Genomic DNA, 72,089 nt, shown 5'->3' with positions numbered 1-72,089 from the left:
CAGCCTGGTCTAAAGCGTTTCTATCCTCCCGTATGAGTGCATTCATTGTCTGTGCATGTTTAACCAGCTCAGCCACAATTTATTTTAACTGGACCGTCATAGCCTGGTCCTCATGTAGCTCTGAGCCTACTACTGTGTTTTCTTGTTTCAGGATCTTTCCCAGTTGGTTCTTTAAACCATAATCCGCGTTTGCAGTTCTATATCGTCGAGGCTATTTATCACAGAGGACCCTGTATTATGTGCAGTAAAAATGTCGTTCAAGGTTCCCCTTCTAGGCCTCTCCATGCCCATGGTGTACCTAGCATATAGGGTGTATAGGTCTGCTTTGTCTACATTCCCAAAGTCTAACTCGTAAAATTTCTTGAACATGTATCTAAGTAAGGCCTGGTATAGCTGCTCTGTTTACTTTGGGCACCATGCAGGTAAGTGCACCTCGGTAAGGTTTAAAATAACTGAAGCTATTGCATAGTGTACCCCCTGGTATAACACTTTTTCGGTTGGTACCAATACTAATCCATTCCCAGGTCCCTTGGTGGTGGTAGGACACCTTTCTATTACTGTGCGTATTGGCGGGGTTGTGGGCAGGGGTTTCTTAATGTGTGCTCTTAGTTCGGTGGCGTTTATTGGGAGTGGGGAGTGTGGAACCACACACCTTTGTAGGTTAGAATCCCACTCTATCCCTTCCCCCTCATCTTGCCATTGCCTTGCGAAGGCGAGTGATATGCCTGCGGGACAGATCTCCTCTGACCCCGACATCCCTGTTCAGACTCCCACCACTTGTTCCAACACACTTTCACTCCTCCCAGTGTCCCCGTGATGGTGCGGTACGAGTCATTACCGAGTCTTTCCCAGTCCGATTCCTGATCCCCCGCGCCCTTGCTCAGCTTCCTGAGCCACCACCGTCTACCCAGGGGAATCTTTCCTTTACAAGTCAAACATGCCTGTTTTCCCTCCGTAACACTGACCCGCGCAGCAACGACCCATATCCTGAGGCATGGAACGGACGCCTCCCCATAGATAAATTCTTTCTGGTTGGATTAGCAGGTAGAGTTAGATCCCAGACACCCTGGCCACCTTCCCTCGTGGGCGATAATGGCGAGCTCTTCCACACCCGGTGTGCCACCCCCGGCGGTTACGATCGGTGCTCTTTCTCCCGAACACCCGTAAATGAGAGATTCTTCCACGCCTCCTCGGCCGCCGCTGCTCATCCTTATCAAGGCGAGCAGGAACAGGACCCTTCTCATGTTGTTCTCCTCCTGTAGGGGCACATAAAACAGATTGTCTAGCCCTGAGAAAAGCTCTCTGGCTTGACAAAGATGACTGAGTTCCAATTTTGGCTGATTTCTTCTCAGACACACAATACAGTCTTTAGTCGACCGGCTGTCTTATTCAGTTCCTTATGGAACTGATGTCTGCTTTTAACTTTTGTCTCACAGCCGTTTGATCTTATCTTGCCGGTGCTTTCTTTAATAGCTATACCGGTAGATTCTCGCTACTCCTGCGTGTTACCCGGCCTGTGCCTCTTTTAAATAGCTGCATAGGTAGATTCTTTCTCTTACCCGACTAACTAGTACATATGTCACTATCATTACACAGGTAATCCTACACTACACTAGATCCTTGCTAAACATACTTTAACTCATATCGTGCTATACATGTACATCTGCCACCCATCTCCGGGTGGCCAGGTTAATTCCTGTCCTTCTCCTTTCTTCTCTGGCCTCTGGGTTTCCAGCGGGGCCGGTAGTCGGTCGGCCTGTACCGCAGGACCTGGAGTGTCCTGATCGGAGGTGGGTCTGAGTCCCACACTATTGGGGGAACGTCCCCTCCGGTGCTGCAGCACACCGCTCCTTTGGTGGTGGCTGCCCGGTTCGTTTCGTCTCCTGGAGGTTCTGCCTGGTCGAGGGCTGCCGGCTGGGGTCTCCCACTTAGTGGCTGGTCCACCGCTATCTCTGCTGGGGATCCCTCATCACCCGAGGCTACCGGCTGTGGTCCCTGCTTGCGGGCTGGTCCCTGATTTTAGGTGCCCTTTCACGGCTGGTCCCTCTCTCCGGGGCTGAACCACTTAAATTGGGGCGCTGGTGACCACGGTGTCTTATTCCGTGGCGTGTGGAGCGTCCTTCTTAGGGCTCCGGCTACTGGATGCATCTGAGTCCTAAATGATTGGGGGGGACAGCTCCTCCAGTAACACAGTCCACCGCCCCTCTAGGTACAGTCTGTGGGTCTGCCACGTCCCCTGTGGGACTTCCACAGTCGGGGGCTGCTGACTGGGGATCCCTGCCTTTAGCACGGTTTACAGGTTTTGGCTGTCCCTTACATTTAGCTGCTATCCCGGGGTTGAAAAGTTTGCACTGGTTTATGTGGAACCACTTTGTACGGCGGAGCAATTTTATGACATAGGCCATGGGGCTTGCCTTGTCGACAATGTGGTATGGTCCCATGAACAGCACCTCAAATACCCCTACTCTAGCGTAGTTCCTCACCATGACTGATCCCCTATCTCCCATTTGTGGTGCTTGCGGGGTTCTAACAGCAGTCGGTTGCTCCGATGCTGTTTTCCCCTGTTGTTAGCAGCCTGCCAGTGGATCTGTTTCAGGTGTTCAAACAGATTCCTGACAAAGCTGTCCCGGTTCGCTTCCCTGAGCTGACCTTCCGTGAGTATCGGCGCTAACACATGGGTGGGGGTTCTCATGGCTCTGCCGGTCATGAGCTCGTACGGGGAGTACCCCGTGCTCTTTGACAGGCTGGCCTGGATCCCCATGAGGATCAGTGGTAAGACCTCCACCCACCTCTTGGGTGAGTCCCGTGTCTCTTTGTGCAGCCTTTCTTTGATGGTGCGGTTTAAATGCTCCACAGGCCTGGATGACTGCGGGTTGTGGGTGACATACCATTTTCCTTTGATGCCGAGCAACTTAAGGGTCTCCTGCATCACCTGCCCGGTGAAGTAATTCCCTTGGTCAGACTCCACATATTGTGGTAGTCCCCATCGGGAGAACACTTCCCTGACCAGGATCCTGGCTGTTCCCAGTGCAGTGGCTGTTCAGCATGGGAAGGCTTCCACCCATTTGGTGAATACGTTCACTAATACTGGGCAGTACTTGTAGCCTCCCTGGGCAGTGGGTAAGGGCTCGATGTAGTCTATCTGGATCGACTGCCAGGGTTCCTCTACCCTCCTGATATGTCCCATAGACACCTTTCTTTTCTGGGGATCACGGTTGTTGGCAGCGCACACCAAACAGTTAGCGCAGAACTCGCAGATGTCTTCCCTGAGTCCTGGGCACCACCCTGCCTGTTCCACTCGTTGCCAAGTGGTCACGGGTCTGGGGTGTCCTGCTCCTGGACCCTCGTGGGCCAGCTGGAGGAATTCTCTCCGGTGTTGTTGCAGCACTACCCTATGCTCCCCGCTGAACAGCATGCATTCTTTAATGGCAATTGCTGCGGTGCCGTACGGACCGTCTACCCGTTCCCCTTTTTCTAGCGTGTTCAGGACAGTTTTTAGGATGGGCTCTTGGGTCTGAACCGTTTTTAGGTCCGGGGGCAATGCTACCCCTGCCCTCCCTGTCGTACCAATCCTGCCCCTGACTGTGGCGATGGGGCCTGGGTTGTACGGATCCCAGAGCTTGCCCATGTGGGCCCCCTTGCTTGGCTAACATGTCAGCCTGCTGGTTTCCCTCACTACGGGGTTCAGTGGTGGAATGTGCTTTCACTTTATGTATATAGACCTTTCCTTCCTCCCACACGGTTGCCATGATCTTTTCCAGTAAGGGCTTAATCGGCAGGGATCTCCCGTCTGCGGATGTGTACCCGTGACAGGGCCAAATAGCCAGGTACTCTGTACACGAATTGCATGTGAACATGCTGTCCGAGCAAATCGTGTATGTGGTAGGGAATTCTTCGGGGTGTGTGACTACATACACCACCACAGACAGTTCAGCGTGCTGGGCACTCATACTACTGGGGAGTTTAATCGCCAGGGCAATGCCTGCCTCAGGGTCATAAACTCCGCAGCCTGTGAGTCGTTCACCCGCAGATACTGTGCTTGAACCGTCCACATAGATTTCTCGGCCTGTGGGGTGTAACCCAGCCCGAAGACCTATGTTAATTTCCCATACCCCTTCTACGGAAAACCGGTGGGCTGTCCCTGGATAAATCATGTTGGCTGCGAGTCTTGGCTCGCAGAGACCTTTCACCTATAGGTCCATTTGAGAGAGGAGCAGGGTCCAGCGAGCAATGCGGGCACTGCTCACTGTCCCGTCCTTGATTCTGCCGTCGAGCAGCATTTGGGTGGGCATATGGTGGGTAAGGAGTGTGAAAGGGGACTCCACTGTGAAGATCAGTGATCTTTTCACAGCCCAGTGAGTGGCTAGGAGGTGCCGCTCACAGTTGGAGTATCCCTTCTCCACATCCGTGAGTATCCTGGAGGAGTAGACCACTGGTCTCAGCCGGCCGTGCCGCTCCTGGAGCAGTACTGCACTCAGGCTGTCCCCACTGGCTGCTACCTCCAGGAAAAACTCTTTACCCCCCATCGATGGCCCCTAGAGCTGGCGCGGTCTGCAGGTCTTTCTTGAGTTGGATAAATGCTGCCTCGCAACCTTTGTCCCATTCCCACTCCACTCCCTTGTGTAGGAGTCGGAGCAGGGGGGCTGCAGTGGCTGCATAATCCTCAATGAAATCTCTGCAGTACCCGGTTAGCCCTCGAAAATATCTCACTCCTGTCGCTGTGTTGGGGGCTGGTAACTTCTGCACTGCTTCCCTTCTAGCTTTGTCAATGGCTCTTTTCCCAGCGCACACAGCCAGCCCCAGGAATTTTACTTCCTTCAGGCCTTCTTGTGGTTTACTTTAAATCCTTCTTCTTTCAGCAGCTCCAGCAGCTCAGCCAGCAGTGGGCCATGCTCCTCCCCCTCATCGGTGAACAGGAGCAGGTCGTCCACATACTGTACCAGCTGCTGGGGTTTGCTGAAGCTCTTTAAACAGTTGGCCATACACTGATGGAAAATACTGGGGCTGTTGTGGAAGCCCTGAGGGAGACAGTTCCAAGTGTATTGCTGTCCTTTAAAGGTAAAAGCAAACTTGTACTGATCTTCTCTTCTTAAAGGTATGGACCAGAATCCATTGGAAGTCCAGCACCGTGAAGGTGGTCACGGAGGCTGGGATACTTCCAATGACGTCGGTGATGGCAGCCACGGTGGGTGCACAGGCGGGGATGTTACGGTTGACTACTGGATAGTCCACCGTGGCTCTCCAGAAATTGTCCGGTTTCTTAACTGGCCACAATGGAGAGTTCACATGGGTAGCTATTGGTCTCAATACCCACTGTTTAACCAGAGAACCCAAGGCTGTTTCCATGTCTGCCTCCGCCTCCCTGGGAAAGTTATACTGTTTCTGTGGTCGGGTCACGGGGTCCCCATCTATGCTAACCTCAACCCCATTTATTCTCCCACAGTCGTGTTTGTGAGTGGCAAACGCTGCAAGGTTTTCCCTCACATCCTCTTGGTGCTCCATCGGAGTGTTACTGACCAGTGATTCAAGGTCGTAACCCTCCTTTGGCTTCATGGTGCACACCGTCCCTTTTCCCCATTTTTCTGGGATAACCATCTGTTGTGTATCTGTAAAGCATGCACTCCGCCACCAGGGAGCGCATCCACTGAAGTCCCAAGGCACTGTATATAAGCCGGCCCCTAAAGCCTGTTACTCACTCTGGAGTGTCCTAATAAAGACTGAGGTCACTGTTACTTTAATCTCCCTGTGTGCAGTCTCATCTGTGTTAGGAACACAACACCTGGCGACGAGTATACGAATCCAACGCAAAGATGCAGCAAACTGGGCACATCCAGGAGAAGTTCTCGGAGGGTGAGGACTGGGAAGCCTATGTTGAATGGCTAGACCCGTACTTTGTAGCCAACGAGCTGGATGGAGAAGGAAGCGCTGCAAAAAGGAGAGCGGTCCTCCTCACGGTCTGCGGGGCACCGACCTACAGCCTCATGAAGAATCTTCTGGCTCCGGTGAAACCCACAGATAAGTCGGATGAGGAGCTCTGTACATTGGTTTGGGAGCATCGTAACCCGAGAGAGATCGTGCTGATGGCAAGGTATCGGTTCTATACGTACCAGCGATCTGAAGGTCAGGAAGTGGCGAGCTACGTCGCCGAGCTAAGGCGACTTGCAGGACAATGTGAGTTTGATGGCTACCTGGAACAAATGCTCAGAGACTTTTTTGTACTGGGCATTGGCCACGAGACCATCCTACGAAAACTTTTGACTGTAGAGACACCGACCCTCAGTAAGGTCATTGCGATAGCACAGGCGTTTATGTCCACCAGTGAAAACACCAAACCAATCTCTCAGCACACAAGTGCTAGCAATGTTCATAAATTAACTGGAACTGTGTTTGCGAGCAAACATGTACAGGGCAGAAACCATGAGTTTGCAACTGCCAGCAGGCCTCAGGTGATCCAGATGACTCAGAGTCCGCAAGGCAATTCACACTTTGTTGGCGTTGTGGAGGCTTCCATTCAGTCTATTCATGCCGCTTCAAAGGGTATGTTTGCAAGAGCTGTGGAACAATGGGGCACCTCCAACAAGCTTGCAGACGAGCTGCAATTTCTGCAAAACCTGATAATCACCACGTGGCAGAGGAAGATCGGTCCATGGTGGATCAAAGCAATTTCGAGCCTCAGAGAGAGGGGGCAGATGCTGAAGTACACAGGGTTCACACACCTTTGACAAATTGTCCACCTATAATTCTAAACGTAAAATTGAATGGCTTACCCATAGCCATGGAACTGGACACTGGCGCTAGCCAATCTATCATGAGTAAAAAGATGTTTGAGAGACTGTGGTGCAACAAGACACTCAGACCAGCCCTGAGCCCCATCCACATGATCTGAGAACGTACACCAAATAGCTTATCACTGTCCTGGGCAGCGCCATGGTCAAGGTCACCTAAGAGGGCACGGTGCATGAACTGCCACTCTGGATTGTCCCGGGCGATGGCCCCACACTGCTTGGAAGGAGCTGGCTGTGCAAAATCCGCTGCAACTGGGATGACATCTGAGTACTATCACATGTCGATGAGGCCTCATGTACCCAGGTTCTCAAAAAATTTCCTTCCGTTTTTGAGCCAGGCATTGGAAACATTTCCGGGGTGAAGGTGAGGATCCACTTGGTCTCAGAGACACGACCCATTCACCACAAGGTGCAAGAGGTACCTCACATGATGAGGGAGAGAGTGGAAATCAAGCTGGCCAGACTGCAACGCAAGGGCATCATCTCCCCAGTGGAATTCAGCGAGTGGGCCAGCCAGATTGTTCCAGTACTCAAAAGTGATGGCACGGTCAGGATTTGCGGTTATTATAATGTAAGTATTAATCGTTTCTCACTACAGGACCAACACCCGCTACCTAAGGCAGATTTGCTACGCTGGCTGGAGGCAAGACATTCACCAAGCTCGACCTGACTTCAGCCTACATGACGCAGGAGCTGGAGGAGTCTTCGAAGGACCTCACCTGCATCAACACGCACAAGGGACTGTTTATCTACAACAGATGCCTATTTGGATTTCGGTCGGCTGCAGCGATCTTCCAGAGAAACATGGATAGCCTACTCAAGTCGGGACCACGCACGGTGGCTTTTCAGGACGACATATTGGTCACGGGTCGGGACACGTTTGAGCACCTACAAAACCTGGAGGAGGTCCTCCAGTGACTGGATCGCGTAGAGCTGTGGCTGAAGTGGTTGAAATGCATCTTCATGGCAACAGAAATTGAGTTTTTGGGGAGAAAGATCGCGGCGGAAGGCATTCGGCCCACAGACGCCAAGACAGAGGCTATCAGGAATGCGCCGTGACCACAGAACGTCACGGAGCTGCGGTCGTTCCTGGGACTCCTCAGCTATTTTGGTAACTTCCTACTGGGGTTAAGCACCCTCTTAGTGCCCCTACATGTGTTATTGCGTAAAGGTGAGAACTGGGTATGGGGAAAAAAACAAGTAATTGCTTTTGAGAAAGCCAGAAACATTGTATGCTCCAACAAGCTGCTTGTATTGTATAACCCGTGTAAAAGACTCGTGCTAGCTTGTGATGCGTTGCCGTACAGAGTCGGGTGTGTATTACAACAAGCTAACATTGCTGGGAAGTTGCAACCTGTCGCCTATGCTTCCAGGAACTTCTCTAAGGCCGAGAGGGCCTACAGCATGATTGAGAAAGAGGCATTAGCATGTGTGTTCGGGGTAAAGAAAATGCATCAGTAGCTGTTTGGCCTCAAATTTGAGCTGGAAACCGATCACAAGCCCCTCATATCCCTGTTCGCTGAAAACAAGGGGATACATACTAATGCCTCAGCCCGCATACAAAGGTGGGTACTCGCGCTATCAGCATATAACCATCCGCCACTGGCCAGGCACCGAGAACTGTGCGGATGCTCTCAGTCGGCTACCATTGCCCACCACGGGGGTGGAAATACCGCAGCCTGCAAACTTGTTGATGGTGGCGCAGCCCGCAGACTTGTTGATGGTCATGGAAGCATTTGAAAATGATAAATCACCTGTCATGGCCCACCAGATTAGGACTTGGACCAGTCAAGATCCTCTGCTGTACCTAGTAAAAAACTGTCTACTGCATGGGAGCTGGGCCAGCATCTATGTTGAAATGCAAGAGATAATCAAGACATTCCAGCGGCGAAAGGACGAGCTGTCCATTCAGGCAGACTGCCTGTTGTGGGGTAACCGCGTAGTGCTACCCAAAAAGGGCAGGGAGACGTTCATCTCAGATCTCCACACCAAACACCCGGGCTTAGTAATGATGAAAGCGATAGCCAGATCCCACGTGTGGTGGCCCAGTATCGACTCTGACTTAGAGTCCTGTGTACGGCAATGCAGCGTGTGTGCTCAGTTGAGCAACGTGCCCAGAGAGGCACCACTAAGTTTGTGGTCCTGGCCCTCCAGACCATGGTCGATGATCCATGTTGTGTATGCGGGCCCGTTTCTCGGTAAAATGTTCCTGGTGGTGGTGGTGGATGCTTTTTCAAAATGGATTGAATGTGAAATAATGTCGGGAAGCACCGCCACTGCCACCATTGAAACCCTGAGGGCCGTGTTTGCCACCCACGGCCTGCCTGACATACTGGTCAGTGACAATGGGCCATGTTTCACCAGTGCCGAATTTAAAGAATTCATGACCCGCAATGGGATCAAACATGTCACCTCGATCCCCGTTTAAACCAGCCTCCAATGGGCAGGCAGAGCGGGCAGTACAAACAATTAAACAGAGCCTCAAACGAGTCACAGAAGGCTCACTCCAAACCCGCCTGTCCCGACTACTGCTCAGCTACTGCACGAGACCCCACTCGCTCACAGGGGTGCCCCTAGCTGAGCTATTCATGAAAAGGACACTTAAAACCAGACTCTCGCTGGTTCAGCCCAACCTGCATGATCAGGTAGAGAGCAGGCGGCAGCAACAAAATATAAACGATGGTCGCACCACTGTGTCACGGGAAATTGATCTGAAGGACCCTGTTTATGTGCTAAACTATGGACATGGTCCCAAGTGGATCGTGGGCACAGTGATAACTAAAGAAGGGAGTAGTGTGTTTGGAGTCAAACGAGACAATGGACAAATTTGCAGAAAGCACCTGGACCAAACGAGGCTGCGGTTCACAGACTGCCCTGGACAACCCACAGCAGACACCACTTTTTTTGAGCCCACAACACAAACCCAAGGGATCAATGTCACCACGCCGGCCAGGAAATCGAACCCATCACGCCCAACAGCCCAGCAAGGCCAGGCTCACCCAACAGTTCTGCAGGGCTAACAACACGCCAGCCCAGCGAGGGCACAGCCAACACACCAGAACAGACATTTGTACCGAGGCGGTCCACCAGGGAAAGAAAGGCTCCCGACCGCCTCACCTTGTAAATAGTTTTCACTTTGAATTTGCGGGCGGGAGTGATGTTGGGTATCTGTCAAGCGTGCACTCCCATGTTCCGCCACCAGGGAGCGCATCCCCTGAAGTCCCAAAGGATCCAAGCATCCATTGGGAGCACTGTCTATAAGCCGGCCCCTAAGGCCTGTTACTCACTCTGGAGTGTCTTAATAAAGACTGAGGTCACTGTTACTTTTACCTCCCTTTTTGCAGTCTCATCTGTGTTAGGAACACAACACCATCATCTCACTCTCCTGTCCCGTAAATACTGACCCCAAAGACAGTGGTTTCTTAAATCCACTAGGATCCCGTGGCCTAGAATGAAGTCAGCCCCCAGGATCCCTCTCCCTTCCTGATCACACTTCATCAGGACACAAGTCCACTTAGTGTGGAGTGTTCCCAGATGAATAGAGAGTGGAACGGAGAATGAGTCAGCCTGCTGCGCGCCTGTGAAGCCCACCAAGCTGTAGGGGACCCCACTCGACAGAGGTGAGGCGGCGGTGTTAGCTGCATAGACAAGGGTGCTTGAGGCACCGGTATCCAGCAGGTAAGTCCCTTTCACCCTTTCCACTTCCATCTGAACGCATCATACTCGATGGAACACAAGTGAACAGGCTGCGCCTGTCCTCGTCACGGTTTTGGACGGGAGGGGGCAGATGGGATTTCGGTACTGGTGGCGGTGGCTACCTTCCCAGAGCCATCTTGCATTGTTCGGAGCGCAGTCATGAAGGTATCAAACGTGTGGGGAGGGACTGGCTTCTCGGCCTCGGTCTTTTGGGCAGAGGCTGGAGAACTCTTCCCTGCGCTACTCTTCCATGGGTTTCTGAAATCCTTTCTCCAGTGCCCACTCTTTCCGCACCCGAAGCAGGTAGGTGTTGTATTGGTGGCGTCGCCTCCCTCGTGGCGCCATTCCCTCTTATCCTGACTCGTTCTGATTTCGTGGACCCTTCCCTTGGGCGGGTGCTCTTCCATCCCCCTGCCTTTCCGGTAGGCCAGGGTCAGTTGCCTGACCACTTCCTGTTCAGTGGCCTGGGGATCTCTCGAGTCAAACCAGGCCTCAGCCTTTGTTCTTATTCATGGTAAACTGTTTGCCACCCGGCTTCAGAGCCAGTGGGCTCTCTCGTCCGGGCTTAGGTGATTTCGGTTGAGGTCCCCTCCACAGGCGCTCTGGTACACAGGCCACAGCCTGCCTGTAAAGCCTGTGGGGTTTCCCCTGTGAGCTGCACTGTTTTCTCTACTCTGGAGAAGGGACTCCCGTCATTGCAGCCCATGGCTTCCAGAATGTCTACCTGGATGGCGGCACATGTCCTCTGCTCCCTTTTGCTCTCAGCAGAGAGGGACTGGTACAGCTTGCCGTCCATTGAGAGGAGGAGCATCTTTGCCATTGCTGCATCATCACACCCGTTAATATCCCCTGTCTATTTCACTTCCATAAAGTGAACCAAGGGGCCTCCCTTTAGGGTGAGCTTTCCCAGGTGGCTTATCATAGTCCTCAGCTGTTGGGGAGTGTGGTGAACCACAAATTGACTTTCCAGGGGCCCCTGACCCCCAGCACCGGTGGGCGGGCCAAACCTTTGTTGCCGGACCGGGCACATTGGCCCTGGTTCTGGCCCTTCCTGTTCTGGCTCGCAAACCCCTCCTCCTTGCTGCCAAGCCGAGCTGAAACTCGACGCCACAGGTGGTGGTGGTCTGCTGTCCCTGTCTGCCCCACAACTCGTTCACCCCTCCTGCTGCTGACCTGGTATAGTCACTGGCGCCACAAGTGGTGGCTGAACAGTATCCTCCTTCTCTTCCAGGTTTACCAAGGCCATACCTGGCTTTATTAGGCATTCCATGCCTTTTGCCTTGGATAGAGCAGGGGTTAAACTTTTGATTTGTTGCTGGCAGGGACCGTGGTCTCCTGACTCAAACCCATTAGTGCTAGCTACTTTATATGCTGCCTGTGCATCTCTTAATTTCTCCTCGAGCTTTTTTACTTGACGCGTGAGGCAAGTGCTTTCTTCCCACAGTACCGTTTCATTATTTTTAGCCTCGGTAACCTGACACTGAAAATAGTCACGAGTGCTCTTAAACCTTTCCGTTAGCTGGATCTTTCCATGTTTTAGTTTACGGAGTTCTCCCCATAACCTTTCTTCTGCCAAAGCCCTTTCCTGTGATGTCTCTTCACATTCCCAGAGTTCTGCCTGTAGTGACTCAACGGTTTTGTCTCGGAGTTGGACCTGTCGCTGTAGACAGACCGACCAAATTGCCTTTTCTACTGACGCCTTATGGTCCTTGCTTGCTGTCCACTGGGCTGCAGCATCTCCCGGACGCTCAGCGCGCAATAGACCAAGCACCCATTCTTTAGTGACATTCACTTTCTTATACACAGAGGAGGAAATTCTCTCTTCCATCTTGGTTCTTTCTCCAAAAACAGCACTCTCTGCATCACATCCCTTATACCAGAGTCCCACCACGGTCACCATTTTGTAAGGGGTGGTCTTGGGGGTCAGGTTCACCTCTGACCTTCTGAGCGGTTTGAATCGCTCCCACTCCCTTGGGTTCTCAACACTGGATTCATTTGGGGGATGTGATAAAGTGCAAGAGACAACTGGTTTGGTGCAAACGAACTTTGATTTTATTAGACAAGAAAATTCAATGTCACACTTATAATCACTTAAAATAAAGAACAGTACATCACACATTCAAAGGGGTTACAGTGGATAATACACCTCCCACCTCCCAATACCTAACACTGACTAGGTTAGACTCTAGGGCAATCAGGGACTATGCTTACCAATCCTTTATGGTCAGTTGGCGGTAGTTCGCGATTTCGGGGTTCGCTGGATTCTGTCGGCTCAGCTTGCCGCACCCCGAACGACAAATAACCCAGAGATAGCTAACCATCAGCCTGAATCCCAGAAAGTCATTTCAACATATGAATAACAAAAGGCCCATCCAGCACGCATGGAAAAAAAACAAACACAGACACCCATTGCAAATCTTCACAATACTGCACAATCTTCAGTTGGGTGGTGTCCGCTGATGCAGTCGGCACGTTTTGGACTTATGGGGTAAGTACCCATTTTATTTCGTCAGAAAAAGGTTCGATGTCTCTTTAGGTAATGTTTTCACTTGATGGTAGTCAGGACTTAGATTGTAGAGTGGAAACTTTCGATTCTTCGGTTTCTTCCTTGTGGAGTTTTATTTCGAAGTTGGTCGATCGCGGTGGCATTGGTGGTACCACGTTGGCTGTGGTCGGTTGCTGCCGCGATGGTGATGTTCTTCCTTCCTTTTCCGATTTCAGGACGTCGAGGCTGGAGAAGTTAGTTACAACGGCTGCGGTGGTCTCTCTCCCTTCTTGATCTGATGCATAGCAAGCGTAACACTAGCATACCCTTTCTTAAAGCAGGGCCCAGTTATATGTTTTGAGCGGTTGTCCTAATCGTCGCGCCAATCAGTCCAGAATTCTTTGTTTAATGTTGGCGGGACCGATAATTCTTTGTCATATTTTGGTGGGCTCATTAAAATGTTAACCTGTTTCGGGTGTGCCGATCTTCTAAATCTGTTTCTTGATGAAAATATTAGCTTGGTATTTGCAATGGGTGTCTGTGTTTGATTTTTTTCCATGCGTGCTGGATGGGCCTTTTGTTATTCATATGTTGAAATGACTTTCTGGGATTCAGGCTGATGGTTAGCTGTCTCTGGGTTATTTGTCGCTCTGTTAAAGTCTCCTGTGGAGAAGGATTTTCTCCAGACAATTTATTTTAGTTTCAATACCACAGACAGCTTCAATACTCAAACTGGTTTTCTTGAAGGATAGTTCCTTTAGTTCTTTAGCCCTGTCCACGCAGGTTCAATCTGCTTTGTAAAATCCCAAATTCGATTAAAGTTCATAGTTTCTTTCATGTGCACTTTAGGATTTTAAACTTTCTGCTAGATAGTTCCAAATTAAATTTCCTTTCCAATGAGTCCAAACACTGGGGGGGTTCTCCCACGAATTTTGCACCCAAGGTCACTACAGTTTGAGTACAACATATTGCCTCGTGGTGTCATTCATAAGTGCATTACAGACATAACACTTAACGTCGTAGAACATAAGAACAAAAGAACAGAAGAAATAGGAGCAGGAGCAGGCCATTCGACCCTTAGAGCCAGTTGCGTCTTTCAGATGAGACGTTAAACCGAGGCCCTGTCTGCTCTCTCAAGTGGACGTAAAACATCCCACAGCACTATTTCGAAGAAGAGCAGGGGAGTTATCCCCGGTGTCTTGGCCAATATTTATCCCTACACCAACATCACAAAAACAGATTATCTGGTCACATTGCTGTTTGTGGGAGCTTGCTGTGCACAAATTGGCTGCTGTGTTTCCCACATGACAACAGTGACTACACTCCAAAAATACTTCACTGGCGGTAAAAGCACTTTGAGACGTCTGATGGTCGTGAAAGGCGCTATATAAATCCAAGTCTTTCTTTTCTTTCTTTCAAAACATCCCATGGTGCTTCAGAGGACATAAACAGACCAAAAAAAAATTGGAACTGAGCCCAAGAAGGGGATATTAAGACATGTTGTCAAAACGGTGGGTTTTAGGGAGGGTCTTAAAGGAGGAGGAAGAGGTAGAGAGATTAGGCGAGGCAGTTCCAGAGCATTGGGCCCAGATAGCTGAAGGCATGGCCGTCATTGGTTGGGCAAAGGAAGTGGGGGGGAAGGTGGGGGCTGCACCTAAGTATTCTCACGTTAAGGCAGTGAGAACATCCACATTTTTTTTCCTTATCTGCATTGTGGATAGTGTTAAATCCAAGGAAGAGGCATATAAATTGGCCAGAAAAAGCAGCAAACCTGAGGACTGGGAGAAATTTAGAATTCAGCAGAGGAGGACAAAGGGTTTAGGAGGGGGAAAATGGAGTATGAGAGGAAACTTGCCGGGAACATAAAAACTGATGCAAAAGCTTCTATAGATAGGTGAAGAGAAAAAGTTTAGTGAAGACAAACCTTTATAGTCCGATTCAGGTGAATTTATAATGGGGAACAAAGAAATGGCAGACCAATTGAATCAATACTTTGGTTCTGTCTTCACGAAGGAAGACACAAATAACCTTCCAGAAGTACTAGGGGACTGAAGGTCTAGTGAGAAAGAGGAACTGAAGAATATCCTCATTAGGTGGGAAAATATGTTAGGGAAATTGATGGGATTGAAGGCCGATAAATCCCTGGGGCCTGCTAGTCTGCATCCCAGAGTACTTAAGGACGTGGCCCTACAAATAGTGGATGCATTGGTGATCATTTTCCAACCGACTATCGACTCTGGATCAGTTCCTATGGACTGGAGGGTAACTAATGTAACACCACTTTTTAAGAAAGGAGGGAGAGAGAAAATGGGTAATTATAGCCCGGTTAGTCTGATATCAGTAGTGGGGAAAATGTTGGAATCAATTATTAAAGGTGAAATAACAGCGCATTTGAAAAGCAGTGACAGGATCGGTCTAAGTCAACATGGATTTATGAAAGGGAAATCATGCTTGACAAATCTTCTAGAGTTTTTTGAGGATGCAACTAGTCGAGTGGACAAGGGAGAATCAGTGGATGTGGTGTATTTGGACTTTCAAAAGGCTTTTGACAAGGTCCCACACAAGAGATTGGTGTGCAAAATTAAAGCTCATGGTATTGGGGGTAATGTACTGATGTGGATAGAGAACTGGTTGACAGACAGAAAACAGAAAGTTGGGATAAATGAGTCCTTTTCAGAATGGCAGGCAGTGACTAGTGGACTGCCACAGGGCTCAGTGCTGGGACCCCAGCTATTTACAATATACATCAATGATTTAGATGAAGGAATTGAGTGTAATATCTCCAAGTTTGCAGATGACACTACACTGGGTGATGGTGTGAGCCATGAGGAGGACGCTAAGAGGCTGTAGGGTGGCTTGGACAGGTTAAGTGAGTGGGCAAATGCATGGCAAATACAGTATAATGTGGATAAGTGTGAGGTTATCCACTTTGGGGGCAAAAACACGCAGGCAGAATGTTATCTGAATGGTGGCAGATTAGGAAAAGGGGAGGTGCAACAAGAGCTGGGTGTCATGGTACATAGTCATTGAAAGTTGGCATGCAGGTACAGCAGGCGGTGAAGAAGGCAAATGGTATGCTGGCCTTCATAGCTAGGGTTGTTGAGTATAGGAGCAGGGAGGTCTTACTGCAGTTGTACAGGGCCTTGGTGAGGCCTCACCTCGAATATTGTGTTCAGTTTGGGTCTCCTAATCTGAGGAAGGACGTTCTTGCTGTTGAAGGAGTGCAGCGAAGGTTCACCAGACTGATTCCAGGGATGGCTGGACTGTCATATGAGAAGAGACTGGATCAACTGGGCCTTTATTCACTGGAGTTTCGAAGGATGAGAGGGGATCTCATAGAAACATAAAATTCTGATGGGACTGGACAGGTTAGATGCAGGAAGAATGTTCCCGATGTTGGGGAAGTCCAGAACCAGGGGACACAGTCTAAGGATAAGGGGTAAGCCATTTAGGACCGAGATGAGGAGAAACTTCTTCACTCAGAGAGTTGTTAACCTGTGGAATTCTCTACCACAGAGAGTTGTTGATACCAGTTCATTGGATATATTCAAGAGGGAGTTAGATGTGGCCCTTATGGCTAAAGGGATCAAGGGGTGTGGAGGGAAAGTGGGAAAGGGGTACTGAAGTGAATGATCAGCCATGATGTTATTGAATAGTGGTGCAGGCTGGAAGGGCTGAATGGCCTACTCCTGCCCCTATTTTCTATGTTTCTATGTTTCTATGTGGGATTTGCACTTGAAGGGAACTTTCTTCAACCCCTCTCGGCCTTATTGATCAGTCCATCGTCGGCTGTGCATCGATACCTCGGTATCTGTGCTGCGTGACCAGGCCTGAACTAAAACGAGTGTAATAAAGGAAAAACCTTAATTAAAAAAGAAATGCATTAATTTCTTTATTGCGCTCGAATGTTTAATAAAGGAATTAATGAGTTTCTGTTTTTAAGGACGGTATCATTCCAGGACATGGCTGTTAAAACTAGATGGGCAGTAAATTCGAGGGTAATTATTCCTATTTACTAGCCATGCGATAACATGCGGTTTAGTGCTTTTCCACACGTAAATTTACCGCTGACAGTAAGTTAAGTCAATTCAACGGAAAATTAGATAGACTCATGCAAATTAAACAGCTTAGCAAATGCAAATGACTGAACCATTTGACCTTTGTTAACAGCTTAATAGAATTGTTTTGCCTTGGCAATGATTGGAGTAACTCGCTTCCTGTAAAGTCCACAAAGTTTTTCGTTACATTCCCTCGAGCAGCAACTGCATATTTAACAGAACTGCCACGAATCAAACTGCGGAGGAGCCAGTCTGGTTCCTGAACGGTCTTTCAGGAATTTTCTAAGATGTAAACCCGACTGGGCAATTTTGCGAGCCTTACAACTCTTTCAAATTATACAATTAACCAAGTACCCGCTTGTCAAAGGGGGCACAATGACTAGAAACTGCAAACTAACCAAAAAAGTTTCAGAAAACCGAACAAATCAATTCAAAATTTGGTTGCAGGGGGTGATGATGCACTCCAGTGCCTCTGGCGCCCACCTCTCGTGGAAGGCCGTGAGCGTACCGGTGGACACCGCATGCTCCATCTCCAGGGATACCCTGGCCCGGATGTAACCGCGGAAGAGAGGCAGGCAGTCGGGCTGAAAGATGAGGAGAAACTTCTTCAGTCAGAGACCTGCTAACCTGTGGAATTCCCTGCCGCAGAGAGTTGTTGATGCCGGTTCATTGGATATATTCAAGAGGGAGTTAGATATGGCCCTTACAGATCAAGGGGTATGGAGAGAAAGCAGGAAAGGGGTACTGAGGTGAATGAACAGCCCAGGAGCAGTCCTACGAGGAGGCCCTCGGACCTACCCGCTCCCTTCCGCACAGGGTGCACAAAGATCAGGAGTGTGGGACTGAAGTGCAGCCAGAATTTGAGGAGCAGCCCCTTCTAATAATGGAAGAGGGGCTGCAACCTCACACATTGTATGTACACATGGAACACGGACTCCTCTAGATCGCAGAAATTGCAGGCAGCCTGAGAGTCCGTGAACCTACTTAAAAACCTATTGCACAGGACTGCCCCATGCAACACCCTCCAGGCCAAGTCCCCAATAAATAAAGGGAAGACTCCCGTATAGAGTGCACTCCATTGGGGACCCCTGTCTCCTCCTGACGGCAAGATGGTGCTTGCGAGCCTTACATGCCCATCTTGGAGCTTTGCTAATGACAGTACAGGCCACAGAATCAATCCTCGAGTCCCATCCTGTCGATGAAATTTAACGCAGAGAAGTGTGAAGTGATGCATGTTGGAAGGAAGAATGCAGAGAGGCAATATAAACTGAATGGTACAGTATTAAAGGTGATGTAGGGAGAGCGAGATCTGACGGTTCACACATACAAATCTTTGAAGATGGCAGGTCAAGTTGGTAAAGTGGTTAAAAAAGCACACGGAAACCTTGGCTTTTTAAATGGAGGCATTGGGACCGAAATTGGCTTTCGGCCCTCCTGGGGGCGGTAACCTCTCCGGGACTGAGAATTCCGTGCCCAGAGCACAAGTCCTGCCCCGCAAGCGAAATTGTGGATAGCGCCCCCCACGTTACACTCCACTGCCTCTCAGGGCGGGATCAGTGGCGTTACCTGGGGCATCGCGGGGCGCGACACAGCCTCTCCACATAGTGCCAACGTGTTTCAACGGCCCGCCCCTCCCCTTCCATTAAAGGGGAGGGGCGCATTGCGAGCACGGCACGGCCTTTTGATGGGGCCTCCGCCGGGCCACCGGGGATGCTGCAGCCCCGCCACCAAAACGGAGCGCCGGGCTGCACCGTGGCGGTGCCGGACCCCCACGACACCACTGCACCGCGGCCCGAATGGTCTGTCGGAGGAAAGAAAATGGCGGCGCGCAGCGCACCTCCCATTTAAATTTCGCCCCGCGATCGGCGCACGGCCCCGGTTGGTGATCCACGAGGCTCGAGCAGACATCGCCGGGGGCAGGAGTGAGGCACTGTGGGGCGAAGAGGGGTTGCCATGCACGGCGATGACGGAGCACTCGCGGCGGGAGCGGGGCGCTGTCGGTTTGCACCTTCGCTAACTCCCGTGCAGTTCCGCAGGAGCCGGTAGCAATCCTCCCTCCCTCCCCGCAGGCGAAAAATCCTTTGCACCCCATTAACGCCCCCTGGAGGTGCTAACCGGAGGCACTCAACAGGGGAATTTTGCCCCCATAAGAGTACAAGAGCAAGGAGGTTACGCTGAACCTTTATAAGTTACTGTTTAGGCATCAGCTGAAGTACCGTACCCAACACTTTAGGAAAGGGTACAGAGGAGATTGACCTGAATGGTTAGTATGTAGGTACAGCAAGTAATCAGGAAGGCCAATGGAATGTTGGCCTTTATTGCAAGGGGGATAGAGTACAAAAGCAGAGAAGTCCTGCTATAACTGTACAGGGTATTGGTGAGGCCACACCTGGAGTAGGGCGTACTGTTTTGGTTTCCGTATTTACAAAAGGATATACATGCATTGGAGGCAGTTTAGAGAAGGTTCACTCGGTTGATTCCGGAGATGAGGGGGTTGACTTATGAGGAAAGGTTGAGTAGGTTGGGCCTCTACTCATTGGAATTCAGAAGAATGAGAGGTGATCTTATTGAAACTTATAAGATAATGAGGGTGCTCGACAAGGTGGATGCAGAGAGGATATTTCCACTCATAGGGGAAACTAAAACTAGGGGATATAGTCTTAGAATAAGGGGCTGCCCATTTAAAGCTGAAATGAGGAGAACTTTCTTCTCTCAGAGGGTTGTAAATCTGTGGAATTCTCTGCCCCAGAGAGCTGTGGAGGCTGAGTCATTGAATATATTTAAGGCGGAGATAGACAAATTTTTGACCGATAAGGGAGTAAAGGGTTATGGGGAGCGGGCAGGGAATTGGAGCTGAGTCCTTGATCAGATCAGCCATGGTCGTATTGAATGGCGGAGCAGGCTCGAGGGGCCGAATGGCCTACTCCTGCTCCTATTTCTTATGTTCTTATGGTACCTGTGATGAGGGGACTTCAGTTATGTGGACAGACGGGAGAAGCTGGGATTGTTCTCCACAGAGCAGAGAAGGTTAAGGGGCAACTTCATAGGGGTGTTCAAAATGATGAAGGGTTTTTTGGAGCGTATAAGGAGAGAAATCGTTTCCAGTGACAGGTGAGTCAGTAACCAGAGGAAGCCTATTTACGATAATTGGCAAAAGAACCAGATGAGGAGAATTGTCTCTACGCAGCGAGTTGCAATGATTTGGAATGCACCAACTGAAAGGGCAGTGGAAGCAGATTCAATAGAATTACAGCACAGAAGGAGTCCATTCGGCCCATCGTGGCTGTGCCGGCTCTTCGAAAGAGCTGTCCAATTAGTCCAGTTGCTCTTCCCCACAACCCTGGAAATCTTTCCTCTTCAAGCAGATATCCAATTGCCTTTTCTAAGTTACTTCTGAAATTTCAATAACTTTTAAAAAGGGAACATTTGCACGGGCTGTGAGGAAAGTGCACGGGGTGCTGGGTGGGACAGATGGGACGGCACCTTCCAAGAGCCGCCATAGGAAGGATGGGCCGAACGGCCCTCCTTCTGTGCTGACTGATTCTACCACCTCCGAACTTGGCATTGATCCTTGGGCCTTTCAGTCCGGGCACATACTGGTCGCTCAGTGGCGAGTCTGGGCCTGAGATCCGAGCCCACGTGCTTGCACTCTAGAACATTTTGAACACCTCTATCAAATCGCCCCTTAACCTTCTCTGCTCTGTACCATAAGAACATAAGAACATAAGAAATAGAAGCAGCAGTAGGCCATACGGCCCCTCGAGCCTGCTCCATCATTCAATAAGATCATGGCTGATCTGATCATGGACTCAGCTCCACTTCCCTGCCCGCTCCCCATAACCCTTGACTCCCTTATCGCTCAAAAATCTGTCTATCTCCGCCTGAAATATATTCAATGACCCAGCCTCCACAGCTCTCTGGGGCAGAGAATTCCACAGATTTACAACCCTCTGAGAGAAGATATTCCTCCTTGTAATAACTCGATACACCGAATACTGTAAACTCACTAAGGTGCAAACCTGGCTCAACTTTATTCGGGCCCAAAGTGCCCACATTACGTGGTGGCTTGCTTTATATCCCTGGCCCGCACACACTTGTGTAAAGCCCAATGACCTCCGACAGGGGCGCCCTCTAGTGGCTAGTAACCCCAAGCGTACATACATGACACTCCTCATCTCAGTTTTAAATGGGCGGCCCCTTATTCTGAGACTATGTCCCCTAGTTTTAGTTTCCCCTATGAGTGGAAACCCATCATCATCATAGGCAGTCCCTCAAAGCGAGGATGACTTGCTTCCACGCCAAAAGGAATGAGTTCACAGGTGTTTCAATGAAGGACCTAATATTCCAGATCCCGAACTACATCTTGGAGGATGGAAGATGACTGTGCCTGGATTTTTTTAACGTGTGTTGGCCGTTGCACACCAGCCACCACACGGGCTTGACAGAGCTAGGTCTTGGTCCAGTGGCAAGGATTAACCAAGACGACTGGAGACCAGCTCTGCTGCACGGGCCGAGTGCGCGCACATATCGCAGTGTGGGCTGGCCCGTGCTGCCTCTGGGCCCTCGTCTCTTCTGGGCTCCAGATTCACGCCTCTCCTGGGCCCCGGTCACTTTCTTCTACAACTCTGACCGCTGCTGCGCCCCTCCTGCTGTGCCTGCCTGCACTGCAATCAGCGACCTGACTTCGCAGCCGTCGCCCTCCTGCAGTGGTACGCCACCACACACTGCTCCCTCTGATGGCCCCGGCCTGCTGATGGTCTTGAGGGCCGGGAACGCGCCGGTTTCTGAGCCGGCCTGCCACACGCTGCTCCCTCTCTGCATCCACCTTGTCGAGCCCCCTCATTATCTTCGATGTTTCGATACGATCACTTCTCACTCTTCTGAACTCCAATGAGTAGAGGCCCAACCGAGAGTAGGGATTGAAAGGCCAATCTTCTGACTGAGAGAGAAGAGCACAACAAACTGAGCCAAGCTGACACGTGACTGATACTTGAGTCATTCAAGATTTAAGCGTTTTAAATGTAGTTGGGTGGGAGAGGGCCATCTCTGCGTTCCAAACGACAGGCTGTGTTAGCTCAGCTCAGGCTTGCTCTATTGATTCTTACAATTACAGTTAATAAAAATCGTTAATGTTGATCAGGCATTAAATAAGGCCATTCAATTAATCAAAACTATACGACAGGACAGTTGGATTCCACTCTGTGTAACTATATTTGATCTCTGCGACTTTTCATAATGAGATTGGGATTTTGGGCACAATTTTTATTGCAAGGCCATTATCCATTCACATCTATCTGGCTTTAAAAGCATTAAAGAAATGACCGATCAGGCTGAACTTGTTGGCTAAATATGACTGCTGCATCACACGCACTTTGCCCCCATATGCATGCCAAATATTGGTTGCCTAAGACCGGAGGAGTGTAGGCAGAGTGTAATCTGCTGCCCGTGCCCTAACTCGCACCAAGTCCCGCTCGTCCGTTACCCGCTGTGCTCACTGACCAACATTGGCTCCAGCTCCGTCGATCCCTTGATTTGAAAATTCTCAACTCCCTGTTCAAATCCCTTCACGGCCTCGCCCCTCTCTATCCCCTCTACAACACTCCGACACCTCTGCACTCCTCCATTTCTGACCTCCTGCACATCGCCGATTTTCAACGCTCCACCAGTGGTGGCCGTGCCTTCAGCTGCCGAGGCCCTAAGGCCTGGAATTTCCTCCCTAAACTTCTCCGCCTCTCAACCTCTCTCCCCTCCTTTAAGGCACTCTTTAAAACCTACCTCTTGGTCTCAGCTTTTGGTCACCTGTCCTAATATTTCCTTATGAGGCTCGGTGTCAAATTGTATTCTGATTGTGCTCCTGGGATGCGCAGTGGGACCTTTTACTATGTTAAAGGCACTATATAAATGCAATTTGCTGTTGTTGTATGGCGCATTTATATTATTCCCACAGTGTGCTTGTGATTTTTTAATTCATTCTCGGGATGTGGGGTTGCTAGCAAGGCCAGCATTTATTACCAGTGCTTAGATGAAAGCAGTTTGTTCTAACTGAGTGGCTTGTGGAGCACTTATGCACAATAAGTGGTAGGAGACTGTAATGCATTTGCTTCACGGGTTCTTTGTTGAAGAATTCATAGCAACACATTGTTATTAAGAACTAGTTGGCTTATTAGCAAATGTTTAACAATCACACGACACATTACCAGTTCATGCACCAGGCTCACAACTGCATACCTCATCGTGGATCGTGAACCCAACTGGCTGGGGTTTTATTGAATCAATATCAGCACCTGATTCTTAGACGGCGCTAAACTTGCATGCTCATTAAAGCGCCACACTAGCATTAACTCAAGGCATCAGATAAGGTGGCAACCATTTATTTTGGTAAGGTAAAGCTGCATGCATGTATTAAGCAACTCTCCCTATCCCCCTGCCATCAGGATAAACTTCAGTCAAGTGGTTTGTGCAGCCCTCTTAGTCGTCCTGAAATCAGAAGTATTTTTTTTAATGCGTGACATTGTCCAGCTTCGTCTCATGACACTTAAGAAACAGGGCACGGAAAAAACGTCGTGCCAGTGTAAAATTATTTGAAAGTTGATGAATCGGATTGCTCCGTGCTTGGCAGGCAACCGACTAGCTTATAGTAGCTTTAACCCACTCACCGGCACTCTCACAACACACCACTGTAACCAAAGGATTTAAAGACATGGTGGGCTGGATTCTTCGCTCGTTGCTGTCCACCTCTGTTTTCGCCCCGAGGGGCAGCAATGGCGGCGGTGAGCTCTTCGGGGGCGGGTGGCCATCTTCCAGCACTCCGCCGGGGTTTCTGGGCCCGGTTTTGGCGGGGTCTGGAGCATTACCGCCCGAAAGAGGCGAGCCGCGGTGCAACGCCCCTCATTGCGACACCGGCAGGATTTTGGGCCTGTAAGTGGTTTTGCCCTTGGTGGTTTCGAATCACCCCCCCCCCTTACAACAGTTCTAGACACAGGAATTATACTGGTGAGCAGAAATACACAGTTGCAGCCAGATCTTTCGGTCTCAAGCGGCTTTTATTCAAGTTAAAGCACACACCTGCACCCAGTAACACACACCCTGGTGTTGTAAAACAAGCAGACACAGTATAACACACAACCCTGGCCCGACGGAACAGACCCCTAACGTGAAGTACCCACGACTAAAACACACTTGCTCGGATTCAAAAGTGCACCACCGAATCTGTCCAACAGAATTGTGTGTACGCTTATAATCCTTGCAGAAAACCTCCCCACTAAACCCCTAAGGCTTGGTTGGGACACAGGACATGCGGTGGTCATAAAGAATGCGTGTGTTGGGATAAATGCTCACCAATTACCACTCTGGCTTACTCACTGCTTCTCCCATTGAGACGTATTTTCTGGGTCTGTACCAATCTGTGGTATTCATGTCCAGTCTCGAGGTCAGCTTCCCAGTCGAAGTAGCGAGGCTCTCTTTGCTCGTAGATGGTATTTCTTCTCTCCGTCCCAGATGGAGTGCTTAATCCTTGTGCATTGAACGAAGCGAGCAAGCGTCAATGAGGAGAGAGAGAGAGAGATGGCAGCCACTCTTATACCTGCAAAATGCTTCTTCTTGCACCAAAATTTCAACTGTGTACAGTTTTGGTCTCCTAATCTGAGGAAGGACATTCTTGCTATTGAGGGAGTGCGGCGAAGGTTCACCAGACTGATTCCCAGGATGGCAGGACTGACATATGAAGAAAGACTGGATCGACTAGGCTTATACTCGCTGGAATTTAGAAGAATGAGAGGGGATCTCACAGAAGCATATAAAATTCTGATGGGATTGGACAGGTTAGATGCAGGCAGGATGTTCCCGATGTTGGGGAAGTCCAGAACCAGGGGTCACAGTCTAAGGATAAGGGGTAAGCCATTTAGGACCGAGATGAGGAGAAACTTCTTCACTCAGAGAATTGTTAACCTGTGGAATTCTCTGCCACAGAAAGTTGTTGGGGCCAGTTCATTAGATATATTCAAAAGGGAGTTAGATATGGCCCTCATGGCTAAAGAGATCAATGGAGAGAAGGCAGGAATGAGGTACTGAAGTTGCATGATCAGCCATGATCATATTGAATGGTGGTGCAGGCTCGAAGGGCCGAATGGCCTGCCCCTGCACCTATTTTCTATATTTTTATATTTCTATGTCCTTAGCCTGAGGCAGTACAACTAAAAGAGCAAAATCAATGTCCTCGGCCTGTTCCTTTGTTACTGGGCTGTTTCCTCAATAAGACTCCAACCAGTCTGGCTGGTCGAAAAGCTTCCTTTGTGTCTTGAGCACCGACCAATCTTCTTGATCTCTCACTGAATACATGACAAAGGGCCTTCCACCCCATCAACCATCTTCCTGCCATTTCAGCCATTGATTCCTGCCCACCTGATGTGTATTCCTGTGGGACATGTTTGGACCTGTCCCACTTCAGGCTGTCTGCCCTTGTGCAGTAACAGCCAAATTAAAGCAAAGTCCAAAACTTTAAGTCCAAAAGTTTATGCTTTTACTGTCAATGTTTTTGTGAAATTCATACACGCCCGACCCAAGAGCGCCGTGCTGGGACTGCCTGTGAAAGCGGGCGGTCCAATCTTTAGCAGCTGCAGTGAGGTGAGTAACACCGACCTCAGGTAAGTGTGATTGATTATTAGGTTTTTTTTGCGATTTATTTTGTGGTGGTGTGATTTATTTATTGGGAATGTTTTTGGTGGGTTTTTTCAGGTTTTTTATCCCTCCCGGGCCTCTCTTACAGCGCTCTGAGGCCGGCTGTTTAGCTTGGGATTTTCACCTGCTCAGCCAGCTTAGCGCCCTAAAAGAGGTGCACAACGCTCTCAGAGTCCAGTGGCTGAATTTTAATGACTGAGGTGCAAATCGTTCCCGGAAGCAAGCTTGACCGCCCCGCCGCCATTACCGCCCCGAACTGACCAGAATCGAAAATTCAGTCCATGACGTAATTCTTTAACACCTCACAAGCCTGACAAGAATTGCAAACCGGGCCCTTACTTGATATGGGCACTTACTTAACTCCAAGTGTCAGCCGTTGCTCAGTGGGTAGCACCCTCGTCTCTGCGTTAGAAGGTTGTGGGTTCAAAGTCCCAGTCCAGGGACTTGAGCACATAAATCTAGGCTGACACTCCAGGGCAGTACTGAGGGAGTGCTGCACTGTCTTTCGGATGAGATGTTAAAACGAGGCTCTCTCAGGTGGATGTAAAAGCGAATGGGCTAAGGTTTGGCAGATGGAATGCAATGTCGGAAAATGTGAGGTCATCCACCTTGGAAAAAAAAACAGTAAAAGGGAATATTATTTGAATGGGGAGAAATTACAACATGCTGTGGTGCAGAGGGACCTGGGGGTCCTTGTGCATGAAACCCAAAAAGTTAGTTTGCAGGTGCAGCAGGTAATCAGGAAGGCGAATGGAATGTTGGCCTTCATTGCGAGAGGGATGGAGTACAAAAGCAGGGAGGTCCTGCTGCAACTGTACAGGGTATTGGTGAGGCCGCACCTGGAGTACTGCGTATAGCTTTGGTCACCTTACTTAAGGAAGGATATACTGGCTTTGGAGGGGGTACAGAGACGATTCACTAGGCTGATACCAGAGATGAGGGGGTTACCTTATGATGATAGATTGAGTAGACTGGGTCTTTACTCGTTGGAGTTCAGAAGGATGAGGGGTGATCTTATAGGAACATTTAAAATAATGAAAGGGATAGACAAGATAGAGGCAGAGAGGTTGTTTCCACTGGTCGGGGAGACTAAAACTAGGGGGCACAGCCTCAAAATACGGGGGAGCTAATTTAAAACCGAGTTGAGAAGGAATTTCTTCTCCCAGAGGGTTGTGAATCTGTGGAATTCTCGGCCCAAGGAAGCAGGTGAGGCTAGTTCATTGAATGTATTCAAGTCACAGATAGATAGATTTTTAACCAATAAGGGAATTAAGGGTTATGGGGAGCGGGCAGGTAAGTGGAGCTGAGTCCACGGCCAGATCAGCCATGATCTTGTTGAGTGGCGGAGCAGGCTTGAGGAGCTAGATGGCCTACTCCTGTTTCTAATTCTTATGTTCTTATGTTCTTATCCCAAGGCACTATTCTGAAGAAAAGCAGGTAAGCTCTGGCTGGTGTCCTGGCCAATAATTATCCCTCACTCAACATCACTAATAAAAACAGATGATCTGATCATTATCACATTGCTACTTGTGGGTACAGTACAGTAGACACCTCAATTCACTGGAGAAATACCACCAACGATGCCTCCGAAATATCCTACAAATCCTCTGGGAGGACATATTCACCAACATCAGTGTCCTCGTCCAGGCCAACATCCGCAGCATTGAAGCACTGACCACACTTGATCAGCTCCACTGGGCAGGCCACATTGTTCGCATGCCAGACATGAGACTCCCAAAGCAAGCGCTCTACTCGGAACTCCTTCATGTCAAACAAATCAAAGGTGGACAGAGGAAATGTTACAAGGACACCCTCAAAGCCTTCCTGATAAAGTGCAACATCCCACCGACACCTGGGAGTCCCTGGCCAAAGACAACCCTAAGCTTAGGAAGTGCATCCAGGAGGATGCTGAGCACGTTGAGTCTCATCGCCGATTGCATGCAGAAGACATAGAAGCATAGAAAATAGGTGCAGGAGTAGGCCATTCGGCCCTTCGAGCCTGCACCACCATTCAATATGATCATGGCTGATCATGCAACCTCAGTACCCCATTCCTGCTTTCTCTCCATACCCCTTGATCCCTTTAGACGTAAGGGCCACATCTAACTCCCTTTTGAATCTATCTAACGAACTGGCATCAACAACTTTTTGTGGTAGAGAATTCCACAGGTTCACAATTCTCTGAGTGAAGAAGTTTCTCCTCATCTCGGTCCTAAATGGCTTACCCCTTATCCTTAGACTGTGACCCCTGGTTCTGGACTCCTGTTCCTAATTAATGGCTTCCCTAGCATGAGACACAGAAGGCATGCGCTGGCAGCGGAAAGAGCACGTGGCAAACCAGTCCCACCCACCCTTACTGTCTGTCCCACCTGTGGCAGGGACTGTGGCTCTCGTATTGGACTGTTCAGCCACCTAAGGACTCATTCTAAGAGTGGAAGCAAGTCTGCCTCGATTCCGAAGGACTGCCTATGATGATGACTTGTGGGAGCTTACTGTGCACAAATTAGCTGCCGCATTTCGAATATACAACAGTGACTACACTTCAGAAATGCTTTATTTGCTGTAAAATGCTTTGGGAAGGCCTAAGGTAGTGAAAGGTATGACATAAATGCAACGTTTTTTTCTTAATGGGCAAGTGACTGCACAGGCGGAGGCCATTCGGCCCATCGTGCCTGTGCCGGCTCTTTGAAAGAGTTGTCCAATTAGTCCCACTCCTCTCTGCTCCTTCCCCATAGTCCTGTTACTTCCTCCTGTTCACGAACATTTCTGATTCCCTTTCAAAACACATGGAGAGTGTAGTGTATCTGCCTCATAGGTTCTTTGCTTAAGAATTCACAGCTATACATTTGCTGTGAAGAACTAGCTGGTTAATTAACAAATAGTTTAATCATCAAACTGAACCTGACCAGTTCATCCACCAGGTTCACAATGCACAATCATCGTGGAGAACCTGAACTCAATTAACTGGGATTTTATTGAGTCTTTATGAATATCACATGACTGGCTAAGACACTCATCATCATAGGCAGTCCCACGAAATCGAGGAAGACTTGCTTCCACTCTAAAAGTGAGTTCTCAGGTGATTGAACAGTCCAATACAGGAATTACAGTCTCTGTCACAGGTGGGACAGACGGTGGTTGAAGGAAAGGGTGGGTGGGGAGTCTGGTTTGCCACACGCTCCTTCTGTTACCTGCCCTTGTTTTCTGCATGCTCTCGGTGACGAGACTCGAGGTGCTCAGCGCCCTCCTGGATGATCTTCCTCCACTTAGGGCGGTCTTTGGCTAGAGACTCCCAGTTGTCGGTGGGGATGTTGCACTTTATCAAGCAGGCTTTGAGGGTGTCCTGGGGCTTGCTTGCATGTAGGAGTTCCGAGTAGAGTGCTTGCTTTGGGAGCCTTGTGGGGCGTGCGGATGATGTGGCCCGCCCAACGGAGCTGGTCGAGTGTGGTCAGTGCTTCGATGCTGGGGATGTCGGCCTGGTCGAGGACGCTGCCGCTGGTGCGTCTGTCCTCCCAGGGGATTTGCAGGATCTTGCGGATACAGCGTTGGTGGGTATTATAGAAACTATAGAACCAATGGCAACCTGTCCAACCATCATCACCTCCAGGCTCGATCCAAGACCGTCCCATCCCCTGTCATTGAGCTACAGTATGCGGATGACGCTTGCTTCTGCACATATTCAGAGACTGAACTGGAAGCCATCATCAACATCTTCACCGAGGCGTACGAAAGCATAGGCCTTACACTAAACATCCGTAAGACAAAGCTCCTCCACCAAACTGACCCCGCTACACAGCACTGCGCCCCCCGGTCATCAAGATCCACAGCATGGCCCTGGACAACGTGGACCACTTTCCACACCTCGGGAGCCTACTATCAATAAGGGCAGATATCGACGACGAGATCCAACACCGCCTCCAGTGTGACAGCGCAGCCTTCGGTCACCTGAGGAAGAGAGTGTTTGAAGACCAGGACCACAAATATGGCACCAAGCTTATGGTCTTCAGGGCTGTAGTGATACCCGCTCTCCTGTATGGTTCAGAGACCTATACAGCAGACACTTCAAATCACTGGCGCAATACCACCAACGTTTAGACACTCAACAGCTCAACAAACAGGTGCATACATTACAGAGAGAGACATGTGCTGATTGCAATGACGGACATTATTCAGAGCTGTCGTGTCCTGTCTGATTTTGAGCTGGGCAGTCCAGGTTCTCAGTGGGCTTTGCCAACCGGACGTGTAAAGTACTTTTCAAATAAATGTACACTTTTTTGCTTTCTTCTGTGTCTCACATTAGTGAAACCATTCATTAGGAGCAAGAATACTCCAATCAGCACCTCCCAAACCGATGATCACTACCCCTGGAAGGACAAGGGCAGCAGGCACCTGGGAACACCACCACCCCACGTTCCTCTCCAAATCACACACACCAATCTGACTTGGAAATATATCAGCCATTACTTCATCGTCACTGGGGCAAAATCCTGGAACTCCCTCCCAAACAGCACTGTGGGAGCACCTTCACCATACGGACTGCAGCGGTTCAAGAAGGCGGATCGCCACCACCAGGGGCAATTAGGGATGGGCAATACATTCTGGCCTTGCTAGCGACACCCACATCCTATGAATGAATTAAAAGTAAATCATTGAGGTGCTTAAAATTATCAGTAATTATCGGGATTTACCCATGCTCAGCCGGCCTAGCGCCCTGAGAGAGGTGTGCAACGCCTCCCTTAGCGCTCCGCCCCACACTCAGGGCCCAACTGCCCAATTTTGCTGACTGAGGTGCAAACCTCTTCCGGGCGCAAACATTATGTTGGCCTTCATAGCTAGGGGATTTGAGTATAGGAGCAGGGAGGTCTTACTGCCATTGTACAGGGGCTTGGTGAGGCCTCACCGAGAATATTGTGTACAGTTTTGGTCTCCTAATCTGAGGAAGGACATTCTTGCTATTGAGGGAGTGCAGCGAAGGTTCACCAGACTGATTCCCGGGATGGCAGGACTGACATATAAGGAGAGACTGGATCGACTAGGCTTATATTCACTGGAATTGAGAAGGATAAGAGGGGATCTCATAGAAACATATAAAATTCTGACGGGACGGGACAAGTTAGATGCAGGAAGAATGTTCCCGATGTTGGGGAAGTCCAGAACCAGGGATAACAGTCTAAGGATAAGGGGTAAGCCATTTAGGACCAAGATGAGGAGAAACTGCTTCACTCAGAGAGTTGTGAGCATGTGGAATTCTCTACCACAGAAAGTTGTTGATGCCAGTTTGTTAGATATATTCAAAAGGGAGTTAGATGTGGCCCTTTCAGCTAAAGGGATCAAGGGAAATGGTGAGAAAGCAGGAAAGGGGTACTGAGGTGAATGATCAGCCTACTCAAGCACCTATTTTCTATGTTTCTATGTTCCTATGTTACCACCCCGAAATGAGCAAAGCCAAAAATCCAGCCCATGAGGTAATTCTTTAATACCTCATTAGCTTATGAGGATAGTTTGAGTAGGTTGGGCCTATACACATTGGAGTTTAGAAGAATGAGAGGTGATCTTATCGAAACTTATAAGATCATGAGAGAGCTCGACAAGATCGATGCAGAGAAGATATTTCTACTCAAGGGGGAAACTAAAACTAGGGGGCATAGTCTTAGAATAAGGGGCCACCCATTTAAAACTGAGATGAGGAGGAATTTCTTCTCTCAGAGGGTTGTAAATCTGTGGAATTCTCTGCCCCAGAGAGCTGTGGAGGCTGAGTCTTTGAATATATTTAAGGCAGAGATTGACAGATTTTAGAGCGATAAGGGAGTAAAGGGTTATGGGAAGCGGGCAGGGAAATGGAGCTGAGCCCATGATCAGATCAGCCATCATCATCATCATCATCATCATCAAAGGCAGTCCCTCGGAATCGAGGAAGACTTGCTTCCACTCCTACAATGAATCAGCCATGATCTTACTGAATGGCGGGGCAGGCTCGATGGGCCAAATGGCCTGCTCTTGCTCCTATTTCTTATGGTCTTATGCCTGACAAGAACTGGAAAAAGGACAACACGGTTGAAAACTGGGCCCTTACTTGACATGGGACGTTATTTAATTCCCAGTGTCCGCTGTGGCTCAGTGGGCAACTCTCTTGCCTCTGCATCAGAAGGTTCAAGCCCCACTCCAGACACTTGTCGAGGCTGACACTCCAGTGCGGTGCTGAGGGAGTGCCGCGCTGTCATTCAGATGAGATGTTAAACCAAGGCTCTGTCTGCTCCCTCGGGTGGATGTAAAAGATGCTGTGGCACTATTCTGAAGAAAAGCAGGTGAGATCACCCCGGTGTTGTGGGGCCAATATTTATCCCTCAATCAGCATCACAGAAAAACCACCAGATTATCTGATCATTATCACATTGCTGCTTGTGGGAGCTTGCTGTGCGCAAATTAGCTGCTGCGTTTTGCACATTGCAGCAGTTACTACACTTCAGAAGTGCTTCATTAGCTGTAAAGTGCTTTGGGAAGGGCTGTGGTTGTGAAAGGTCTGCTATAAATACAAAACTTATTTGAATGGGTAAATCACTGTAAAGGCCCATCGTGCCTGTGCCGGCTCATTGAAAGAGCGATCCATTTAGTCCTCACTCCCCCTACTCTTTCCCCACAGCCTTGAAATTTTCTCCTTTTCATATAAATATCCGATACATAAAGTTCCCATTGAATCTGCTCCCACCGCCCTTTCATGGCACATCACAATAAATCGCTGTGTCAAAAAATGACACCAACAAAGTACTTTCCAAATAAATGTACAATTTTTTCGCTTTCTTTTGTGTCTCACATTAGGGAAGCCATTCATTCGGAAGAGGAGTGCTCCAACCAGCCCTTCGAGCCTGTTCCGCACCATCAAAACCCACGACCTCTACCACCTAGAAGGACAAGGGCAGCAGGCGCATGGGAACACCACCACCTCCACGTTCCCCTCCCAGTCACACACCATCCTGACTTGGAAATATATCGGTCATTCCTTCTGTAGTCGCTGGGTCAAACTCCTGGAATTCCCTCCCCAACAGCACTGTGGGAGCACCTTCACCACACGGACTGCAGCGGTTCAAGAAGGCGGCTCACCACCACCTTCTCGAGGACAATTAGGGATGGGCAATAAATGCCGGCCTTGCCGGTGACGCCCACATCCCGTGAATTAATAAAAAGAAAATCATTGAGGTTCTTAAAATTGTCAGTAATGCTTCATTAGCAACCAAGCAAAGCTCTGACCTCAACCTGACCTCATCCTGAGTACGGTAGCATAGTGGTTATGTTACTGGGCTAGTAATCCAGAGGCCTGGACCAATAACCACGGCAGTTGGGGGTGAAATTTAAATTCAGTAAATTAAATAAATCTGGAATTTAAAAAAAAAGCTAGTGTCAGTCATAAAAACATAAGAAATAGGAACAGGAGTAGGCCATACGGTCCCTCGAGCCTGCTCCGCCATTTAATACGATCATGGCTGATCTGATCATAGACTCAGCTCCACTTCCCCGCCTGTTCCCCATAACCCATTATCCCCTTATCACTTAAGAAACTGTCTATTTCTGTCTTAAATGTATTCAATGTCCCAGCTTCCACAGCTCTCTGAGGCAGCGAATTCCACAGATTTACAACTCTCAGAGAGAAGAAATTTCTCTTCATCTCAGTTTTAAATGGGCGGCCCCTTATTCTAAGATTATGCCCTCTATTTCTAGTCTCCCCCATCAGTGGAAACATCCTCTCTGCATCCACCTTGTCAAGCCCCCTCATAATCTTATACGTTTCGATAAGATCACCTCTCATTCTTCTGAATTCCAATGAGTAGAGGCCCAACCTACTCAACCTTTCCTCATAAGTCAACCCCCTCAGCTCTGGAATCAACCTAGTGAACCTTCTCTGAAATGCCTCCAAAGCAAGTATATTCTTTCGTAAATATGGAAACCAAAATTGCATGTAGTATTCCAGGCGTGGCCTCGCCAATACCCTGTATAACTGCAGCAAGACTTAACTGCTTTTATATTCCATCCCCTTTGCAATAAAGGCCAAGATTCCATTGGCCTTCCTAATCACTTGCTCTCCCTGCATAGTATCATTTAGTGTTTCATGCACCAGTACCCCCAGGTCCCGCTGTACTGCAACACTTTGCAATCTTTCTCTATTTAAATAATAGATTGCTCTTTGATTTTTTCTAAATGCATGACCTCACATTCTCCAACATTATACTCCATCTGCCAAATTTTTGCCCACTCACTTAGCCTGTCTATTTCCTTTTGCAGATTTTTTGTGTCCTCCTCACACATTGCTTTTCCTCCTATCTTTGTATCATCAGCAAAATTGGCTACATTACACTTGGTCCCTTCTTCCAAGTCATTAATATAGATTGTAAATAGTTGAGGTCCCAGCACTGATCTCTGCGGCACCCCACTAGTTACTGATTGCCAACCAGAAAATGAACCATTTATCCTGACTCTCTGTTTTCTGTTAGTTAGCCAATCCTCTATTCATGCTAATGTATTACCTGGGATTTCGAAGGACTGCCTATAATGGTGACCATGAAACTACCGGATGTCGTAAAAACCCAACTGGTTCACTAATATCCTTTAGGGAAGGAAATCTGCCGTCCTTACCCAGTCTGGCCTATATGTATCTCCAGACCCACAGCAATGTGCTTGACTCATAACTGCCCTGTGAAATGGTCCAGCGAGACACTCAAATTGTACCAACCCGTACAACAAAGTCAGCACTGTGGGAGTACTTTCACCACACAGACTGCAGCGGTTCAAGAAGGCGGCTCACCACCACCTTCTCAAGAGGCGATTAGGGATGGGCAATAAATGGCGGTCTTGACAGTGAAGCCCACAACCCATGAATGAATACATTTTAAAAATCATATATCCTGTATCCACCCATTTTGGATTTAGCTAAAGGGGAACTTTGCACCACATTTCATGTACCTTCGCTTGCCTGATGAGCCCAAAGCGGAGGAAGAGCATCCGAGAGGGCGCAGAGCACCTCGAGTCTCGTCGCCGAGAGCATGCAGAAATCAAGCGCAGGCAGTGGAAGGAGCGTGCGGCAAACCAGACTCCCCACCCACCCTTTTCTTCAACCACTGTCTGTCCCACCTGTGACAGAGACTGTAATTCCCGTATTGGGCTGTACAGTCACCTGAGAACCCATTTTTGGAGTGGAAGCAAGTCTTCCTCGATTTCGAGGGACTGCCTTTTATGATGATGATACCCATAGAGATTCAGAAGGTAGAATCTCTGACAAGTGATTCGTATCGTATAAACAGCGCTTTGCCTTCGATCTTATGCACATTGTAGTGAGAATCAAATCACTACGACTAGCTGCCTGAGAGTCTATCCTCTTAGTGGGTTAATACACATTTGTTGCTAACCTAAGCTTCAGCCCGACTGCTGATGAAACTACATTATACCTGCAAAATATAATTACCTTCGATGGTTAAAATGGATAAATTCCAATCATTTTACAGTATTTGCAAGGCACTAATAATTAATTTGCCAGGAGAACCCTTTTACTGTTACCTCGGCAACGAGTGTCCTGCTGTACATTTACACCTTGTAACTATTGACCTGGCAGTGAATACACTAAATCATGTAGATAAAACCCTCGCACCAGCTCTCCCGACACTGAGCTGCCATCGATAGAAAGACACGGCATTTGCTAATGTGTGACAGAAGCTGCTGAATTAAGCGGTCCAAGTGGAACTTGTTGCAGGGTGTAGTCAGTTGTAAGTAGTTTCAATATGTGCACACTCATCCCAATTGAAGTACAGTGCTGGATAGTTTAGGAAGGGAGCATTCTCTGAGACCAGAAACGGAACTGGACCAGCCACTGTGGCTACAAGAGCGGGTCAGAGGCTGGGTATTCTGCGGCAAGTGTCTCACCTCCTGACTCCCCAAAGCCTTTCCACCATCTACAAGGCACAAGTCAGGAGTGCGATGGGATACTCACCACTTGCCTGGATGAGTGCAGCTCCAACAACACTCAAGAGGCTCGAAACCATCCAGGACGAAGCAGCCCGCTTGATTGGCACCCCATCCACCACCTTCAACATTCACTCCCTCCACCACTGGTGCACCGTGGCTGCTGTATGTACCATCTACAAGATGCACTGCAGCAACTCGCCACGGTTTCTTCGGCAGCACCTCCCAAACCTGCAACCTCTACCGCCTAGAAGGACAAGGGCAGCAGGCACAAGGGAATACCGTCATCTCCAAGTTACCCTCCAAGTCACACTCCGTCCTGACGTGGATGTATATCGCCGTTCCTTCATTGTCGCTGGGTCAAAATCCTGGAACTGCTTAACAGCACTGTGGGAGTACCTTCACCACACGGGACTGCAGCGGTTCAAGAAGACGGGTCACCACCACCTTCTCAAGGGGCAATTAGGGATCGGCAATAAATGCCGGCCTTTCCAGTGACGCCCACATTCCATGAATGAATAAAAAAAATCAATTGTGCAACATCTTGTAGTTTAATATAATGTTAGACATTAATCACCAAGACCAAACATTTTGCTCTTTAGAGATGCAACTGAACCTGCTCCTGCGCAAATAATTGAGAAAGAAAGAAAGAAAGCAATATACAGTGCCTTGCATGACCTTGGGATGTCCCAAATTGCTTTACAGCCATTGTAGTCACTTTTGTAATGTAGGAAAAGTGTCAGCCAATTTGCGCACAGCAAGCTCCCACAAACAGCAATATGATAATGAACAGATCATCTGTGTCTGTTGGTTGGGAAATAAATATTGGCCTGGACACTGTTATATATGTGGACTTGTATTTACTCTGAACAGCCACCAGCGGGCTCATTCCCCAGAGTCCAAAGGGATCCCATAATCCCTTGGGAACACAGGTATTTAAGAAGGCTTCACAGGTTGGAGAGGCACTCTGGTGACCTGCAATAGAAGACTAAGGTCACACTGTACTTTGAGCTCACAGTGTTCCGTCTGGCTCTTTCTCCATACACAACAACTGGCGACGAGATACAGATAGCGAACCCAAAGATGCAGAGAACAGTGGTGCATCCTGGAGAAATTTTCGGAGGGAGATAATTGGGAAACTTTTGTGGAGCGACTCGACCAATACTTCGTGGCCAACGAGCGAGATGGGGAAGAGAGCCCTGCCAAACGTAGAGCGATCCTCCTCACCGTCTGTGGGACACCAACGTATGGCCTCATGAAGAATCTGCTCACTCCACTGAAACCCACGGAGAAATCATACAACGATTTGTGCACACTGGTCCGGGAGCATTTGAAGCCGAAGGAAAGCATTCTGATGGCGAGGTACTGATTCTACACCTACAAAACGTCTGAAGGCCAGGAAGTGGCGAGTTATGTCGCCGAGCTGAGACGCCTTGCAGGACATTGGAAATTTGAAGGACATTTGGAGCAAATGCTCAGACTTTTTCATACTTGGCATTGGCCACAAAACCATATTTCACAAACTTTTGACTGTAGAGACCCCAACCTTGAGTAAAGCCATAGCGATAGCCCAGGCATTCATTGCACCAGTGACAATACTAAGGAAATCTCTCAGCACACAAGTGCTGCGACAAGTACAGTGAACAAGGTGATGTTGTTTTCGAATCGCAATGCACAGGGCAGCTCACATATACCTGCAGCTACACGTTCACAGATGTCTCACAGTCCACCATCAAGGGTGACGCTGCAGGGGTGATCATCATTTCCATTCATGCCGATTCAAAGGATACATTTGTAAGGGCTGCGGGACAATGGGACAACTCCAATGAGTGTGCAGGCGAGCTGCTAAGCCTGTTAAACCTGCAAACCACCATGTTGCAGAGGAGGACAGATCCATGGAGGATCACCAAGAACCAGAACCTAAGATAGAGGAGGCAGAGGTACATGGGGCGTACACATTCACCACGAATTGCCCCCCGATAATGCTGAATGTTGAACTAAATGGACTCTCGGTGTCAATGGAGCTGGACACGGGTGCGAGCCAGTCCATCATGGGCAAAAAGACTTTCGAAAGGCTGTGGTGCAATAAGGTCTCAAGGCCAGGCCTAACTCCAATTCGCACGAGACTAAGAACTTACACGAAAGAACTGATTCCTGTAATCAGCAGTGCTACCGTAAAGGTCTCATACGATGGAGCGGTGCACAAGCTACTACTCTGGGTGGTACTGGGCGATGATCCCACTCTGCTCAGCAAGAGCTAGCTGGGAAAGATACGCTGAAACTGGGACGACATCCGAGCGCTATCGCCCGCTGACAACACTTCGTGTGCCTAGGTCTTAAACAAATTTCCTTCACTGTTCGAACCAGGCATCGGGAAATTCCAAGGAGCAAAAGTGCAGATCCACCTAATTCTGGGGGCGCGATCCATCCATCACAAGTTGAGAGCAGTACCCTACATGATGAGAGAAAGGCTAGAGATCGAGCTCGACCGGCTGCAACGAGAGGGCATCATTTCATCGATCGAGTTCAGCGAGTGGGCCAGTCCCATTGTCCCAGTCCTCAAGGGAGACGGCACCATCAGAATCTGTGGCGATTACAAAGTAACTATCAATCATTTCTCCCTGCAGGACCAATACCCACTTCCAAAAGCCGACGACCTCTTTGCAATGATGGCGGGAGGAAAAATGTTCATGAAGCTGGATCTGACTTCAGTCTACATGATGCAGGAACTGGAGGAATCATCGAAGGCCCTCACCTGCATCAACACGCACAAAGGTCTTTTTGTTTATAACAGATGCCGGTTTGGAATCCGATCAGCGGCGGCAATATTCCAGAGAAACATGGAAAGTTTACTGAAGTTGGTCCCGCACACCGTGGTCTTCCAGAACAACATCTTGGTCACAGGTCGGAACACAGTCAAGCATCTGCTGAACCTGGAGGAGGTTCTTAGTCGACTCAACCACGTGGGGCTCAGGTTAAAATGCTAGAAGTGCATTTTCCCGGTGCCTGAAGTGGAGTTCCTGGGAAGGAGAATTGCGGCAGACAGCATCAGGCCCACCAACGCGAAAATGGAGGCAATCGAGAACGCACTGAGGCCACAGAACGTGATGGAGCTGCGGTCGTTTCTGGGACTCTTGAACTATTTTGGTAACTTCTTACCGGGTCTCAGTACCCTGCTAGAACCATTGCATGTCTTACTACGAAAACGGGGCGAATGGGTTTGGGGCAAAAGCCAAGAAAATGCTTTTGTAAAAGCTAGAAAATTGTTATGCTCAAACAAATTTCTTGTGTTGTATGATCCATATAAGTGTTTGGTACTAGCATGTGATGCGTCGTCATGTGGTGTCGGGTGTGTATAGCAACAAGCTAATGATTTGGGAAACTGCAACCGGTTGCTTATGCAGCCAGTGTCTGTCTAAGGCTGAGAGAGCCTACAGCATGATTGAGAAAGTAGCTTTAGCGTGTGTCTATGGGGTAAAGAAAATGCATCAATACCTGTTTGGTCTAAAATTCGAATTGGAAACTGACCATAAGCCACTTATATCCCTGTTTTCCGAGAGTAAAGGGATAAATACTAACGCATCGGCCTGCATCCAGAGATGGGCGCTCCCATTGTCCGCATACAACTACGCCATCCGCCACAGGCCAGGCACAGAAAACTGCGCCGATGCTCTCAGTAGGCTGACATTGCCCACCACGGGGGTGGAAATGGCGCAGCCCGCAGAACTAGCCATGGTTATGGAAGCATTTGAGAGTGAGCAGTCACCCATCACTGCCCGGTAGATCAAAACCTGGACAAGCCAGGACCCCTTATTATCTCTAGTCAAAAGCTGTATGCTTCACGGGAGCTGGTTCAGTGTCCCAGTGGAAATGCAGGAAGAGATAAAGCCATTCCAGTGGCGCAAAGATGAAATGTCTATACAGGCAGACTGCCTTCTGTGGGGCAATCGAGTAGTGGTCCCCAAGAAGGGCAGAGCCACCTTCATCAATGACCTCTAGGCATCGTAATGATGAAAGCGATAGCCAGATCCCACGTGTGGTGGCCCGGTAACAATGCAGGCTTAGAGTCCTGCATTCACAGATGTAATACATGCTCGCAGTTAAGCAATGTACCCAGGGAGGCGCCGCTAAGTTTATGGTCTTGGCCCTCTAAACCATGATCTAGGGTACACATCGACTATGCAGGCCCGTTCTTGGGTTAAATGTTCCTTGTGGTTGTAGACACGTACTCCAAGTGGATTGAATGTGAGATAATGTCGGCTAGCATGTCCGCTGCCACCACTGAAAGCCTGCGGGACATGTTTGCCACACACGGCTTACCCGATGTCCCGGTGAGTGACAACGGGCCATGTTTTACCAGTGCTGAGTTCAAAGAATTCATGACCCATAACGGGATCAAACATGTCACATCTGCCCCGTTTAAACCAGCGTCCAATGGTCAGGCAGAGAGAGCAGTGCAAACCATCAAGCAAGGCTTGAAGCATGTAACTGAAGGCTCACTGCAGACTTGCCTATCCCGAGTCCTGCTTAGCTACCGCACGAGGCCGCACTCACTCACTACAATCCCACCTGATGAACTGCTCATGAAAAGAGCACTTAAGACAAGGCTCTCGTTAGTTCACCCTGATCTACATGAACAAGTAGAGAGCAGGCGGCTTCAACAAAGTGCATACCATGATAGCGTAAATGTGTCACGCAAGATTGAAGTCAATGATCCTGTATTTGTATTAAATTATGGACAAGGTCCCAAGTGGCTTCCCGGCACTGTCATGGCCAAAGAGGGGAGCAGGGTGTTTCGGGTCAAACTTTCAAGTGGACTCATTCACCGGAAACACTTGGGCCAAATCAAACTCAGATTCACCGACTGAGCAACCCACCTTGGACCCTACCTTTTTTGATCCCCCAACACACACCAGTGGCAACCGACACCACGGTTGACCATGAAGCAGAACCCATCATCCACAGCAGCTCTGCAGGGCCCAACGCATCAGGCAGCCCAGCAAGGGCCAGCTGCACAGCAGCCCAGCGAGGGCCCAACAAATGATTCAACACCAGCTTTCACACCGAGACGATCAACGAGGGCAAGAAGAGCACCAGATCGACTCACATTGTAAATAGTTGGGGGGGAATGTTGTTATATATGTGGACTTGTATTTACTCTGCACAGCCACCAGAGAGCTCATTCCCCTGAGTCCCAAGGGATCCCATAATCCCTTGGGAGCACAGGTATTTAAGAAGGCTTCACAGGTTGGAGAGGCACTGTGGAGACCTGCAATAAAAGACTAAGGTCACACTTTACTTTGAGCTCACAGTGTTCAGTCTGACTATTTCTCCATACACAGCAGACACCAAGGGAGAACTCCTCTGCTCGTCTTCCAAATAGTGCCTGGGATCTTTTACATCGACCCAAGAGACCAGACGGGGCCTCGGTTTAACGTCTCATCTGAAAGACGGCACCTCCGACAGTGCAGCAATCCCTCAGCTCTGCACTGGGAGTGTAAGTCTAGATTTTTGGGTTCAAGTCTCAGGAGTGGGACTTGAATCCATAATCCTCTGACTCAGAGATGAGTGTGGTTCGAATAGAGCCGAGGCTGAATGCTAGGGTTTTCTCTCTTCCCAGTTCATATGGAGCATTATCATTGCTGCATCCACCTTGTCAAGCCCCCTCATAATCTTATACGTTTCTATAAGATCACCTCTTATTCTTCTGAATTCCAATGAGTAGAGGCCCAACCTACTCAAGCTTTCCTCATAAGTCAGCCCTCTCATCCCCGGGATCAACCTAGTGAACCTTCTCTGAACTGCAAATAAACAAAACGGAGAGCCGGGATAAATGGTTCATTCATAAGAACATAAGAACATAAGAACATAAGAATTCGACATTGTATTCCATCTGCCAAATCTTATCCCATTCACTTAAGCTATCTAAATCTCTTTGCAACCTCTGTGTGTCCTCTACACAACCCGCTTTCCCACTAATCTTTGTGTCATCTGCAAAGTTTGTTACACTACATTCTGTCCCCTCTTCCAGGTCATCTATGTATATTGTAAACAGTTGTGGTCCCAGCACCGATCCCTGTGGCAACCACTAACCACCGATTTCCAACCCGAAAAGGACCCATTTATCCTGACTCTCTGCTTTCTGTTCGCCAGCCAATTCTCTATCCATGCGAATACATTTCCTCTGACTCCGCGTACCTCTATCTTCTGCAGTAATCTTTTGTGTGGCACCTTATCAAATGCCTTTCGGAAATCTAAATACACCACATCCATCGGTACACCTCTATCCACCATGCTCGTTATATCCTCAAAGAATTCCAGTAAATTAGTTAAACATGATTTCCTCTTCATGAATCCATGCTGCATCTGCTTGATTGCACTATTCCTCTCTAGATGTCCCGCTATTTCTTCCTTAATGATAGTTGCAAGCATTTTCCCCACTACAGATGTTAAACTAACTCTTTTCCGTTTTATACATCTGTAAAAGCTTTTACTATCTGTTTTTATGTTTTGCGCAAGTTTACCCTCGTAATCTCTCTTTCCTTTCTTTATTGCTTTCTTAGTCACCTTTCTATTTCTTTCTGCTTCTTTTTTGCCTTCTCCCTGTAGCTGCACAAGCCACGCCTCTCCACGCACCTCCGACGCTGCTCCCGACTCAGCGACACACCGCCCGACCTCGCGGCCTTTTGTAAGCCTCTCCATTCACCTCCGACGCTGCTCCCGACTCAGCGACGCACCGCCCAACCTCGCGGCCTTTTGTAGGCCTCTCCACGCACCTCCGACGCTGCTCCCGACTGATTCTCGGGTTGGCTTTCAGTATCTAGTGGGGTGCCGCAGGGATCAGTGCTGGGACCCCAACTATTTACAATATATATTAACGACTTGGAGGAAGGGACCGAGTGTAACGTATCCAAGTTTGCTGACGATGCAAAGATGGGAGGAAAAGCAATGTGTGAGGAGGACACAAAAAATCTGCAAAAGGACATAGACAGGCTAAGCGAGGGAAAAAATTGGCAGGTGGAGTATAATGTTGGAAAGTGTGAGGTCATGCACTTTGGCAAAAAAAAGTCCAAGAGCAAGTTATTATTTAAATGGAGAAAGATTGAAAAATGCTGCAGTACAGCGGGACTTGGGATACTTGTGCATCCCAGAAGGACACAGACCCCATCCACAGTCAGCTCACGTTCCTGTTGCTGATGATACGAGGTGATCTATACTGGGCAGTGTATGTAGTGTATGTAGGCACCTTTGGTAATGATTCCATGAGGCAGGGTATGGAACTTAAGACTGTGTAGGATCTAGTCCTTTATTTGCAGCTCCTTGAGTGAGGACACCAAGCTGTGATCTTCCTTTTATACTGGGTTACCTGCATTGTGCAGGTAACCCTTAGGTCTCCAGAAGCAGCACCCTCTGGTGTACAGGTAAGGTGTGTACAGTGTAAGGGTACATTCAGTGTTACAGACATCATACAACAAGACAAGCATGCATATATAACAGTGTAGATGGGTGAAGACTGGATTAACTTGGTGCTGATGTTATGCCATGTTTAAGCAACTTGTTACCTAAGCCGACACATGAAAAATTGGAACTTAGGCAATGCTAGACGAGAAAGGATCAAGGTCCATCCAATTCGCCTTCCCTGTAGTCACGTGATACAATGCTAATTGAGTTGTTGACCAATCATTGCGTTCATTCTTTCTCAGTCACGCTACAATGGACCCAGACATGAGAAGGAAAGACTTGCATTTATATAGCGCCTTTCACGACCACTGGACGTCCCAAAGTGCTTTACAGCCAATGAAGTACTTTTGGAGTGTAGTCACTGTTATAATGTGGGAAACGCGGCGGCCAATTTGCGCAAAAGCAAGCTCCCACATACAGCGAGGTGATAATGACCAGATAATCTGTTATTGTGATGTTGATTGAGGGATAATTATTTGCCGGGACATAGAAACATAGAAACATAGAAAATTGGTGCAGGAGTAGGCCATTCGGCCCTTCGAGCCTGCACCACCATTCAATGAGTTCATGGCTGAACATGCAACTTCAGTACCCCATTCCTGCTTTCTCGCCATACCCCTTGATGCCCCTAGTAGTAAGGACTACATCTAACTCCTTTTTGAATATATTTAGTGAATTGGCCTCAACAACTTTCTGTGGTAGAGAATTCGACAGGTTCTCCACTCTCTGGGTGAAGATGTTTCTCCTCATCTCGGTCCTAAATGGCTTACCCCTTATCCTTAGACTGTGACCCCTGGTTCTGGACTTCGCCAAAATTAATAAGAACATAAGAATTAGGAACAGGAGTAGGCCATCTAGCCCCTCGAGCCTCCTAGGCCACCCAACAAGATCACGGCTGATCTGGCCGTGGACTCAGCTCCACTTACCCGCCCGCTCCCCATAATCCTTAATTCCCTTATTGGTTAAAAATCTATCTATCTGTGATTTGAATATATTCAATGAGCTAACCTCAACTGCTTCCTTGGGCAGAGAATTCCACAGATTCACAACCCTCTGAGAGAAGAAATTCCTTCTCAACTCAGTTGGCTCCCCCGTATTTTGAGGCTGTGCCCCCTAGTTCTAGTCTCCCCGACCAGTGAAAACAGCCTCTCTGCCTCTATCCTGTCTATCCTCTTCATTATTTTAAATGCTCCTATAAGATCACCCCTCATCCTTCTGAACTCCGACTAAAAGACCCAGTCTACTCAATCTATCATCATAAGGTAACCCTCTCATCTCCAGAATCAGCCTAGTGAATCGTCTCTGTACTCCTTCCAAAGCTAGTATATCCTTCCTTAAGTAAGGTGACAAAACTGCACGCAGTACTCCAGGTGCGGCCTCACCAATACCCTGTACAGTTGCAGCAGGACCTCCCTGCTTTTGTAACCCATCTCTCTCGCAATGAAGGCCAACATTCCATTCGCCTTCCTGATTACCTGCTGCACCTGCAAACTAACTTTTTGGGATTCATGCACAAGGACCCCCAGGTCCCTCTGCACCGCAGCATGTTGTAATTTCTCCCCATTCAAATAATATTCCATTTTACTGTTTTTTTTCCCAAGGTGGATGACCTCACAATTTCTGACATTGTATTCCATCTGCCAAACCTTAGCCCATTCGCTTAACCTATCTAAATCTCTTTGCAGCCTCTCTGTGTCCTCTACACAACCCGCTTTCCCACTAATCTTTGTGTCATCTGCAAATTTTGTTACACTATACTCTGTCCCCTCTTCCAGGTCATCTATGTATATTGTAAACAGTTGTGGTCCCAGCACCGATCCCTGTGGCACACCACTAACCACTGATTTCCATCCCGAAAAGGACCCATTTAGCCCGACTCTCGGCTTTCTGTTAGCCAGCCAATTCTCTATCCATGCTAATACATTTCCTCTGACTCCGCGTACCTTTATCTTCTGCAGTAACCTTTTGTGTGGCACCTTATCGAATGCCTTTTGGAAATCTAAATACAACACATCCATAGGTACACTTCTATCCACCATGCTCGTTATATCCTCAAAGAATTCCAGTAAATTAGTTACACATGATTTCCCCTTCATGAATCCATGCTGCGTCTGCTTGATTGCACTATTCCTATCTAGATGCCCTGCAATTTCTTCCTTAATGATAGCTTCAACCATTTTCCCACTACAGATGTCAAACTAACCGGCCTATAGTTACCTGCCTTTTGACTGCCCCCTTTTTTAAACAGAGGCATTATATTAGCTGCTTTCCAATCCGATGGCACCTCCCCAGAGTCCAGAGAATTTTGGTAGATTATAACGAATGCATCTGCTCTAACTTCCGCCATCTCTTTTAATACCCTGGGATGCATTTCATCAGGACCAGGGGACTTGTCTACCTTGAGTCCCATTAGCCTGTCCAACTCTACCCCACCTAGTGATAGCGATTGTCTCAAGGTCCTCCCTTCCCACATTCCCGTGACCAGCAATTTTTGGCATGGTTTTTGTGTCTTCCACTGTGAAGACCGAAGCAAAATAATTGTTTAAGGTCTCAGCCATTTCCACATTTCCCATTATTAAATCCCCTTTCTCATCTTCGAAGGGACCAACATTTACTTTAGTCACTCTTTTCCATTTTATATATCAGGAAAAGCTTTTGCTATCTGTTTTTATGTTTTGCACAAGTTTACATTTGTAATCTATAGTCCCCTTCTTTATTGCTTTCTTTGTCATTCTTTGCTGTCGTTTAAAATTTTCCCAATCTTCTTGTTTCCCACTAACCTTGGCCACCTTATACACATTGGTTTTTAATTTGATACTCTCCTTTATTTCCTTGGTTATCCATGGCTGGTTATCCCTTCTCTTACCGCCCTTCTCATTCACTGGAATATATTTTTGTTGAGCACTATGAAAGAGCTCCTTAAAAGTCCTCCACTGTTCCTCAATTGTGCCACCGGTTAGTCTGTGTTCCCAGTCTACTTTAGCCAACTCTGCCCTCATCCCACTGTCGCTCCCTTTGTTTAAGCATAGTACGCTCGTTTGAGATACTACTTCCTCACCCTCAATTTTTATTACAAATTCAACCATATTGTGATCACTCATTCCGAGAGGATCTTTTACTCGGAGATCGTTTATTATTCCTGTCACATTACACAGGACCAGATCTAAGATAGCTTGCTCCCTTGTAGGTTCTGTAACATATTGTTCTAAGAAACAATCCCGTATGCATTCTATGAATTCCTCCTCAAGGCTACCTCTTGCGATTTGATTTGACCAATCGATATGTCGGTTAAAATCTCCCATGATTACTGCTGTTCCTTTTTCACATGCCTCCATTATTCCCTTGATTATTGTCCGCTCCACCGTGAAGTTATTATTTGGGGGACTATAAACTACGGCCACTATCGACTTTTTCCCCTTACTATCTCTAATCTCCACCCACAATGATTCAACATTTTGTTCATTAGAGCCAATATCGTCTCTCACAACTGCCCTGATATCATCCTTTATCAACAGAGCTACCCCATCTCCTTTCCCTTCTTGTCTATCTTTCCGAATTGTCAGATACCCCTGTATGTTTAATTCCCAGTCTTGGCCACCCTGCAACCACGTTTCTGTAATGGCCACCAAATCAGACCCATTTGTAATGATTTGTGCCGTCAACTCATTTAATTTATTTTGAATGCTGCGTGCGTTTAGGTAGAGTGTTTTAATACTAGTTTTTAAACCATGATTTTTAGTTTTGACCTCTCCTGCAGACCCTTTATATTCACACATATTGTCCCTTCCTATCACCTTGTGGTTTACACTTACCCCAGTGCTACTCTGCTCTGTTGGCTCCTACCTTTTGCATTCTTACTTGGGGTCCTGTTCATCTGAGCTCTCACCCACTCTGACTAGTTCAGAGCCCTCTCCTGGGTTCCCATCCCCCTGCCAAGCTAGGTTAAAGCCCTCCCAACCGTACTATCAAAACCACCCGCGAGAACATTGGTCCCGTCTCTGTTGAGGTGTAACCCATCCGACTTGTACAGGTCCCACCTTCCCCAGAAGCGGTCCCAATTGTTCAGGAAACTAAAGCCCCCCCTCCTACACCAACGGGAGAGTGGAGAGCACCAGTTCCAACAGATACAGGACGGCAGAGTGGAGAGCACCAGTTCCAACTGTCACAGGAGAGAGAGTGGAGAGCACCAGTTCCAACTGTCCAGGACGGGAGAGTGGAGAGCACCAGTTCCCACTGTCACAGGACAGAGAGTGGAGAGCACCAGTTCCCACTGTCACAGGAGAGAGAGTGGAGAGCACCAGTTCCAACTGTCCAGGACGGGAGAGTGGAGAGCACCAGTTCCCACGGTCACAGGACGGGAGAGTGGAGAGCACCAGTTCCAACTGTCACAGGACGGGAGAGTGGAGAGCACCAGTTCCAACTGTCACAGGAGAGAGAGTGGAGAGCACCAGCTCCAACTGTCCAGGACGGGAGAGTGGAGAGCACCAGTTCCAACTGTCACAGGAGAGAGAGTGGAGAGCACCAGCTCCAACTGTCCAGGACGGGAGAGTGGAGAGCACCAGTTCCCACTGTCACAGGAGAGAGAGTGGAGAGCACCAGCTCCAACTGTCCAGGACGGGAGAGTGGAGAGCACCAGTTCCAACTGTCACAGGACGGGAGAGTGGAGAGCACCAGTTCCAACTGTCACAGGAGAGAGAGTGGAGAGCACCAGCTCCAACTGTCCAGGACGGGAGAGTGGAGAGCACCAGTTCCAACTGTCACAGGACGGGAGAGTGGAGAGCACCAGTTCCAACTGTCGCAGGACGGGAGAGTGGAGAGCACCAGTTCCCACTGTCACAGGACAGAGAGTGGAGAGCACCAGTTCCAACTGTCGCAGGACGGGAGAGTGGAGAGCACCAGTTCCCACTATCACAGGACAGAGAGTGGAGAGCACCAGTTCCCACGGTCACAGGACAGAGAGTGGAGAGCACCAGTTCCCACTATCACAGGACAGAGAGTGGAGAGCACCAGTTCCAACTGTCACAGGACGGGAGAGTGGAGAGCACCAGTTCCCACTATCACAGGACAGAGAGTGGAGAGCACCAGTTCCCACGGTCACAGGACAGAGAGTGGAGAGCACCAGTTCCCACTGTCACAGGACAGAGAGTGGAGAGCACCAGTTCCAACTGTCGCAGGAGAGAGAGTGGAGAGCACCAGTTCAAACTGTCACAGGACAGAGAGTGGAGAGCACCAGTTCCCACTGTCACAGAACAGAGAGTGGAGAGCACCAGTTCCAACTATCACAGGACAGAGAGTGGAGAGCACCAGTTCAAACTGTCACAGGATGGGAGAGTGGAGAGCACCAGATCCAACTGTCACAGGACGGGAGAGTGGAGAGCACCAGTTCCCACTGTCACAGGACAGAGAGTGGAGAGCACCAGTTCCAACTATCACAGGACGGGAGAATGGAGAGCACCAGCTCCAACTGTCACAGGACGGGAGAGTGGAGAGCACCAGTTCCAACTGTCGCAGGACGGGAGAGTGGAGAGCACCAGTTCCCACTGTCACAGGACAGAGAGTGGAGAGCACCAGTTCCCACTGTCACAGGACAGAGAGTGGAGAGCACCAGTTCCAACTGTCACAGGACGGGAGAGTGGAGAGCACCAGTTCCCACTGTCACAGGACAGAGAGTGGAGAGCACCAGTTCCCACTGTCACAGGACAGAGAGTGGAGAGCACCAGTTCCCACTGTCACAGGACAGAGAGTGGAGAGCACCAGTTCCAACTGTCGCAGGACAGAGCGTGGAGAGCACCAGTTCCAACTGTCACAGGACAGAGAGTGGAGAGCACCAGTTCAAACTGTCGCAGGACAGAGAGTGGAGAGCACCAGTTCCAACTGTCGCAGGAGAGAGAGTGGTACTCTTCTTCGAAATAGTATCGTGGGATCTTTTACATCCACTTGAGAGAGCAGATGGAGTCTCGGTTTAACATTTCATCCGAAAGTTGGCACCTCCGACAGTGCAGCACTCCCTAAGCACTGCCTAGATTTTTTTTGTGCACATATCGCTGGTGGGGAACTTCAACCGACAACTTTCTGACAACCGAGGCAAGAGTGCTGCCCACTGAGACACGGCTGACACTGAGGCAAGAACCCCCTCCAGTGCTGGAGAGCTTTGGGAACCATAGGTCCAAAGTCACCTTTTTTCTCCCAAGCAATGCTATGCTCACCACAAGTTGTATCTTAAATTACTCGTATACTGCATCCCAATGGCTTCTTGAGGCAGTAACCATGGACGAGTAAATCTGTGAGAGTCAGCACCTTCCAAAGATGACAAAGAAGCTTTGGAAAACAAAGATTCACTTAAAGTGATATGAGCATGCTTTGTAATTAATTGAGGCGGCAGTTAGTACATATATTATAAAAATTAGACATCCCGGAACAATCAGGCTGCAATTTCATTTCAAGGTTTAAATGACTGGAGCTTCCTTCTCCCTGCCTTATGATGTCATCTGAACCCTGACAGCAAATTGCAGCTGTAATATTCAATCTCATCCAGCCATAATACTATTTAGTATCAGTGTACTTCATTCCGACATGCTGCTGAATTATAGTTGAACGCTTTCTGTTTGGTCGTTGACGTGGAAGATGGAGCAAAGTCCTGGCACTGCCTGCCAAACAGCATTGTGCCGGCACCTTCACCACACGGACGGCAGCGGTTCACGTTGAAGGTCCACCTGGTGTGGTGGGTGCTGACTCTCTGCACGTCCTCCAGAGCGAGCCGGACCGGGGACAGAGGTCGCATCCTTCAGAAGGTCCTCACAGACAAGGCTTGGTCCATTGTATAATCCTGGACCTGTTTTGATGGCCGGAGGGGGTCGGAGAAGTATTTTGTCCCTGGTTCAGTGGCCGTGTCTGTGTCCGTGTCACCTGTGGCTCAGTGGGCAACACTTCTTGCCTGTGACTCAGAAAGTCGTGGGTTCAAGTCCCACTTCAGGGACTTGCGCACGTAAGTTTAAGCTGACACCCGAGTGAGGCTGAGAAAGTGCTGTGCTGTTGGAGGTGCAGTCTTTCTGATGTTAAACTGAGGTCTGCTTTCTCAAATGGATGTAAGAGATCCCATGTCACTATTTTGAAGAAGAGCAGGGGGAATTCTCCCCCGGTGTCCTGGCCAATATTTATCCCTCAATCAACAGAACAAAAACAGATTATTTGGTCATGATCACATTGTTGTTTGTGGGAACTTGCTGTGCGTAAATTGGCTGCCGCGTTTCCCACATTACAACAGTGACTACACTCCAAAAGTACTTCATTGGCTGCAAAGCGCTTTGAGATGGCCGGTGGTCGTGAAAGACGCTATATAAATGCAAATCTTTCTTTCTTTAGTCATGATGCTCCGCCCATCATGGTGTGGGGCAGACTTGGTGGACCAGTTGTTCTTTTTCTGCCCATAAATTTTGTATCTTCATCTTGGGCTGTCTCCCTGAACGAGTGCTATCACATCTGCTGCCCGTTATACAGCCCGCTGGTATTCCATTTCATTGCCTTCAACAGAACTGACAATCAAGCGGACACACAACAGATGGGCAGAGTCAATACCATCCACCCCGCACTACCACCAAGACAACTGTCTGTCTGATAATGTCTTGAGATTGCATTTGTAAGCAAATAAAGCCATAAAAAGACCAATAGTATTTTTGAGTTTTAAAATAGGGACATAGCGTCAAGAGCAATGAGGTGTTGATAAATTTGTACAAGACAAGGATTAGGCTACAGTCAGAGCCCTCTGTGAAGTTGAAGGTGCGTCATTATAGAGAGGACATTAAAGAAAGAAAAACTTGAATTTATATAGCACCTTTCACGACCACCAGACATCTCAAAGCGCTTTACAGCCAATGACGTACTTTTGGAGTGTAGTCACTGTTGTAATGTGGGAAACGCGGCGGCTAATTTGCGCACAGCAAGCTCCCGCAAACAGCAATGTGATAACGACCAGATAATCTGTTTTTGTTATGTTGATTGAGGGATGAATATTGGCCCAGGACACCGGGGATAACTCCCCTGCTGTTCTTCGAAATAGTGCCATGGGTTCTTTTACGTCCACCTGAGAGGGCAGACAGGGTCTCGGTTTAACATCTTATCCAAAAGACGGCACCTCCGACAGTGCAGCGCTCCCTCAGCACTGCACTGGAATGTCAGCCTAGATTTATGTGCTCAAGTTCCTGGAGTGGGACTTGAACCCACAACCTTCTGACTCCGTGTACAGCCTATGTTCACCATGATATATCAGGGATTAAATAAACAACTATAATTATGAGTAGATGCTTGAGGTATTTGGATGATTGCCATTGGAACAGAGAAGGTTAAAAGCAGATTTAATAGATATTTTAACATTTTGAAGAGCTTTGATGAAGTGAATCGGGAACCCCTGGTTGGGGAATCAGTGACAAGGGGCCATGAATTTCAAATTGTCGTGATGAGAGTGAAGAGAGGTTAGCAGAAGTTTCCTTATGTGGCAGATTTCTGGAGCATAGAAAGAAGAGTTCAGGAGTTACCCATTGCAACTTTTAAACGACAAATGGGTAAATATTTGAAGCAAAGGAAGATACAGGGCTATGAGGAGAGAGCAGGACATTTGGCCATGCTCTAGCAAGGAACTAACATACACATGATAGGCCAATTGGCCTCCTTCTCAACTCTTAAGTCGCTATAATTCTATATAAGATGCATAGCTGTGTGCAGGAGTTTGCTGTGCACAAATTTGGCTGCTACGTTTCCTGTGTTACAACAGCGATTACACTTCGAATGCATTTCATTGGCTGTATAGTGCATTGGGACATCCAGAGGTCATGAAACATGGAAACATAGAAACATAGAAAATAGGTACAGGAGTAGGCCATTCGGCCCTTCGAGTCTGCACCACCATTCAATATGATAATGGCTGATCATGCAACTTCAGTACCCCATTCCTGCTTTCTCTCCATACCCCTTGATCCCTTTGCCACATCTAACTCCCTTTTGAATATATCTAACGAACTGGCCTCAACAACTCTCTGTGGTAGAGAATTCCACAGGTTCACAATTCTCTGGGTGAAAAAGTTTCTCCTCATCTCGGTCCTATATGGCTTACCCCTTATCCTTAGACTGTGACTCCTAGTTCTGGACTCCCCCAACATCGGGAACATTCTTCCTACATCTAACCTGTCCAATCCCATCAAAGGCGCTGTATAAATGCAAGTTTTACTTACAGCAAGATAAAAATAGAATGGATAGAGATAAAAGATAATAAAGGATCAATTGCATGTATCGGTGTAGTCGACACACCACCTAATAGTGGAAGGGAGGTGGAGGGAGAAATATGAAGACAAATTAGGGAAATGAGTAAAAAACATAGAATAATAATCATGGGGAATTTCAACTACCCTGATATTAATTGGACAGAATAAGTAGCTAAATGGGATAAGGGAATGGAGTTCCTACATCGTAGGCAGTCCCTTGGAATCGAGGAAGACTTGCTTCCACTCTTAAAAATGAGTCTTTAGGTGGCTGTGGTCCAATACGAGAACCACAGTCCCCATCACAGGTGGGACAGATAGTCGTTGAGGGAAGGGGTGGGTGGGACAGGTTTGCTGTATGCTCTTTCTGCTGCCTGCGCTTGGTTTCTGCATACTCTCATCGATGAGACTCGAGGTGCTCAGCGCCCTCCCGGATGAGCTTCCTCCACTTAGGACGGTCTTTGGACAGGGACTCCCAGGTGTCAGTGGGGATGCTGCACTTTGTCAGGGAGGCTTTCAGGATGTCCCTGCAACGTTTCCTCTGCCCACCTTTGGCTCATTTGCCATGAAGGAGTTCTGAGTAGAGTCTCGTATCTGGCATGCGAACTATGTGGCCTGCCCAGCGGAACTGATTGTGTGGTCAGTGGTTCAATGCTGGGGATATTGGCCATGTCAAGGATGCTAATGTTGGTGCATCTGTCGTCCCAGGGGATTTGTCGGATCTTGCAGAGACATCGTTGGTGATATTTCTCCAGTGACTTGAGGTGTCTACTGTACATGGTCCATGTCTTTGAGCCATACAGGAGGACGGGTATTACTACAGCCCTGTAGACCATGAGCTTGGTGGCAGTCTAGAGGGCCTGGTCTTCAAACACTCTTTTCCTCTTGTCGTCAATGTCTGCTCTTGTTGATAAAAAGCTCCTGAGGTATGGGAAATGGTCCACATTGTCCAGGGCCGCGCTGTGGATCTTGATGACTGGAGGGCAGTGGTATGCGGTGAGGACAGGCTGGTGGAGGACCTTCGTCTTACTGATGTTTGCGTAAGGCCCATGCTTTCTTCGACTATGTCCCGGAGTTCAACCTCTGTATTTGTGCAGACGCAGGCGTCATCTGCGTACTGGTGGTCTTGGACCTGGCCTGGAGATGGCGACGGTTGAACAGGTTCCTACTGGTTTTGTAGTTTAGTTCCACTCCAGCAGGGAGCTTGTTGGCTGTGAGGGGTATAGGACACCTTTCTAACCCAATATGTAAAAAGCCCAACAAGTGAGGATTCGCTATTGGATCTAGTAATAGGGAATGAGCCAGAGCAGATAAGACAAGTAAAATTAGGGGAACATTTTGGCAATAGTGACCATAATATAATATGTTTTAAAATGATAATTGAGAAGGACAAAAGTTTGACAAAAACCAATGTAATTATTGGGAGAAAAGCTGATTTTGAGGGACTGAGAATAGAACTTGGAAACATAAAATGGACAACAATATTCTCAAAAAACAATGTAGAATAGCAATGGGAAACATTGAAAATGGTGCAGGAACAATATATACCACTAAAAGGAAAAAACAAACTAACACTAATGAGACTCCTTGGATGAACAAAGCCATAAGGGAACAATTGAGGGTAAGGAAAGAGACATATATTAAGTACATAGACAGCAGGGGAGTGCATGATCAGGGGGAATACAAAAAGATTAGCAGAGACAAAAATTGGACCGAAATTGGACCACGCCTGAAGCGTCGTGCACGGACCTCGTTTCAATGATTTTTAACACAACGGTGGTGGAGGGCGCCTCTTGAGCAACATTCCGCTCTTTGTTGTTTTTTTCTAATTTGGATCCGGAAGTCGCTGTTCATGGGGGTGGTGACTACACGAGAGGGGCGGATATGCGGTGCTGGCAACACCTGAGGGGCAGAAGTTGGGAGCAGTGCAGAATGGCCGTCGCGATGACATCACCACGGCTCTCCCCTTCACTTAAAGGGGAGAGCCTCTGTGGTTTTAAAACTTCGGCTCACCGGGGCCACTAGGGAGGGTTTCAGCCGGGCCAGCGGCCTGGCACCCAAGAGGGGGTTGCTAGGCTGCCGATTGGCGGCCCAGCCAAACCCGGGGGCATAATTGTCGGGTTGACCTGGCAGCCGGCCGACAAAAATAAAATACATGGCGGCTGTGGCAGTGCGCCCTCCCATTGAAAGGAAACAGCACCACCATTGCAGGAGGCCTCAGCCTCACTGGACCACTGGGGAAAAAAAAGGTTTTGACGTCGCCGGGCGGGCCGAAGATTTTCGGAGGGGAATGTCGCCATCGGAGGGGTTAGATCGGCGGTGCGCAGGGTGATGAGGCACTTAAGACGGATCGGCAGCAGCGGAGCGATAAGAGGGGATCGGGACACCGCCGGGAAAACTCGGGAGGGCAACTGGGCGAAAAGTCGGCGGCCATTCCATTCCGCAGAGTGGCCGCCGATTTGCGGTGGTAACGGGCCTTAAGGAGAGGGGCCATTTTAGGAGAGAAGTCGAAAAAACAATTAGGAAGGCAAAGATGAACTGTGAAATTAAATTATTAAGGAGCATTAAACAAAATAGTAAAATATTTTACAGGCACATTAATTAAAAAAGGAAAGTTGGGATGGGGTTTGGGCCATTAAGGGATAGACAGAATAATACCACATGTAACGATAGAGAAATGGCAGAAATATTAAATCATTATTTTGCTTCAGTATTTACCAGGGAGATAGATCAGGTGGACATGGCATTGGATGATGAGATTAATAATAATCAGTGCTGGGACCACTGTTGTGCACAATTTATATTAACGATTTAGACTTTGGATTCAAATACACAATTTCTAATTGGGGGATAGTCAATACTGAGGAGGACTGCAACAAACTACAGGAGGACATTAATAAACTTGCAGACTGGGCATCTAATAGTGGTTTCGTGTTTGTAATTTCTGACCCCCTTGGCAGTGTGTCTAGGGGCTGTGCCAGTGTCAGCTGTGGTTCAGTAGGTAGCAAACTTGCCTCTGAGTCAGAAAGATGTGGGTTCAAATCCCGCTCCAGGGACATGAGCACAAAAATCCAGGCTGACACTCCAGTGCAGTGCTGAGAGAGTTGCTGTTGGAGTTGCTGTCTTTCAGATGAGATGTTAGAACGAGGGGCTAGAACCTCCACTTTTTTTGCCGACTTAATGCCCATTTTACTGCTGAATTGTATAACGCCCAGATATCGCCCATTTTGGCATAAAATGGAAACTGGCGGGCATTTTTCGGAAACTTATCGCCGAGCGTTACTTTCCCCATGTGCTTAAAGCCGAGAAAAAAATATTACCACCTGTCCACTTTTTTGGGGCAGAATCAGCAGAATGGGCGAATTCAACATCCATAATATTGCCCAACGTTACTTTCTGCAAGGAATTAATGCCGAGATTCAATATTAGCGCCCGGCGACTGTTGTTTGTTGTAAAGAGCATATTTATCCAAACTAGCGGCCATGACGATCGGCCATTGTCAATTTCACCACCTCGCACGCATTTTGCCCACAATATCACTCACTCAAAAAATCGCCCACAGAAAGTGGAACTAACGAGAATGAATCACAGCATTATTGTTATGTATGTAATAACGCGATAGACTGAATATTGTGAACTCACTCAGGTGCAAACCTGGCTCAACTTTATTCAGGCCCAAAGTGCCTGCATTACATGGTGGCTTCCTTCATATACCTGGCCTGCACCACATGCGTGCAGCCCAATTACCTCTGACAGTGGCGCCCCCTGGTGGCTAGTAAGTCCCAGCATACATACATGACAGTTATGGTCGCCATGTTCTAGATCACATGTTGCACCCTTTAAAAGGCTGCTGTGCTTCAACCTCGGTGGAGTTCAGATGTATCTGCATGTCGTTCGAGTTGATGTGAACATCTCTAAAAACGTCTTGACCACACTGTGACCGACTGGAATTGAAGAGGTGTGTTCATCGGGACATTCCTTGTTTGTGAGCAATCGGTGGAAAACAGAGAGCTATTGCAATGGGGCCTATCCTTTCTCATCATCTCTTGGTGATCAAATCCATGCAGCAGACTCAATATCGCCGAAGGAACGCTGCACTGCATTATGTGCCCAATGTACGAATTGACAGACTGATGAAGAGGACCAGATGTTACAACCCCCCGCAAGTACAATGAGAAGCATTCTTACCTCGACTTGCCCGACACCACCTGCCTTCAGAGACTGCGCTTCCACAAAGAGATTATCACTGAGCAATGCCAGCTGATAAGGGGAGATCTGCAGCCTGCCAGCACCATCAGAACTGCACTGTCTGTCGAGGTCAAAGTCACCGCGGCACTGTCGTTCCACGCCTCAGGTTCTTTTCAGGTCACAGGTGGAGACATTTGCGGACTTTCTCAGCATGCCACACATTGCTGCATTGGACAGGTTACTGAAGCCCTGTATGCATGCAGGAGGGACTTGATCAGGTTCCCTATGACCAGGAGGCACAGAGTGAGGAGTTCTAGGCTTCTCCAGAATTGAAAACTTCTCCAAGATGCAGGGTGCAATAGACTGTACGCACATCGTGACGCGGGCACCTTTTCAGGATGCTGAGGTTTTCAGGAACCGCAAGTGATTCCACTCCCTGATTGTCCTCCTGGTTGTAGACCACCATCAAATTATACTGCAGTGAATGCTCAATTTCCGGGCAGAATCCATGATGCGCACATCCTGCGTGAGAGCACTGTATCTGACTTGTTTAATAATGAGCCACAAGGTCAATGCTTGATGCTTGGGGAAAAAGGATATGGCCTCGTCACCTGGCTGATGACGCCCCTGCGTGATACCCACACCAAGGCCGAGAGGCGATACAATGAGAGCCACAGAGCAACTCGCAATATTGTGGAGAAAACCATTGGAGTGCTTTAGCTGCCTGGGCCACTCAGGAGGCGAGCTCCAATACCACCTGAACAGATAGCTCAATTAATGGTGGTCTGCTCCATGCTACACAACTTGGCTATCAGGAAGGGACAAGAATTGCCTGAAGAGCCTGACAGTCCACCTCACCAGAGCGAGGAAGAGGAGGATGAGGAGGCGGATGCTGGCATCGGCCCTGACAATCAGGCTGACACTGAAGCCATGCCCCCGCACCCCCCTGTAGACCGCATGAAAGGGCCCATGGAGGCATGATAGCTCTTAAAGCCTTACATCAGGAGCTCATCAATGATCACTTTGCCTGAAAGAACATTGGTGTAATTTACAAGGCTGACACACTGCTGGATGTGCAGGTCATACATCAATGGTTGGCATTACCTTGGTGACAGTTAAAATTTGAGTTGATTGAAGTTAAGTGTGATTATACCCTTTGATGTTAAGGAATCACCAGTGTGTAATGGTGCAGCTATCTGAGCCAATGTGTTGCAAGGTTTTGTTAAATAAAAAACATTTAAACCGAACAGTAGTCTAAAATCGTCAATATTTCTGTCCAAACCAACCCTTTCCCCCCAGACCCCCCCCGCCGCTTCTGCTCCCCACCTCTACCCCTTCCCCTTACCCACCTGACTCCAAGCTGCCTGGCTGAGGAGGTCCTCAGGCGATGCTCCATTAGGAGGGTTGGTGGTAACAGCTGAAGCACTGCTTGGACAGATACGGGAGAGGACGGTCCCCAAGTGGGAGCATGCTCCGAGTCATAAGCAAGATATTGCTGCTGGCTCTCACGTGTGGTTGGCAATGGGGGTGCATCACCTTGGGGTGCAGAGCCGCGCTCCGGGACCACTGGGAGCCCTCTGCCACCTGTGTTCCTGGCTACCAGCCCCAGGGCCTCCTCCATCCCTTCCATGTTATATGCTAATTGTTGGACAAAAACTCGGTTCTTGGTGCTTAGTGGGCGTTTTGCTGCTGGTGAATCTCACTCGTTCCTCCCACAACAGCCAGACAAGCGCACACCACAGCCACACACGCTTTCGTTGCCTCTGAGCTCCCTCTCTCTCTGTCTCTGTCTCCTCTTCTGCGCATGTCATGATGACCCTTGACTTCCTGAATCGCAGGAATTGAGCGTTGCCATGCCATTGCTAGGGACGGCCACACTTTACGGCAGAAGGTCAGAAAAATTTAACGTTACCGCCCATTTGATATTGCTCGCGGTAATGCCCATTTTCAAAAGTGCAAACTAGGCGTTTTGAGAATGGGCGAAAAACCGGCGAACTGAAAACCCTTTTTTACCGCGCACGCCGGAAATAACGCCCATTTTTGTGCGGTAAGCACAAAAGTGGAGGTTCTAGCCCGAGGTCCCTTTGGCTTTTTCAGGTGGACGTAAAAGATCCCATGGCACTATTTTGAAGAAGAGAAGGGGAGTAATCCTTTGTGTCCTGGGCCAATATTCATCCCTCAATCAACACAACAAAAACAGATTATCGAGATGTTATCACATTGCTGTCTGTGGGAGCTTGCTGTGCGCAAAATTGGCTGCTGTGTTTCCTACATTACAACAGTGACTACACTTCAAAAGTACTTCATTGGTTGGAAAGCTTTGAGATGTCCGGTGGTTGTGAAAGGCGCTATATAAATGCAAGTCCTTCTTTCTTTCTTTCATGTCCTTTCTATAATGGGGTATTTAAAATTGCACAGAGGGCTCTGACTGTTGCCTAACCATTGTCTTGTACAAATTTATCAACACCTCATTGCTCTTGACCTCTCTGCCCCTCTAATGGCAATTAGCGATGGACAATAAATATTGGCCTTGCCTGCGACGCCCACAAAAAAATACCACAGTACTATTTGAAGAAAAACAGTGGTGTCCTGGCCAATATTTATCCCTCAAACAACATCCATGTATCATGTATCTCACTCCTGTTTGTGGGAGCTTGCTGTGCGCAAATTGGCTGCTGTGTTTCTCTACATTACAACAGTGACCACACGTCATGAGTACACATTGGCTGTGAAGTGCTTTGGGACATCCTAACGTTATGAAAGCACCGATATAAATGCAAGTTTTTTCTTAATGCTGGTAGTTACAGGTCTGCCACGGCAGGTAGTATTGGTTGGACGAACCAGCTGAATTAAGAAATATCGCATAACAAGCACTTTGGCACAACATTAAAGTGAAGTGGGATAAGTGGGATTTTCCCTCGAGCATTTTGCAGCCAATTGCAGCCCCACCCCCTCCCGCTCAATTGCCCAACTCTTACTGGGACTCCTTTCCTCCTCCTCCTCGTTCACATCCGACATCCAGATGTTGGGCCATATAACGTTGGCAAGTATCCAAACCTAAACAGTCACACGTTAGTTGTAGGATCTTCACAAGAAGTCAGCCATTCATCTCTAGAAGCTTTCAAGCTTTGGTGCAGCAATATATTATCCTCAAGTTATCGAAGTGCCAAACCAGGAGAAAAATCCTTCTGGATTATATTAGTGTCAGTCGCGTGATGTCTTCAGTGCTGTGTCCAAGGGTGAGGAATATTTCTAAATGATTCTGATCTAAGGTTACTTGAAGGTTAGTTAGGAGATGTAGAGCTTATTGTGTCGCATAATTTGATGACTCATTATTATATTTCCATTTTGAAGACTTTAGCTCAACCTTCCAATTATAATGTCCCACAAATTATGACAAGATATATATAGAAATATATCGATAAAAATAAACACTTCCATTTACATATCATTTTTACAACCACCTATCGTCTCAAAGCACTTTACAGCCAATGAAGTACTTTTGGAGTGTAGTCGCTGTTGCAATGTGGGAAACGAGGAAGCCAATTTGCGCACATCAAGCTCCCACAAACAGCGACGTGATAATGACCAGTTAATCTGTTTTTGTTCTGTTGATTGAGGGATAAATATTGGCCAGGACAGCGGGGATAACTCCCCTGCTCTTCTTCGAAATAGTGCCGTGAGATCTTTTCCATTCACCTGAGAGGGCAGACGTGGCCTCGGTTTAACGTCTCACCTGAAAAACTGCATCTCTGACAGTGCAGCACTCCCTCAGCGCTGCAGTGTTAGCTTAGATTAATGTGCTCAAGACCATGCAGTGGGACTTGAATCCACCACTTTCCTGACTCAGAGACAAGTGTGCTGCTTACTGACCACAGCTGACACTGGATAGATGTATATTATATATAATATTCATACACACACAAGCAAATCACCAATGGCATTGCTCATCGTCAGATATGCTGTCTTATCACAATAGGGATGTTATCAGTACATAGCAAGTGTGCTTAACACAAATGTTTTACTATATAATAATCAATGTGATCTATAATTACAAGCATCTAGTACCCATCACTAAACACCATTGCAGTATAACTACAGGGTACATGTATTCCTTTGTTTTAGTGAAATCCTTCATAGTAGAAAAATATTAAAAATGAAACACTTGGCAAGGGTTAGTGCAATGTCCTTCCACTGGTTGAATCTAATTCAGATTGATGGGTTGAAGGCTTCTCTTTTCCGGGTGTAAGGATCCTACATAGAATTAGTTTGGACAGTTTCAACCTGGGCATTCAACACACAAATGCCCATAATTTGGCACTAATTACCACAAATGTTTTGAAAGACATGCATTTATACAGCGCCTTTCATGACCTCAGGATGTACCAAAGCATTTTACAGCAAATGAAGCACTTCTGAAAAGTATTTGCTGTTGTAATGTAGGAAACCCGGCAGATCATTTGCACACAGAAAGCTCCCACAACCAGCAATGTGACAATGACCAGATAATCTGTTTTTATTTTTTTAGTAAAGTTGTTGTATTAATATGGGTTAGGAGAATGGGGAGGGCTTCGCTGCTAACCTTCGAATAGCCCTGGGCAACCTTTTACGTCCACCTGAGAGGGCAAATGGGGCCTCGGTTTAATGTTTCATCTGAAAAATAGCACCTGCGGCAGTGCAGCACTCCCTCAGCACTGCACTGGAGTGTCAGGCTAGATTATGTGCTCAAGTCTCTGGAGTGGGACTTGAACCCACAACCTTCTGACTCAACGTGAGTGCTACCCACTGAGCCACAGCTAGCACTTCACCATGTCAATCAGAGATTTGCTGGATCGCACAGTGGAAAAATTCAAACTGCAGAGCTGCCTGCTGTATGCTGAAGGTTACCTGGTTCCAATCTCCCATTGGCAAGCAGGTCATCTTGGAATCACTTCGACCCCAAAATGACACCATGTTCTTCCCTCCCTAAATGCCTGAGAGGGTGGTGAATGCAGACGCATTAGTAGTTTTCAAAAGAGAATTGGAAATATACTTGAAAATTGCAGGGATATGGGGAAAGAGCTCGGGAGTGGGACGAAAGTGTTGGCACAGACTCGATGGGACGAATGGCCTCCTTCTGTGCTGTATTGCTCCATGATTCTATGGTTCCACGTCGCCTTGTAAATTGTCACAGTCCGCCTCTGTATTAACCATGCCGCCGAGTTTGGTGTCATCGTCAAATTTTGAAATTGTATGCAACATTTGTGCTCTCCTTGCTCTGGACGCTCACTTGTTCCACCTTCTCTCCTTTGTGTCATAGAAACATAGAAACATAGAAAATAGGTGCAGGAGTAGTCCATTCGGCCCTTCGAGCCTGCACCACCATTCAATACGATCATGGCTGATCATGCAACTTCAGTACCCCATTCCTGCTTTCTCTCCATACCCCTTGATCCCTTTAGCCACAGGGGTCACATCTAACTCCCTTTTGAATATATCGAATGATACATATCCACCTTCCTCTTGCCGTGAGGAGGCCTGAGGAAGATCTTCTTGGTCAGCAGACCTTGGTGAGTGAGGGCCTATGTGCAGGAAAGAGATAGCTTCTGTAATGTATTTGCTTTTTGGGTTCTTTGCTTAAGAATTCATAGCAACACATTGCTATCAATAACTAGTCGATTTATTAGCAAAGGTTTAACAATCACACTACACATTACCAGTTCATCCGCCTGTCTCACAACTACCCTCCTCATCGTGGAACCCCTGAATCCAACTGGCCGGGATTTTATTGAGAATTGTGAACATCACATGACTGGCTAAACCACTCACAACTCAACAGCTCTCCAAACACTGTGAGCAAACTCACAGGTGCATACATTACAACTTCAGTGATATCTGACAATTTGATGATCCCGCAAGTGAAAGAGTACTTTTCCCATCAGACACGCCATGTTATTTTGTGAAGCTAACACTCGCTTACTTACCCCGTGGGCATACAGCATTGCAAATAAATTAACTGCTTAAACAGGTAAACACATTCTGATATGTTACTTTAGAAGGAAGGCCTTGGCAACATTTATTTCTGAAAACGTTTATCGAAAAAGCTTAGTATTCTCCATATTAGCAATGACTGACTTGTCCATGAACTGGCATCGATGAAATAATGAAGTGCTTGGTTGAATGACAGGAACCTATTAATGACTGGCACACATGGATAGGAATTCACTTGCAGTTGACTTTTCAGTCAGAGTTTTATTCATTTCAGTGTGTCAGGAGGCATTTGTCAGGAGTTTTGTTCGGGGCTGGAACATAAGAATACAAAAACATAAGAAATAGGAGCAGTATTAGGCCACTTGGCCCCTCGAACCTGCTCCGCCATTCACTACAATTGAAAACAATGGCATACAAAGTGGCCAAGCTTAGTGGGTGGCCAGAGAATTGGAAAACTTTTAAAAACCAGCAAAGGACGACTAAAAAAATAATAAAGAGAGGGAAGATAGATTATGAATGTAAACAGAGTTTCTACAGGTATATAAAAAGGATGAGAGCAGCTAAAATAAACGTTGGTCCCTTAGAAGATGAGAATGGGGAATTATTAATGGAAAATAGGGAAATGGAAGAGACTTTGAGCAAATATGTTATATCGGTCTTCACGGTAGAAGACACTAAAACCATCCCAATCGTGGATAATCAAGGGGCTATAGGGAACGGGGATCTTAATACAATCACTGTCACTCAAGAAAAAGTACTCGGTAAAATAATGGGACTCAAGGTGAACAAATCCCCTGGACCTGATGGCTTGCATCCTAAGATCTTAAAAGATGTGGCTGCAGAGAAAGTGATTGTAATCTACCAAAATTCCCTGGGTTCTGGTGAGGTTTCAGCGGATTAGAAAACCACAAATGTAACGCCCCTATTTAAAAAAGGAGACAGACAGAAAGCAGGAAACTATAGACCAGTTAGCCTAACATCATCATTGGGAAAATGCTGGAGTCCATTATTAAGGAAGCAGTAGCAGGACATTTGGAAAAGCATAATTCAATCAAGCAGAGTCAGCATGGTTTTATGAAAGGGAAATCATGTTTGACAAATTTTCTGGAGTTCTTTAAGAATGTAACGAGCAGGGTGGATAATGGGGAATCAGTGGATGTGATATATTTGGATTTCCAGAAGGCATTCGATAAAGTGCCACATAAAAAGTTACTGCACGGGCTTGGGAATAATATATTAGCAGGGATAGAGGCTTACAAACAGAAAACAGAGAGTCGGGAAAAATGGGTAATTTTCCGGTTGGCAAATGGTAACTAGTTGGGTGCCGTAGGGCCTCAACTATTGACAAACTATATCAATGACTTGGATGAAGGGACCGAATGTAATGTAGCCAAGTTTACTTATGATACAAAGATGGGTTGGAAAGTAAGATGTGAGGAGGACACAAAAAATAGATAGGCTCAATGAGTGGGCAAAAATTTGGCAGATCGAGTACAATGCGGGAAAGTGTGAGGTTATGCACTTTGCCAGAAAAAGTAAAAAAGCTAATTATTATTTAAATAGAAAGAAATTACAAAATGTTGAGATACATAGGGACCTGGGGGGTCATCGAAACATAGAAACATAGAAAATAGGTACAGGAGTTGGCCATTCGGCCCTTCGAGCCTGCACCACCATTCAATAAGATCATGGCTGATCATTCCCTCAGTACCCCTTTCCTGCTTTCTCACCATACCCCTTGAACCCTTTAGCCATAAGGGTCCTATCTAACTCACTCTTGAATATATCCAATGAACTGGCATCAATAACTCTCTGTGGCAGGGAATTCCACAGGTTAACAACTCTCTGGGTGAAGAAGTTTCTCCTCATCTCAGTCCAAAATGGTCTACTTCTTATCCTAAGACTGTGTCCCCTGGTTCTGGACTTCCCCAACATCGGGAACATTCTTACCACATCGAACCTGTCCAGTCCCATCAGAATCTTTTACATTTCTATAAGATCCCCTCTCATCCGTCTAAACTCCAGTGTATAAAGGCCCAGTTGATCCAATCTCTCCTCATATGTCAGTCCAGCCATCCCTGGAATCACTATGGTGAACCTTCGTTGTACTCCCTCAATTGCAAGAACGTCCTTCCTCAGACTAGGAGACCAAAACTGAACACAATATTCCAGGTGAGGTCTCACCAAGGCCCTGTACAACTGCAGTAAGACCTCCCTGTTCCTAGACTCAAATCAGGTAGCTATGAAGGCCAACATATCATTTGCCTTCTTCACCGCCTGCTGCACCAGCATGCCAACTTTCAATGATTGATGAACCATGACACCCAGGTCTCGTTGCACCTCCCCTTTTCTTAATCTGCCGCCATTCAGATAATATTCTGCCTTTGTGTTTTTGCCCCCAAAGTGGATAACCTCACATTTATCCACATTATACTGCATCTGCCATGCATTTGCCCACTCACCTAACCTGTCCAAGTCACCCTGTAGCCTCTTAGCCTCCCCCTCACAGCTCACACCGCCACCCAGTTTAGTGTCATCTGCAAACTTGGAGATATTACACTCAATTCCTTCATCTAAATCGTTAATGTATATTGTAAAGAGCTGGGATCCGAGTACTGAGCCCTGCGGCACTCCACTAGTCACTACCTGCCATTCTGAAAAGGACCCGTTTATCTTGACTCTCTGCTTTCTGTCTGCCAACCAGTTCTCTATCCACGTCAGTACATTACCCCCAATACCATGTGCTTTGATTTTGCACAACAATTTCTTGTGAGGGATCTTGTCAAAAACCTTTTGAAAGTCCAAATACACCACGTCCACTGGTTCTCCCTTGTTCACTCTGCTAGTAACATCCTCAAAAAATTCCAGAAGATTCGTCAAGCATTATTTCCCTTTCATAAGTCCATGCTGACTTGGACCAATCCTGTCACTGCTTTCCAAATGTGCTGCTATTTCATCCTTAATGATTGGTTCCAACATTTTCCCCACCACTGACGTCAGGCTAACCGGTCTATAATTACCATTTTTTCGCTCCCTCCTTTTTTAAAAAGTGATGTTACATTAGCAACCCTCCAGTCCATAGGAACTGATCCAGAGTCGATAGACTGTTGGAAAATGATCACCAATGCATCCACTATTTCTAGGGCCACTTCCTTAAGTACTCTGGGATGCAGTCTATCAGGCCCCAGGGATTTATCGGCCTTCAATCCCATCAATTTCCGTAGCACAGTTTCCCACCTAATAAGGATATCCTTCAGTTCCTCCCTCTCACTAGACCCTCTGTTCCCTAGTACATCCGGAAGGTTATTTGTGTCTTCCTTCGTGAAGTCAGAACCGAAGTATTTGTTCAATTGGTCTGCGATTTCTTTGTTCTCCATTCTAAATTCACCTGAATCTGACTGCAAGGGACCTACATTTGTCTTCACTAATCTTTTTCTCTTCACATATTTATGGAAGCTTTTGCAGTCAGTTTTTATATTCCCTGCAAGCTTCCTCTCGTACTCTATTTTCCCTATTAGTCCTCCTCTGCTGAATTCTAAATTTCTCCCAGTCCTCAGGTTTGCTGCTTTTTCTGGCCAATTTATATGCCTCTTCCTTGGATTTAACACTATCCTTAATTTCCCTTGGTAGCCACGGTTGAGCCAGTTTCCCCGTTTTATTTTTACTCCAGACAGGGATGTACAATTGTTGAAGTTCATCCATGTGATCTTTAAAATGTCTGCCATTGCCTATCCACCGTCAAACCATTAAGGATCATTTGCCAATCGATTCTCGTCAATTCAAGCCTCATACCGTCGAAGTTACCTTTCCTTAAGTTCAGGGCCCTAGTTTCTGAATGAACTGTGTCACTCTCCATCTTAGTAAAGAATTCTACAATATTATGGTCACTCTTCCCCAAGGGGCCTTGCACAACAAGATTGCCAATTAGTCCCTTCTCATTACACATCTCCCAGTCTAGGATGGCCAGCTCTCTAGTTGGTTTCTCGACATATTGGTCTAGAAATCCATCCCTAATACACTCCAGGAAGTCCTCCTCCACCGCATTGCCTGCAGTTTGGTTAGCCCAATCAATATGTAGATTAAAGTCGCCCATGATAACTGCTGTACCTTTATTGCACACATCCCTTATTTCTTGTTTGATGCTGTCTGCAACCTCACTACTACTGTTTGGTGATCTGTACACAACTCCCACTCGCATTGTCTGCCCTTTGGTATTCCGCAGCTCCACCCATATCGATTCCACAACAACCAAGCTAATGTCCCTCCTTTCTATTGCATTCATTTCCTCTTTAACCAGCAACACCACCTCAACTCCTTTTCCTTTCTCTCTATCCTTCCTGAATGTTGAATACCCCTGGATGTTGAGTTCCCAGCCTTGGTCACCCTGGAGCCATGTCTCCGTGATGCCAATTACAGCATATCCGTTAACTGCTATCTGCGCAGTTAATTCATCCACCTTATTCCGAATACTCCTCGCATTGAGGCACAGAGCCTTTTTGTTTTTTGCCTTGGGTTTCTCTGCCCTCCACGTTTACTATTCTCCTTTCTATCTTTTGCTTCTGCCTCCATTTTATTTCCCTCTGTCTCCCTGCATAGGTTCCCATCCCCCTGCCATATTAGTTTAACTCCTCCCCAACAGCACTCGCAAACACTCCCCCTAGGACATTGGTCTGGTCCTGCCCAGGTGCAGACTGTCTGGTCCCACCTCCCCCAGAACTGGTTCCAATGTTCCAGGAATTTGAATCCCTCCCTTCTGCACCTCTTCTCAAGCCATGTATTCATCTGAGCTATCCTGCGATTCCTACTCTGACTAGCACGTGGCACTGGTAGCAATCCTGAGATTACTACTTTTGAGGTCCTACTTTTTAATTTAGCTCCTAGCTCCCTAAATACGTCTCGTAGGACCTCATCCCATTTTCTACCTAGATCATTGGTACCTATATGCACCACTACAACTGGCTGTTCACACTCCCTTTTCAGAATGTCCTGCAGCGGCTCTGAGACATCCTTGACCCTTACATCAGGGAGGCAACATACCATCCTGGAGTCTCGGTTGCGGCCGCAGAAACACCTATCTATTCCCCTTACAATAGAAGCCCCTACCACTATAGCTCACCCACTCTTTTTCCTGCCCTCCTGTGCAGCAGAGCCACCTATGGTGCCATGAACTTGGCTGCTGCTGTCTCCTGATGAGTCATCCCCCTCAACAGTACCCAAAGCGGTGTATCTGTTTTGCAGGGGGATGACCGCAGGGGATCCCTGCACTATCTTCCTTGCACTGCTCTTCCTGTTGGTCACCCATTCCCTTTCTGGCTGTGTACCCTTTACCTGCGGTAAGACGAACTCGCTAAATGTGCTATTCACATCATTCTCAGCATTGTGGATGCTCCAGAGTAAATCCACTCGCAGCTCCAGTGCCACAATGCGGTCCATCAGGATCTGCAGGCGGATACACTTCCTGCACACATAGTCGTCAGGGACACTGGAAGCGTCTCCAACTTCCCACACAGTACAGGAGGAGCATAACACATACCCAAGCTCTCCTGCCATGACTTAACCCCTTGATTAACTTGTGCATGAAACACAAAAAGTTAATATGCAGGTGCAGCAAGGTGCAGGAAGATAAATGGAATCTTGGCCTTTATTACAAAGGCGATGGAGTTTCAAACCAGAGAAGTCCTGCTACAGCTGTACAGGTTATTGGTGAGACCATACCTAGAGTACTACGTGCAGTTTTGGTCTCCGTATTTAAGGAAGGATATACTTGCATTGGAGGCAGTTTAGAGAAGGTTCACGAGGTTGATTCCTGAGATGAGGGGATTGACTTATGAAGAAAGGTTGAGCAGGTTGGGCCTATGCTCATTGGAGTTCAGAAAATGAGAAGTGATCTTATTGAAACATGAAAGATAATGAGGGGGCTCGACAAGGTAGATGCAGAGAGGATATTTCCACTCATGGGGGTATCTAGAACTCGGGGCCATAGTTTCAGAATAAAGGGTCGCCCATTTAAAACTAAGCTGAGGAGGAATTTGTTCTCTGAGGATTGTAAATCTGTGGAATTCTTTTCCCCAGAGAGCTGTGGAGGCTGGGTCATTGAATATACTTAAGGTGGAGATAGACAGATTTTTGAGCAATAATGGATTGAACGGTTATGGGGAGCGGGCCGGGAAGTAGAGCTGAGCCCAAGATCAGATCAGCCATGATCTTATTGAATGGCGGAGCAGGCTCGAGGGGCCGTATGCCCTACTCCTGCTCCTATTTCTTATGTTCTTATGTTCTTATAAGGTTATGTCTGATAACGTCCCGTGACGTGCCTTGGGATCTTTCACTACAAAAAAGGGGATGGTAGTATAGTGGTTATGTTACTTGATTAGTACTCCGGAGGCCTGGACTAATGATCCAGAGTCATGAGTTCAAATCCCACTATATCCAGGGTTTGGACAGGAAAGTGAAGTTGAGGAAAAAGATCAGCCATGATCTTATTGAATGGCGGAGTAGGCTCGAGGGCTCGTATGGCCTACTCCTGCTCCTAATTCTTATGTTCTTATATTTTGCTGCCACTCACTGTTCTGGCTCACAAATGAACAGTGACATTGGCTGGGTATTCGCGGAGAGCCATGCTCTGGGGAATCAGAGTTCTGCAAGAGCAAAGGCAGAATAAAATAGTGGGAGCAAAGGATTCCCTCAATATAACTATCCTCACTAATTTGCAATCAGCTGTTTGATAACCGTAACACTAAAGATTTACTTGTGAAAGGTGTTAGCCAGCAGGATCCCGGCTGTAAAGCCCTTTATGATCTCAGGCTCGGGCGAAATGCTGCAGGTAAATGGCCATTCTCTCTTTAAAACGGTGCTGGGATCATTTGGAGTTTCCTTGCTTCTGATTGGTGTTTTTTCATCGGGAAGGATGGCAGAGGAGAGCCGCAGGGATTTGAAAATTTGTTGTACTGCGATATTGATTCCGAGGTGAAAAAAAAATCCAATTAGAGCCGTTCCTAATACCGTGTCTGTTCCAACTTAAAGAGCTGTCAAGGATGTGTGGATCATCAGCATATTGGCTGAGGTTGCAGGGGCCCTGATCTGTTCTATTGCATAATGGGGACGGTGAGGCTAATCCCCAGCTGCACAATCGAGTTACCCCGGGCAACGGCTTGTGAAATCTGCCGGGGAATCAGATTGTAAACTGCTGCCTGAACTTTCGGCAACGATCTTTCAACACCTTGACGCATTGACCTGCTCTGACCTTTGGAGTAAATTGCACATACCTGGTACCAGGGAACCCAAATGAAAGTAACTACGATGCACAAATGGGAGCAAGGCCGTGTGTTTCAACCGTGGCCAAGTGAGAAGGTCGTCCATTCCGGAGACTTGAGCACAATATCTCGGCTGACACTCCAGTGCGGTGCTGAGGGAGTGCTCTACAGTCGGAGGTGCCGTCTTTCAAATGAGACTTTAAACTGAGGCCCCGTCTGCCCTCTCAGGTGGACATAAAAGAGCAGGGAAGTTATCCCCAGTGTCCTGGCCAATATTTATCCCCCAATCAACATCACTAAAAGCAGATTATATGCTCATAATCACGTTGCTATTTGTGGGAGCTTGCTGTGCCCAAATCTGCCGTGTTTTCTACTTTACAATGGTGACTACACTCCAAAAAGTGCTTCATTGGCTGTAAAGTGCTTTGAGGCATCCTGAGGTTGTGAAAGGCGCTATATAAATGCAAGTCTTTCCTTCTTGTAATTAAGGTAATGCTTCTTTTAATAAGGCGTCCAGCGATCTACTTCCTTTCTGAATCAGGGTAGCGCTCATCTGAATTTTGAACCAGTCTAGACTTTGCGCAGAGCGAGATCCCACAAACCACGGCCGAATTTCCAGAGCTATGTTGTGGCATTGTTAATTATTGAGATTATTGCATTTTTCTTTATTGAGAAACTCTTTGGAGAAAATTTCCTGTTCATTCACCCAGTGCAATGGGAGAACCCGGGCTCAGGAAGTACAGAGAAATAGGCCTGTGCTCCTCTCTGCCCCTGGGGCGGGGACAGAAACTCCGCCCCTTTATAATCAAGGAGCCAATCATTGAGAGCAAACGCTTTAGAAATTGAAACAGAGAAACTAGCAACAACAATAACTTTAATTTATAAAGTGCCTTTTTAAAAATTCATTTAGGGGATGTGGGGCAGCAAGGGCAGCAGTTATTTCCCATCCCTAATTGCCCTTGAAAAGGTGGGGGTGAGCCGCCTTCATGAATATAACTGAGTGGCTTGCTAGGCCATTTCAGAGGGCATTTAAGAGTCAACCACATTTGCTGTGGGTCTGGAGCCACATATAGGCCAGACCGGGTAAGGACAGCAGATTTCCTTCCCTAAAGAACATTAGTGAACCAGATGGGTTTTTATGACAATCCGGTCGTATCATGGTCACCATTACTGACACTAGCTTTTTAAAAATTACACACTTAATTAAGTGTCGTTAAATTCATCCAGTCCGCAACACACGAGGCTGGCACTGACATCATATTAAAGGCTGAGATCGATTTTTTGACTCTCGGGGAAGCAAGGGATATGGGGTTTGGACGGGAAAGTGGAGTTGAGGTCGAAGATCAGCCATGATCTTATTGAATGGCAGAGCAGGGGCAGTAGGGCCTACTCCTGCTCCTATTTCTTATGTTCTTATGTTCTTACCATAAAAGCACACAGATACACAGTTTCCCAGAAATCTTGTATTTTACCACAAACTCACGGATTAATGAGAACCCAACTTAACCTGTCCTGGAGTCATCAAGTGCCAAATTGACGGTCACTTGAAGTCTGTTCGAATTTTTAGATGTCTTCTCTTCATTACAACAACAACTTGCATTTATATAGCGTCTTTAATGTAGTGAAATGTCCCAAAGCGCTTCACAGGAGTGTTATAAGACAGAAATTTGACACTGAACCACATAAGAATTTACGGCAGATGACCAAAAAAGCTTGGTCAAAGAGGTAGGTTTTAAGGAGCATCTTAAAGGAGGAAAAAGAGGAAGAGAGGTTTAGGCAGGGAGTTCCAGAGCTTGGGGCCCAGGCAGCTGAAGGCACGGCCACCGATGTTTGAGCGATTATAATCAGGGATGCTCAAGAGGGCAGAATTTGAGGAGCGCAGATATCTCGGGGGAGATTGTGAGACTGGAGGAGATTACAGAGATAGGGAGGGGCGAGGTCATGGAGGGATTTGAAATCAAGGATTATGAATTTTGAAATCGAGACCTTGCTTAACCGGAAGCCAATGTAAGTCAGCGAGCACAGGGGTGATGGATGAGTGGGACTTGGTGTGAGTTAGGACATGGGTTGCCGAGTTTTAGATCACCTCGAGTTTACGTAGGGTAAAATGTGGGAGGCCAGCCAGGAGTGCGTTGGAGTAGTCAAGTCTAGAGGTAACAAAGGCATGGAGTAGGGCTTCAGCAGGGGATGAACTGAGGCAAGGGTGGAGACGGTTGGTGTTACAGAGGTGGAAATAGGCAGTTTTAGTTATGCCGCGGATATGTGGTCGGAAGTTCATCTCAGTATCAAATATGACACCATATGAGACCAGGAAACGCTTA

This window comes from Pristiophorus japonicus, chromosome 10, assembly GCF_044704955.1.
Source record: "Pristiophorus japonicus isolate sPriJap1 chromosome 10, sPriJap1.hap1, whole genome shotgun sequence".
NCBI classification, from domain to species: Eukaryota; Metazoa; Chordata; class Chondrichthyes; family Pristiophoridae; genus Pristiophorus; species Pristiophorus japonicus.
This window is presented reverse-complemented; position numbering follows the sequence as displayed.